The 68,223-nt window shown below is 61.5% G+C and overlaps 16 pseudogenes; all 16 read right to left on the bottom strand.

Moving 5' to 3' along the window:
• Positions 1-8,374: 8,374 nt before the first annotated feature.
• On the bottom strand, positions 8,375-8,493 carry LOC142867886 (uncharacterized; annotated as a pseudogene).
• Positions 8,494-12,316: 3,823 nt separating this feature from the next.
• Positions 12,317-12,435, bottom strand: LOC142867884 (uncharacterized; annotated as a pseudogene).
• A 3,826-nt stretch (positions 12,436-16,261) lies between these two features.
• Positions 16,262-16,380, bottom strand: LOC142867883 (uncharacterized; annotated as a pseudogene).
• Positions 16,381-20,209: 3,829 nt separating this feature from the next.
• Positions 20,210-20,328, bottom strand: LOC142867867 (uncharacterized; annotated as a pseudogene).
• Positions 20,329-24,156: 3,828 nt separating this feature from the next.
• LOC142867882 (uncharacterized) lies at positions 24,157-24,275 on the bottom strand (annotated as a pseudogene).
• A 3,829-nt stretch (positions 24,276-28,104) lies between these two features.
• LOC142867866 (uncharacterized) lies at positions 28,105-28,223 on the bottom strand (annotated as a pseudogene).
• A 3,829-nt stretch (positions 28,224-32,052) lies between these two features.
• LOC142867881 (uncharacterized) lies at positions 32,053-32,171 on the bottom strand (annotated as a pseudogene).
• A 3,824-nt stretch (positions 32,172-35,995) lies between these two features.
• Positions 35,996-36,114, bottom strand: LOC142867880 (uncharacterized; annotated as a pseudogene).
• Positions 36,115-39,942: 3,828 nt separating this feature from the next.
• LOC142867879 (uncharacterized) lies at positions 39,943-40,061 on the bottom strand (annotated as a pseudogene).
• Positions 40,062-43,882: 3,821 nt separating this feature from the next.
• Positions 43,883-44,001, bottom strand: LOC142867878 (uncharacterized; annotated as a pseudogene).
• Positions 44,002-47,838: 3,837 nt separating this feature from the next.
• On the bottom strand, positions 47,839-47,957 carry LOC142867865 (uncharacterized; annotated as a pseudogene).
• A 3,831-nt stretch (positions 47,958-51,788) lies between these two features.
• On the bottom strand, positions 51,789-51,907 carry LOC142867864 (uncharacterized; annotated as a pseudogene).
• A 3,833-nt stretch (positions 51,908-55,740) lies between these two features.
• LOC142867875 (uncharacterized) lies at positions 55,741-55,859 on the bottom strand (annotated as a pseudogene).
• A 3,832-nt stretch (positions 55,860-59,691) lies between these two features.
• LOC142867873 (uncharacterized) lies at positions 59,692-59,810 on the bottom strand (annotated as a pseudogene).
• A 3,833-nt stretch (positions 59,811-63,643) lies between these two features.
• LOC142867877 (uncharacterized) lies at positions 63,644-63,762 on the bottom strand (annotated as a pseudogene).
• Positions 63,763-67,597: 3,835 nt separating this feature from the next.
• On the bottom strand, positions 67,598-67,716 carry LOC142867876 (uncharacterized; annotated as a pseudogene).
• Positions 67,717-68,223: the final 507 nt, after the last annotated feature.

The following is a 68,223-nucleotide window of genomic DNA, read 5'->3' as shown; positions in this document are numbered from 1 at the left end:
ATCGATTTAGGGTAGGGTTACGGTTAGGGTTATGGTTAAGGTAGGGTTAAGGTTAAATGCAGAGCTAGGGTTAGCGTTAGAGTTAGATTTATGGTTAGGGTCAGGGTGAAGGTTAGGGTCAGCGTCAAGGTCAGGGTCTGGGTCATGGTTAGCGTTCGGTTCAGGGTCACAGTCAGGGTCAAAGGCAGGATCAGTGTCAGTGTTCGAGTTAGAGTAAGGTTAGGGTTAGGGTTAGGGTAGGGTTATGGTTAGGGTTATGGTTAAGGTTAGGCTAAGGCTTAAATGCAGAGCTAGGGTTAGGGTTAGACTTAGCGTTAGGGTTAGGGTCAGGGTCAAGGTCAGGGTTAGCATCAAATTCAGGGTCAGGGTCATGGTTATGGTCAGGGTCAGTGTCAGGGTCATGGTTAGCGTTTGGGTCTCAGTCGGGGTCAAGGTGTAATCCTGGGTCAGGGTCAGTGTTCGGGTTAGTGTCCGGTTAGAGTTAGGGTTAGGGTAGGGTTACAGTTAGGGTTATGGTTAAGGTTAGCGTAATGGTTAAATGCAGAGCTAGGGTTAGGTGTCTAGTTACGTTTATTATTAGGGTGAGGGTCAAGGTCAGTGTCAGCGTCAAGGTCATGGTCAGTGTCATGGTTATATTCAAGGTCATGGTCAGGGTCATGGTTAGCGTTAGGGTCTGGGTCAGGGTCAAGGTCAAAGACTGTGTCAGGGTCAGTGTTCGGATTAGAGTAAGGTTAGGGTCAGCGTCAAGGTCAGGGTCTGGGTCATAGTTAGCGTTCGGTTCAGGGTCACAGTCAGGGTCAAAGGCAGGATCAGGTTCAGTGTTCGAGTTAGAGTAAGGTTAGGGTTAGGGTTAGGGTAGAGTTACGGTTAGGGTTATGGTTAAGGTTAGTGTAAGGCTTAAATGCAGAGCTAGGGTTAGGGTTAGACTTAGCGTTAGGGTTAGGGTCAGGGTCAAGGTCAGGGTCAGCATCAAATTCAGGGTCAGGGTCATGGTTATGGTCAGGGTCAGTGTCAGGGTCATGGTTAGCCTTAGGGACTTGGTCAGGTTCAAGGTGAAATCCTGGGTCAGGGTCAGTGTTCGGGTTAGAGTAAGGTTAGAGTTAGAGTTAGGGTAGGGTTACGGTTAGGGTTATGGTTAAGGTTAGCGTAACGGTTAAATGCAGAGCTAGGGTTAGGAGTCGAGTTAGGTTTATGATTAGGGTGAGGGTCAAGGTCAGTGTCAGCGTCAAGGTCATGGTCAGTGTCATGGTTACATTCAAGGTCATGGTCAGGGTCATGGTTAGCCTTAGGGTCTGGGTCAGGGTAAAGGTCAAAGACAGGGTCAGAGTCAGTGTTCGGGTTAGTGTAAGGTTAGGGTTAGGGTTAGGGTAGGGTTATTGTTAGGGTTCTGGTTATGGTTAGGGTAAGGGTTAAATGTAGAGCTTGGGTTAGGGTTGGACTTAGGGTTAACGTTATGATCAGTAAAGGTCAGGTTCGGGGTCACGGTTACATTCAAGGTCAGGTTCAGGGTCAAGGTCAAACCAGGTTCAGGGTCAGTGTTCGGTTTAGAGTAAGGTTAGAGTTACGGTTAGGGTAGGGTTTCAGTTAGCGGTATGGTTAAGGGTAGTCTAAGGGTTAAATGCAGAGCTAGGGTTAGGGTTAGGGTTAGGGTTAGGGTTAGGTTTGTGGTCAGGGTCAAGGTCAGGGTCATGTGTATGGTCTAGGTCAGGGTCAGGGTTTTGGTTAGCGTTCTTGTCAGGGTCTGGTTCAAGGTCAAAGCCTGGGTTAGGGTCAGTGTTCGCCTTAGAGTAAGGTTAGAGTTAGGGTAACGGTTAGGGTAGGGTTACGGTTAGGGTTATGTTTAAGGTTACAGTAAGGTTAAATGCAGAGCTATGGTTTGTGTTAGAGTTAGGGTTAGGGTTAGAGTCACGGTCAAGGAAAGGGTCAGCGTCACGGTCAGGGTCCGGTTCATGGTTAAGGTCTAGGTCAGGATCAGGGTCATGGTTAGCTTAAGGGTCTGCGTCAGGGTCAATGTCAATTCCTGGGTCAGGGTCAGTGTTTGAGTTAGAGTAAGGTTAGGGTTAGGGATCGATTTAGGGTAGGGTTACGGTTAGGGTTATGGTTAAGGTTAGGCTAAGGCTTAAATGCAGAGCTAGGGTTAGGGTTAGACTTAGCGTTAGGGTTAGGGTCAGGGTCAAGGTCTGGGTCAGCGTCAAGGTCAGGGTCAGGGTCACGGTTACGGTCAAGGTCACGATCACGGTCATGGTTAGCGTTAGGGTCAGGGTCAGGGTCAAGGTCAAAGGCAGGGTCAGGGTCAGTGTTCGGGTTAGAGTAAGGTTAGGGTTAGGGATTGAGTTAGGGTAGGGTTACGGTTAGGGTTATGGTTAAGATAGGGTAAAGGTTAAATGTAGAGATTGGGTTAGGGTTAGACTTAGGGTTAGCGGTATCATCATTCATGGTCAGGGGCGGGGTCATGGTTACGTTCAAGGTCAGGGTCAGGGTCAAGGTCAAACCAGGTTCATGGTCACTGTTCGGGATAGAGTAAGGTTCGAGTTAGTGTTAGGGTAGGGTTTCGGTTAGCTGTATGGTTTAGGTTAGGGTAAGGTTTAAATGCAGAGCTAGGGTTAGAGTTAGAGTTAGAGTTAGGGTTAAGTTTGGGGTCAGGTTCAAGGTCAATGTCAGCTTTAAGGTCAGGGTAAGGGTCATGGTTACAGTCAAGGTCAGGGTCAGGGTCATGGTTAGCGTTAGGGTCTGGGTAAGACTCCAGGTCAAAGCAAGGGTCAGGGTCTGTGTTTGGGTTTGAGTAACGTTAGGGTTAGGATAGGGTTACTGTTAGGGTTATGGTTAAGGTTAGGGTAAGGGTTCAATGCAGAGCTAGGGTTAGGGTTAGATTTAGGGTTAAGTTTTCGGTCAAGGTCAGGGTCAGCCTCAAGGTCAGGGTCAGGGTCATGGGTACGGTCAAGGTCAGGGTCAGGGTTTTGGTTAGCGTTCTGGTCAGGGTCAGGTTCAAGATCAAAGCCTGAGTTAGGGTCAGTGTTCGGGTTAGAGTAAGGTTAGAGTTAGGGTAAGGGTTAGGGGAGGGTTACGGTTAGGGTTATGGTTAAGGTTACGGTAAGGGTTAAATGCAGAGCTAAGGTTAGGGTTAGAGTTGGGGTTAGGGTAAGAGTCACGGTTAAGGACAGGGTCAGCGTCAAGGTCAGGGTCAGTGTCATGGTTAAGGCAAGGTCAGGGTCAGGGTCATGGTGAGCTTTAGGGTCTGGGTCAGGGTCAAGGTCAAAACCTGGGTAAGGGTCAGTGTTCGAGTTAGAGTAAGGTTAGCGTTAGGGATCGATTTAGGGTAGGGTTACGGTTAGGGTTATGGTTAAGGTAGGGTTAAGGTTAAATGCAGAGCTAGGGTTAGCGTTAGAGTTAGATTTATGGTTAGGGTCAGGGTGAAGGTTAGGGTCAGCGTCAAGGTCAGGGTCTGGGTCATGGTTAGCGTTCGGTTCAGGGTCACAGTCAGGGTCAAAGGCAGGATCAGTGTCAGTGTTCGAGTTAGAGTAAGGTTAGGGTTAGGGTTAGGGTAGGGTTATGGTTAGGGTTATGGTTAAGGTTAGGCTAAGGCTTAAATGCAGAGCTAGGGTTAGGGTTAGACTTAGCGTTAGGGTTAGGGTCAGGGTCAAGGTCAGGGTTAGCATCAAATTCAGGGTCAGGGTCATGGTTATGGTCAGGGTCAGTGTCAGGGTCATGGTTAGCGTTTGGGTCTCAGTCGGGGTCAAGGTGTAATCCTGGGTCAGGGTCAGTGTTCGGGTTAGTGTCCGGTTAGAGTTAGGGTTAGGGTAGGGTTACAGTTAGGGTTATGGTTAAGGTTAGCGTAATGGTTAAATGCAGAGCTAGGGTTAGGTGTCTAGTTACGTTTATTATTAGGGTGAGGGTCAAGGTCAGTGTCAGCGTCAAGGTCATGGTCAGTGTCATGGTTATATTCAAGGTCATGGTCAGGGTCATGGTTAGCGTTAGGGTCTGGGTCAGGGTCAAGGTCAAAGACTGTGTCAGGGTCAGTGTTCGGATTAGAGTAAGGTTAGGGTCAGCGTCAAGGTCAGGGTCTGGGTCATAGTTAGCGTTCGGTTCAGGGTCACAGTCAGGGTCAAAGGCAGGATCAGGTTCAGTGTTCGAGTTAGAGTAAGGTTAGGGTTAGGGTTAGGGTAGAGTTACGGTTAGGGTTATGGTTAAGGTTAGTGTAAGGCTTAAATGCAGAGCTAGGGTTAGGGTTAGACTTAGCGTTAGGGTTAGGGTCAGGGTCAAGGTCAGGGTCAGCATCAAATTCAGGGTCAGGGTCATGGTTATGGTCAGGGTCAGTGTCAGGGTCATGGTTAGCCTTAGGGACTTGGTCAGGTTCAAGGTGAAATCCTGGGTCAGGGTCAGTGTTCGGGTTAGAGTAAGGTTAGAGTTAGAGTTAGGGTAGGGTTACGGTTAGGGTTATGGTTAAGGTTAGCGTAACGGTTAAATGCAGAGCTAGGGTTAGGAGTCGAGTTAGGTTTATGATTAGGGTGAGGGTCAAGTTGAGTTCGCCGGCCGGGTCCGGCGGGCTCCGAGGGACGGGGGTGACAGGCGGGGCGGGCAGGGAGCGGCGGGCCGGGGTTGTGGGCTGTCTCTCTGTACACACACACTCACACTCACACTCACTCACTCACTCACACTCACACAAGATGCGCCTCCACGGCTGGACCCGCCAACGTGGAGACCTTCCATCCCCCCTCCTCTCCTCGCCTGGCCTCCTTCACCTCCCCGCCCCCACCCCCAGCGTGCTGACTGCGCACGGGCGGGCGGGGCGCTCGCCCTTTGACCCCAGCCAGGGGCCGCCCTCCCCCACAACCCCTTTCAGCTGCGCCCCGCGCCCTGTGGCCAGGGCGGCCGCCTATTCCCCCGGGCCAGGGCTGGGGCACAGCGCACGGGGGAGGGGAGCGAGTGTATGGGGCGTGTCTCTCTCTCTCTCTCTCTCTCTCTCTCTCTCTCTCTCTCTCTCTCTCTCTCTCTCGGGATGTGTCCCATGGGTGGGGTGGGGTGGCGTGGTTTGTTGGGTGCTGAATAAATCAGTCCCCTCCATCTCCTCCCTCTGGAAAACCCCAAAGCCCTTGGAGAACTGCCGGCAACGCTACCGTTAGGGGCCGGGACCCTCCTCTGTGTCCTCCTGTGGCCCAGTCCAAGGGGCCTGGGCCTGGCGGGGGCTGCATTGGACCCCAACCACCCTGGCGTGTGGACTCGCTAAAAATCGGCGACTAGATATTGGATTCCAGCGTCATTGAGGTCATTTCACTAATGAGTGCACCGGAAAGAGTTTCCTAATCCATCTGTGAGGGTGGCAACTGAAAGAGAATTTGAAAGCTGACAGAATAGGCGAGGAAAGGCATAGGAGATTTCCACACCCAGTAAGGAAGCCTTTCCCGAAATGGAAGAAAGAAAGGAGCAAACAGAGACACCGGTAGCCCGCCCGGATCAGAGTCTGCCCCTGAGAGAAAGTACCCTGACCAGGGTCACCCGTGGGTGGGTGGCGAGCTAGCGGCATTCAGAAGAGCGAGGCCCGCAGTCTGTGCAGAAGACACCTGCACTCGGGTGTGTGTGGCGGCACGATTCCCAAGCAGCTCCAGATGTTAATCCAAGGAGAAGCCAGGGAGTTCCCAACGCCCCAGGTGTCCTCAGCCCACGACTGGCTGCTGTGGGAATGCGAAGCCCGGCTCCTTGTCTCAGAGCGGGGCAACCAGGAGGTGTGATGTCCACCCCGGGGTTCCTAGGAGGATCAGGCTGAAGCTGGGACTTGGCCTGAAAGTGTCCCCTCGCATGGCCACCCCCTTCCCCTTCCTGCTCCTCTACTCCTGGTGCCCCTCCATCCAGGGGCCAGACCTTAAAGAGTCACCTGCAAGAGAATCCTGGTCCCAAAGGAGCCTTCTGGGGGACCCGTGCTGAGAGAGCTTGTGGGCATGGCCCGCTGGGGCTCTGCCCGACCCAGGGCTGAGACATGCAACCTCCCAGCTCTGGGTCCCTGCAGGAAGTGTTGGCAAGCACAGGGCCAGTCCTCCAAAGGCCCAGGTGCAGGGAGCCCAGGCCAAGCAGCCTGTGGAAGAAGCCACATGCTGTGCCACCCCGGGGAACACGACTGCAGGCCACAGGCCTTCCCGCCTCCTCCTCCTCCTCCTCCTCCTCGCCTCCTCCTCCTCCTCCTCGTCCTCCTCCTCCTCATCCTCCTCCCACCCCGCCCCCGCCCCCGCCCCCACCTGGCGCAGGGCCCAGAGACACCTCAGACACTTGCTACCCAAAGTGCAAAGGGCATCAGTTGCTCCTCCAAACCCCCCCCCCCCAGCCCAGCAGACCGCGTTGTCCAGCCAGCCCCCGGGCCTCCCTGGGGTGCCCAGCACAAAAGTGCAGTCACCCACCAGACCCTCAATCTCAGTTTTCGGATGTTTTTGCCACTCTAAGGACCCGCAGGCCAGCTGGGCCTTCTGGCAGGACAGAGAGCCCCGGAATCCGACGTGGAGAGCTGGGTGTACGTCCCCATGAGGAGGCGGTCCCCACATCCGCGGCTCTCCCCTTGCGGGGAGCGGCAGCCGCGGGGCCTCAGAGAAGACACCAGGCTGGGCCCCCACGGCACAGTGGGAGCACGTCCCCCGCAGGCCACTTAGGGACAGGCGGCCGGCCAGCGGCAGACGGTAGGTTTGCGCGAGACGCCGCGGCCGCCCTGCTACCGGGTTCCTGGGAGGGCGTCCTGGAACCAGCGTCCACACCAAGCCCTTGGAAGGCCCAGGCGATGGAGGAGCCCCGTCAGGCAGGGGCCGAGGACGGTGACAGCCCGGGCGGGGAGGAGCGTGTCAGGCAGGGGCCGAGGTGACGGGCCGGGCGGGGAGGAGCGTGTCAGGCAGGGGCAGAGGACGGTGACAGGTGACAGGCCGGGCGGGAAGGAGTCAGTCAGGCAGGGGCCGTGGAGGAGACGGGCTGGGTAAGGGTTAGGGTTAGAGTCAGGGCACAAGTCACAATCGCAAAGACCTGGAAGCGACCCGAGTGCCCATCGACCCACGAGTGCGTAAATGAAATGTGGCGCGTGGACACCACGGAGTGCTATTCGGCTATGAGGAGCAGCGGTGAGGGGGCACCTCTCGTGGTTCTCCTGGCCAGAGCTGGAACCCGTTCCAGTAAGCCAAGTATCCCAAGAATGGACACACGAGCACCACGTGCTCGCGCTCACCAGCAAATGGGTACGAACCGATGGACACCTAAGTGGACACAGAGGAATCACCTCCATCGGGTGGGTGTCGGGCGGGTGGGGGGAGGGGATGGGCATACACATCCATTAGGAATGGGGTGGGTGCGCACCGACTGGGGGATGGGCGCACTTGAAGCTCTGACCCGAGGGGGGAGGCTGGGAGAGGGCAACGCACCCGACCTTAACATTGGTACCCCCACAATACGCTGGAACAACATGAGAGGTAAATGAATAAGAACACGGGGGGGAGGGGAGAGGGGGGCACGGGCAACACATGTCACCTTAATACTTGGACTCCCATCATCTGCTTGAAAAGAGAGAGAAAAGAAAATGCAATAATAGAGATAAGAGACACTTTTTAAAAATAATGAATCCGGCCGGGCGCTGTGGCTCACGCCTGTAATCCTAGCTCTTGGGAGGCCGAGGCGGGCGGATTGCTCAAGGTCAGGAGTTCAAAACCAGCCTGAGCAAGAGCGAGACCCCGTCTCTACTATCAATAGAAAGAAATTAATTGGCCAACTGATATATATATAAAAAATTAGCTGGGCATGGTGGCGCATGCCTGTAGTCCCAGCTACCCGGGAGGCTGAGGCAGAAGGATCACTCCAGCCCAGGAGTTTGAAGTTGCTGTGAGCTAGGCTGATGCCACGGCACTCACTCTAGCCTGGGCAACAAACCGAGACTCTGTCTCAAAAAAAAAAAAAAAAAAATGAATCTGAAGAGAAAAGTAAAAGGAGGCCTGTGGAGCACGTCTGGGTGTGACTCCGGATCCCCGAACATCAGGTGCCACCACCAAAGATTCCTACGTGTAGCCCATAGAACCCCAAAAGCAACGGGACGAGTTCTGGTGACATACTCCCTCAAAATGACATCCAGGCCTTCTTCTGGAACTCCCTCCCCTCTCAGACTCTCAAGGTTTCCTCCAGCGTGTCGGCTCCCACAGAGCAGACCTTTGGTCTGAGACCTGACTGTCCAGAAGCCACGCATGCTGCCGCGTGGCGGCGGTGTCACGGCTCGGGACAAGAGGAGGCCCCACGGTGCGGGCTGGGGCGCCAGGCACCGCGGCGGGCGCTGAGGGTGGGGGTCACCCCCACCCCGGGCCGCCCCCGCACTCCCAGAAACGCGACAGAACCAGAGGCAAAAAAAAAAAAACGAAGAAGAAGAAGCCTATGGCACCCGGTATTCCCGGGCGGTCTCCCATCCAAGTTCTAACCAGGCCCGACCCTGCTTAGCTTCCGAGACCAGACGGGATCGGGCGCGTTCGGGGTGGTGTGGTCGTGGACGGCGGAGGGCGCCCCTGCCCCGCTCAAGAAGCCGAGCCTCTCTGCGCTTCCCCGCCGCCTCCTCCCGCCCCAGGCCCCGCGCCGGGCCGGGCCTGTTGAGTTCGCCGGCCGGGTCCCGTGGGCTCCGAGGGACGGGGTGACAGGCGGGGCGGGCAGGGAGCGGCGGGCCGGGTTTGGGGGCTGTCTCTCTATACACACACACTCACACTCACACTCACTCACTCACTCACACTCACACAAGATGCGCCTCCACGGCTGGACCAGCCAAGGTGGAGACCTTCCAGCCCCCCTCCTGTCCTCGCCTGGCCTCCTTCACCTCCCCGCCCCCCACCCCCAGCGCGCCTCCGGGGCCGCTGACTGCGCACGGGCGGGTGGGCGGGGCGGGGCGCTCGCCCTTTGACCCCAGCCAGGGGCCGCCCTCCCCCACAACCCCTTTCAGCTGTGCCCCCCACCCTGTGGCCCCGCGGCCGCCTATTCCCCCGGGCCAGGGCTGGGGCACAGCGCACGGGGGAGGGGAGCCAGTGTATGGGGCGTCTCTCTCTCTCGGGATGTGTCCCATGGGTGGGGTGGGGTGGCGTGGTTTGGGGGGCGCTGAAGAAATCAGTCCCCTCCATCTCCTCCCTCTGGAAAACACCCAAGCCCTTGGAGAACTGCCCGCACCGCTACCTTGGGGGCCGGGACCCTCCTCTGTGTCCTCCTGTGGCCCAGTCCAAGGGGCCTGGGCCTGGCCGGGGCTGCATTGGACCCCAACCACCCTGGCGTGTGGACTCGCTAAAAATCGGCGATTACATATTGGATTCCAGCGTCATTGAGGTCATTTCACTAATGAGTGCACCGCAAAGAGTTTCCTAATCCATCTGTGAGGGTGGCAACCGAAAGAGAATTTTAGAGCCGACAGAATAGGCGAGGAAAGGCATAGGAGATTTCCACACCCAGTAAGGAAGCCTTTCCCGAAATGGAAGAAAGAAAGGAGCAAACAGAGACACCGGTAGCCCCCCGCCCGGATGAGAGTCTGCCCCTGAGAGAAAGTACCCTGACCAGGTTCTCCCGTGGGTGGGTGGCGAGCTAGCGGCATTCAGAAGAGCGAGGCCCGCAGTCTGTGCAGAAGACACCTGCACTCGGGTGTGTGTGGCGGCACAATTCACAAGCAGCTCCAGATGTTAATCCAAGGAGAAGCCAGGGAGTTCCCAACGCCCCAGGTGTCCTCAGCCCACGACTGGCTGCTGTGGGAATGCGAAGCCCGGCTCCTTGTCTCAGAGCGGGGCAACCAGGAGGTGTGATGTCCACCCCAGGGTTCCCAGGAGGATCAGGCTGAAGCTGGGACTTGGCCTGAAAGTGTCCCCTCGCATGGCCACCCCCTTCCCCTTCCTGCTCCTCTACTCCTGGTGCCCCTCCATCCAGGGGCCAGACCTTAAAGAGTCACCCGCAAGAGAATCCTGGTCCCAAAGGAGCCTTCTGGGGGACCCATGCTGAGAGAGGTTGTGGGCATGGCCCGCTGGGGCTCTGCCCGACCCAGGGCTGAGAGATGCAACCTCCCAGCTCTGGGTCCCTGCAGGAAGTGTTGGCAAGCACAGGGCCAGTCCTCCAAAGGCCCAGGTGCAGGGAGCCCAGGCCAAGCAGCCTGTGGAAGAAGCCACATGCTGTGCCACCCCGGGGAACACGACTGCAGGCCACGGCCCTTCCCACCTCCTCCTCCTCCTCCTCCTCCTCCCACCCAGCCCCCGCCCCCGCCCCCACATGGCACAGGGCCCAGAGACACCTCAGACACTTGCTACCCAAAGTGCAAAGGGCATCAGTTGCTCCTCCAAACCCCCCCCCAGCCCAGCAGACCGCATTGTCCAGCCAGCCCCCGGGCCTCCCTGGGGTGCCCAGCACAAAATTGCAGACACCCACCGGACCCTCAATCTCAGTTTTCGGATGTTTTTGCCACTCTAAGGACCCGCAGGCCAGCTGGGCCTTCTGGCAGGACAGAGAGCCCCGGAATCCGACGTGGAGAGCTGGGTGTACGTCCCCATGAGGAGGCGGTCCCCACCTCCGCGGCTATCCCCTTGCGGGCAGCCGCGGGGCCTCAGAGAAGACACCAGGCTGGGCCCCCACGGCACAGCGGGAGCACGTCCCCCGCAGGCCACTTAGCCACGGCGGCCAGCCGGCGGACGGTTGGGTTGCGCGAGACGCTGCGGCCGCCCTGCTACCGGGTTCCTGGGAGGGCGTCCTGGAACCAGCGTCCACACCAAGCCCTTGGAAGGCCCAGGCGACGGAGGAGCCCCGTCAGGCAGGGGCCGAGGACGGTGACGGCCCGGGCGGGGAGGAGCGTGTCAGGCAGGGGCAGAGGACGGTGACAGGTGACAGGCCGGGCGGGAAGGAGTCAGTCAGGCAGGGGCCGTGGAGGAGACGGGCTGGGTAAGGGTTAGGGTTAGAGTCAGGGCACAAGTCACAATCGCAAAGACCTGGAAGCCACCCGAGTGCCCATCGACCCACGAGTGGGTAAATAAAATGTGGCGCGTGGACACCACGGAGTGCTATTCGGCTATGAGGAGCAGCGGTGAGGGGGCACCTCTCGTGGATCTCCTGGCCAGAGCTGGAACCCGTTCCAGTAAGCCAAGTATCCCAAGAATGGACACACGAGCACCACGTGCTCGCGCTCACCAGCAAATGGGTACGAACCGATGGACACCTAAGTGGACACAGAGGAATCACCTTCTTCGGGTGGGTGTGGGGCGGGTGGGGGGAGGGGATGGGCATACACATCCATTAGGAATGGGGTGGGTGCGCACCGACTGGGGGATGGGCGCACTTGAAGCTCTGACCCGAGGGGGGAGGCTGGGAGAGGGCAACGCACCCGACCTTAACATTGGTGCCCCCACAATATGCTGGAGCAACATGAGAGGTAAATGAATAAGAACACGGGGGGGGGAGGGGGGCACGGGCAACACATGTCACCTTAAAACTTGGACTCCCATCATCTGCTTGAAAAGAGAGAGAAAAGAAAATGCAATAATAGAGATAAGAGACACTTTTTAAAAATAATGAATCCGGCCGGGCGCTGTGGCTCACGCCTGTAATCCTAGCTCTTGGGAGGCCGAGGCGGGCGGATTGCTCAAGGTCAGGAGTTCAAAACCAGCCTGAGCAAGAGCGAGACCCCGTCTCTACTATAAATAGAAAGAAATTAATTGGCCAACTGATATATATATATAAAATTAGCGGGGCATGGTGGCGCATGCCTGCAGTCCCAGCTACCCGGGAGGCTGAGGCAGAAGGATCACTCGAGCCCAGGAGTTTGAAGTTGCTGTGAGCTAGGCTGACGCCACGGCACTCACTCTAGCCTGGGCAACAAACCGAGACTCTGTCTCAAAAAAAAAAAAAAAAAAATGAATCTGAAGAGAAAAGTAAAAGGAGGCCTGTGGAGCAGGTCTGGGTGTGACTCCGGATCCCCGAACATCAGGTGCCACCACCAAAGATTCCTACGTGTAGCCCATAGAACCCCAAAAGCAACGGGACGAGTTCTGGTGACATACTCCCTCAAAATGACATCCAGGCCTTCTTCTGGAACTCCCTCCCCTCTCAGACTCTCAAGGTTTCCTCCAGCGTGTCGGCTCCCACAGAGCAGACCTTTGGTCTGAGACCTGACTGTCCAGAAGCCACGCATGCTGCCGCGTGGCGGCGGTGTCACGGCTCGGGACAAGAGGAGGCCCCACGGTGCGGGCTGGGGCGCCAGGCACCGCGGCGGGCGCTGAGGGTGGGGGTCACCCCCACCCCGGGCCGCCCCCGCACTCCCAGAAACGCGACAGAACCAGAGGCAAAAAAAAAAAAAAGAAGAAGAAGAAGCCTATGGCACCCGGTATTCCCGGGCGGTCTCCCATCCAAGTTCTAACCAGGCCCGACCCTGCTTAGCTTCCGAGACCAGACGGGATCGGGCGCGTTCGGGGTGGTGTGGTCGTGGACGGCGGAGGGCGCCCCTGCCCCGCTCAAGAAGCCGAGCCTCTCTGCGCTTCCCCGCCGCCTCCTCCCGCCCCAGGCCCCGCGCCGGGCCGGGCCTGTTGAGTTCGCCGGCCGGGTCCCGTGGGCTCCGAGGGACGGGGTGACAGGCGGGGCGGGCAGGGAGCGGCGGGCCGGGGTTGGGGGCTGTCTCTCTATACACACACACTCACACTCACACTCACTCACTCACTCACACTCACACAAGATGCGCCTCCACGGCTGGACCCGCCAAGGTGGAGACCTTCCAGCCCCCCTCCTCTCCTCGCCTGGCCTCCTTCACCTCCCCGCCCCCCACCCCCAGCGCGCCTCCGGGGCCGCTGACTGCGCACGGGCGGGTGGGCGGGGCGGGGCGCTCGCCCTTTGACCCCAGCCAGGGGCCGCCCTCCCCCACAACCCCTTTCAGCTGTGCCCCCCACCCTGTGGCCCCGCGGCCGCCTATTCCCCCGGGCCAGGGCTGGGGCACAGCGCACGGGGGAGGGGAGCCAGTGTATGGGGCGTGTCTCTCTCTCTCGGGATGTGTCCCATGGGTGGGGTGGGGTGGCGTGGTTTGTGGGGCGCTGAAGAAATCAGTCCCCTCCATCTCCTCCCTCTGGAAAACACCCAAGCCCTTGGAGAACTGCCCGCACCGCTACCGTGGGGGCCGGGACCCTCCTCTGTGTCCTCCTGTGGCCCAGTCCAAGGGGCCTGGGCCTGGCCGGGGCTGCATTGGACCCCAACCACCCTGGCGTGTGGACTCGCTAAAAATCGGCGATTACATATTGGATTCCAGCGTCATTGAGGTCATTTCACTAATGAGTGCACCGCAAAGAGTTTCCTAATCCATCTGTGAGGGTGGCAACCGAAAGAGAATTTTAGAGCCGACAGAATAGGCGAGGAAAGGCATAGGAGATTTCCACACCCAGTAAGGAAGCCTTTCCCGAAATGGAAGAAAGAAAGGAGCAAACAGAGACACCGGTAGCCCCCCGCCCGGATGAGAGTCTGCCCCTGAGAGAAAGTACCCTGACCAGGTTCTCCCGTGGGTGGGTGGCGAGCTAGCGGCATTCAGAAGAGCGAGGCCCGCAGTCTGTGCAGAAGACACCTGCACTCGGGTGTGTGTGGCGGCACAATTCACAAGCAGCTCCAGATGTTAATCCAAGGAGAAGCCAGGGAGTTCCCAACGCCCCAGGTGTCCTCAGCCCACGACTGGCTGCTGTGGGAATGCGAAGCCCGGCTCCTTGTCTCAGAGCGGGGCAACCAGGAGGTGTGATGTCCACCCCAGGGTTCCCAGGAGGATCAGGCTGAAGCTGGGACTTGGCCTGAAAGTGTCCCCTCGCATGGCCACCCCCTTCCCCTTCCTGCTCCTCTACTCCTGGTGCCCCTCCATCCAGGGGCCAGACCTTAAAGAGTCACCCGCAAGAGAATCCTGGTCCCAAAGGAGCCTTCTGGGGGACCCATGCTGAGAGAGGTTGTGGGCATGGCCCGCTGGGGCTCTGCCCGACCCAGGGCTGAGAGATGCAACCTCCCAGCTCTGGGTCCCTGCAGGAAGTGTTGGCAAGCACAGGGCCAGTCCTCCAAAGGCCCAGGTGCAGGGAGCCCAGGCCAAGCAGCCTGTGGAAGAAGCCACATGCTGTGCCACCCCGGGGAACACGACTGCAGGCCACGGCCCTTCCCACCTCCTCCTCCTCCTCCTCCTCCTCCCACCCAGCCCCCGCCCCCGCCCCCACATGGCACAGGGCCCAGAGACACCTCAGACACTTGCTACCCAAAGTGCAAAGGGCATCAGTTGCTCCTCCAAACCCCCCCCCAGCCCAGCAGACCGCATTGTCCAGCCAGCCCCCGGGCCTCCCTGGGGTGCCCAGCACAAAATTGCAGACACCCACCGGACCCTCAATCTCAGTTTTCGGATGTTTTTGCCACTCTAAGGACCCGCAGGCCAGCTGGGCCTTCTGGCAGGACAGAGAGCCCCGGAATCCGACGTGGAGAGCTGGGTGTACGTCCCCATGAGGAGGCGGTCCCCACCTCCGCGGCTATCCCCTTGCGGGCAGCCGCGGGGCCTCAGAGAAGACACCAGGCTGGGCCCCCACGGCACAGCGGGAGCACGTCCCCCGCAGGCCACTTAGCCACGGCGGCCAGCCGGCGGACGGTTGGGTTGCGCGAGACGCTGCGGCCGCCCTGCTACCGGGTTCCTGGGAGGGCGTCCTGGAACCAGCGTCCACACCAAGCCCTTGGAAGGCCCAGGCGACGGAGGAGCCCCGTCAGGCAGGGGCCGAGGACGGTGACGGCCCGGGCGGGGAGGAGCGTGTCAGGCAGGGGCAGAGGACGGTGACAGGTGACAGGCCGGGCGGGAAGGAGTCAGTCAGGCAGGGGCCGTGGAGGAGACGGGCTGGGTAAGGGTTAGGGTTAGAGTCAGGGCACAAGTCACAATCGCAAAGACCTGGAAGCCACCCGAGTGCCCATCGACCCACGAGTGGGTAAATAAAATGTGGCGCGTGGACACCACGGAGTGCTATTCGGCTATGAGGAGCAGCGGTGAGGGGGCACCTCTCGTGGATCTCCTGGCCAGAGCTGGAACCCGTTCCAGTAAGCCAAGTATCCCAAGAATGGACACACGAGCACCACGTGCTCGCGCTCACCAGCAAATGGGTACGAACCGATGGACACCTAAGTGGACACAGAGGAATCACCTTCTTCGGGTGGGTGTGGGGCGGGTGGGGGGAGGGGATGGGCATACACATCCATTAGGAATGGGGTGGGTGCGCACCGACTGGGGGATGGGCGCACTTGAAGCTCTGACCCGAGGGGGGAGGCTGGGAGAGGGCAACGCACCCGACCTTAACATTGGTGCCCCCACAATATGCTGGAGCAACATGAGAGGTAAATGAATAAGAACACGGGGGGGGGAGGGGGGCACGGGCAACACATGTCACCTTAAAACTTGGACTCCCATCATCTGCTTGAAAAGAGAGAGAAAAGAAAATGCAATAATAGAGATAAGAGACACTTTTTAAAAATAATGAATCCGGCCGGGCGCTGTGGCTCACGCCTGTAATCCTAGCTCTTGGGAGGCCGAGGCGGGCGGATTGCTCAAGGTCAGGAGTTCAAAACCAGCCTGAGCAAGAGCGAGACCCCGTCTCTACTATAAATAGAAAGAAATTAATTGGCCAACTGATATATATATATAAAATTAGCGGGGCATGGTGGCGCATGCCTGCAGTCCCAGCTACCCGGGAGGCTGAGGCAGAAGGATCACTCGAGCCCAGGAGTTTGAAGTTGCTGTGAGCTAGGCTGACGCCACGGCACTCACTCTAGCCTGGGCAACAAACCGAGACTCTGTCTCAAAAAAAAAAAAAAAAAAATGAATCTGAAGAGAAAAGTAAAAGGAGGCCTGTGGAGCAGGTCTGGGTGTGACTCCGGATCCCCGAACATCAGGTGCCACCACCAAAGATTCCTACGTGTAGCCCATAGAACCCCAAAAGCAACGGGACGAGTTCTGGTGACATACTCCCTCAAAATGACATCCAGGCCTTCTTCTGGAACTCCCTCCCCTCTCAGACTCTCAAGGTTTCCTCCAGCGTGTCGGCTCCCACAGAGCAGACCTTTGGTCTGAGACCTGACTGTCCAGAAGCCACGCATGCTGCCGCGTGGCGGCGGTGTCACGGCTCGGGACAAGAGGAGGCCCCACGGTGCGGGCTGGGGCGCCAGGCACCGCGGCGGGCGCTGAGGGTGGGGGTCACCCCCACCCCGGGCCGCCCCCGCACTCCCAGAAACGCGACAGAACCAGAGGCAAAAAAAAAAAAAAAGAAGAAGAAGAAGCCTATGGCACCCGGTATTCCCGGGCGGTCTCCCATCCAAGTTCTAACCAGGCCCGACCCTGCTTAGCTTCCGAGACCAGACGGGATCGGGCGCGTTCGGGGTGGTGTGGTCGTGGACGGCGGAGGGCGCCCCTGCCCCGCTCAAGAAGCCGAGCCTCTCTGCGCTTCCCCGCCGCCTCCTCCCGCCCCAGGCCCCGCGCCGGGCCGGGCCTGTTGAGTTCGCCGGCCGGGTCCCGTGGGCTCCGAGGGACGGGGTGACAGGCGGGGCGGGCAGGGAGCGGCGGGCCGGGGTTGGGGGCTGTCTCTCTATACACACACACTCACACTCACACTCACTCACTCACTCACACTCACACAAGATGCGCCTCCACGGCTGGACCCGCCAAGGTGGAGACCTTCCAGCCCCCCTCCTCTCCTCGCCTGGCCTCCTTCACCTCCCCGCCCCCCACCCCCAGCGCGCCTCCGGGGCCGCTGACTGCGCACGGGCGGGTGGGCGGGGCGGGGCGCTCGCCCTTTGACCCCAGCCAGGGGCCGCCCTCCCCCACAACCCCTTTCAGCTGTGCCCCCCACCCTGTGGCCCCGCGGCCGCCTATTCCCCCGGGCCAGGGCTGGGGCACAGCGCACGGGGGAGGGGAGCCAGTGTATGGGGCGTGTCTCTCTCTCTCGGGATGTGTCCCATGGGTGGGGTGGGGTGGCGTGGTTTGTGGGGCGCTGAAGAAATCAGTCCCCTCCATCTCCTCCCTCTGGAAAACACCCAAGCCCTTGGAGAACTGCCCGCACCGCTACCGTGGGGGCCGGGACCCTCCTCTGTGTCCTCCTGTGGCCCAGTCCAAGGGGCCTGGGCCTGGCCGGGGCTGCATTGGACCCCAACCACCCTGGCGTGTAGACTCGCTAAAAATCGGCGATTACATATTGGATTCCAGCGTCATTGAGGTCATTTCACTAATGAGTGCACCGCAAAGAGTTTCCTAATCCATCTGTGAGGGTGGCAACCGAAAGAGAATTTTAGAGCCGACAGAATAGGCGAGGAAAGGCATAGGAGATTTCCACACCCAGTAAGGAAGCCTTTCCCGAAATGGAAGAAAGAAAGGAGCAAACAGAGACACCGGTAGCCCCCCGCCCGGATGAGAGTCTGCCCCTGAGAGAAAGTACCCTGACCAGGTTCTCCCGTGGGTGGGTGGCGAGCTAGCGGCATTCAGAAGAGCGAGGCCCGCAGTCTGTGCAGAAGACACCTGCACTCGGGTGTGTGTGGCGGCACAATTCACAAGCAGCTCCAGATGTTAATCCAAGGAGAAGCCAGGGAGTTCCCAACGCCCCAGGTGTCCTCAGCCCACGACTGGCTGCTGTGGGAATGCGAAGCCCGGCTCCTTGTCTCAGAGCGGGGCAACCAGGAGGTGTGATGTCCACCCCAGGGTTCCCAGGAGGATCAGGCTGAAGCTGGGACTTGGCCTGAAAGTGTCCCCTCGCATGGCCACCCCCTTCCCCTTCCTGCTCCTCTACTCCTGGTGCCCCTCCATCCAGGGGCCAGACCTTAAAGAGTCACCCGCAAGAGAATCCTGGTCCCAAAGGAGCCTTCTGGGGGACCCATGCTGAGAGAGGTTGTGGGCATGGCCCGCTGGGGCTCTGCCCGACCCAGGGCTGAGAGATGCAACCTCCCAGCTCTGGGTCCCTGCAGGAAGTGTTGGCAAGCACAGGGCCAGTCCTCCAAAGGCCCAGGTGCAGGGAGCCCAGGCCAAGCAGCCTGTGGAAGAAGCCACATGCTGTGCCACCCCGGGGAACACGACTGCAGGCCACGGCCCTTCCCACCTCCTCCTCCTCCTCCTCCTCCTCCCACCCAGCCCCCGCCCCCGCCCCCACATGGCACAGGGCCCAGAGACACCTCAGACACTTGCTACCCAAAGTGCAAAGGGCATCAGTTGCTCCTCCAAACCCCCCCCCAGCCCAGCAGACCGCATTGTCCAGCCAGCCCCCGGGCCTCCCTGGGGTGCCCAGCACAAAAGTGCAGACACCCACCGGACCCTCAATCTCAGTTTTCGGATGTTTTTGCCACTCTAAGGACCCGCAGGCCAGCTGGGCCTTCTGGCAGGACAGAGAGCCCCGGAATCCGACGTGGAGAGCTGGGTGTACGTCCCCATGAGGAGGCGGTCCCCACCTCCGCGGCTATCCCCTTGCGGGCAGCCGCGGGGCCTCAGAGAAGACACCAGGCTGGGCCCCCACGGCACAGCGGGAGCACGTCCCCCGCAGGCCACTTAGCCACGGCGGCCAGCCGGCGGACGGTTGGGTTGCGCGAGACGCTGCGGCCGCCCTGCTACCGGGTTCCTGGGAGGGCGTCCTGGAACCAGCGTCCACACCAAGCCCTTGGAAGGCCCAGGCGACGGAGGAGCCCCGTCAGGCAGGGGCCGAGGACGGTGACGGCCCGGGCGGGGAGGAGCGTGTCAGGCAGGGGCAGAGGACGGTGACAGGTGACAGGCCGGGCGGGAAAGAGTCAGTCAGGCAGGGGCCGTGGAGGAGACGGGCTGGGTAAGGGTTAGGGTTAGAGTCAGGGCACAAGTCACAATCGCAAAGACCTGGAAGCCACCCGAGTGCCCATCGACCCACGAGTGGGTAAATAAAATGTGGCGCGTGGACACCACGGAGTGCTATTCGGCTATGAGGAGCAGCGGTGAGGGGGCACCTCTCGTGGATCTCCTGGCCAGAGCTGGAACCCGTTCCAGTAAGCCAAGTATCCCAAGAATGGACACACGAGCACCACGTGCTCGCGCTCACCAGCAAATGGGTACGAACCGATGGACACCTAAGTGGACACAGAGGAATCACCTTCTTCGGGTGGGTGTGGGGCGGGTGGGGGGAGGGGATGGGCATACACATCCATTAGGAATGGGGTGGGTGCGCACCGACTGGGGGATGGGCGCACTTGAAGCTCTGACCCGAGGGGGGAGGCTGGGAGAGGGCAACGCACCCGACCTTAACATTGGTGCCCCCACAATATGCTGGAGCAACATGAGAGGTAAATGAATAAGAACACGGGGGGGGGAGGGGGGCACGGGCAACACATGTCACCTTAAAACTTGGACTCCCATCATCTGCTTGAAAAGAGAGAGAAAAGAAAATGCAATAATAGAGATAAGAGACACTTTTTAAAAATAATGAATCCGGCCGGGCGCTGTGGCTCACGCCTGTAATCCTAGCTCTTGGGAGGCCGAGGCGGGCGGATTGCTCAAGGTCAGGAGTTCAAAACCAGCCTGAGCAAGAGCGAGACCCCGTCTCTACTATAAATAGAAAGAAATTAATTGGCCAACTGATATATATATATATAAAATTAGCGGGGCATGGTGGCGCATGCCTGCAGTCCCAGCTACCCGGGAGGCTGAGGCAGAAGGATCACTCGAGCCCAGGCGTTTGAAGTTGCTGTGAGCTAGGCTGACGCCACGGCACTCACTCTAGCCTGGGCAACAAACCGAGACTCTGTCTCAAAAAAAAAAAAAAAAAAATGAATCTGAAGAGAAAAGTAAAAGGAGGCCTGTGGAGCAGGTCTGGGTGTGACTCCGGATCCCCGAACATCAGGTGCCACCACCAAAGATTCCTACGTGTAGCCCATAGAACCCCAAAAGCAACGGGACGAGTTCTGGTCACATACTCCCTCAAAATGACATCCAGGCCTTCTTCTGGAACTCCCTCCCCTCTCAGACTCTCAAGGTTTCCTCCAGCGTGTCGGCTCCCACAGAGCAGACCTTTGGTCTGAGACCTGACTGTCCAGAAGCCACGCATGCTGCCGCGTGGCGGCGGTGTCACGGCTCGGGACAAGAGGAGGCCCCACGGTGCGGTCTGGGGGCGCCAGGCACCGCGGCGGGCGCTGAGGGTGGGGGTCACCCCCACCCCGGGCCGCCCCCCGCACTCCCAGAAACGCGACAGAACCAGAGGCAAAAAAAAAAAAACGAAGAAGAAGAAGCCTACGGCACCCGGTATTCCCGGGCGGTCTCCCATCCAAGTTCTAACCAGGCCCGACCCTGCTTAGCTTCCGAGACCAGACGGGATCGGGCGCGTTCGGGGTGGTGTGGTCGTGGACGGCGGAGGGCGCCCCTGCCCCGCTCAAGAAGCCGAGCCTCTCTGCGCTTCCCCGCCGCCTCCTCCCGCCCCAGGCCCCGCGCCGGGCCGGGCCTGTTGAGTTCGCCGGCCGGGTCCCGTGGGCTCCGAGGGACGGGGTGACAGGCGGGGCGGGCAGGGAGCGGCGGGCCGGGGTTGGGGGCTGTCTCTCTATACACACACACTCACACTCACACTCACTCACTCACTCACACTCACACAAGATGCGCCTCCACGGCTGGACCCGCCAAGGTGGAGACCTTCCAGCCCCCCTCCTCTCCTCGCCTGGCCTCCTTCACCTCCCCGCCCCCCACCCCCAGCGCGCCTCCGGGGCCGCTGACTGCGCACGGGCGGGTGGGCGGGGCGGGGCGCTCGCCCTTTGACCCCAGCCAGGGGCCGCCCTCCCCCACAACCCCTTTCAGCTGTGCCCCCCACCCTGTGGCCCCGCGGCCGCCTATTCCCCCGGGCCAGGGCTGGGGCACAGCGCACGGGGGAGGGGAGCCAGTGTATGGGGCGTCTCTCTCTCTCGGGATGTGTCCCATGGGTGGGGTGGGGTGGGGTGGCGTGGTTTGTGGGGCGCTGAAGAAATCAGTCCCCTCCATCTCCTCCCTCTGGAAAACACCCAAGCCCTTGGAGAACTGCCCGCACCGCTACCGTGGGGGCCGGGACCCTCCTCTGTGTCCTCCTGTGGCCCAGTCCAAGGGGCCTGGGCCTGGCCGGGGCTGCATTGGACCCCAACCACCCTGGCGTGTAGACTCGCTAAAAATCGGCGATTACATATTGGATTCCAGCGTCATTGAGGTCATTTCACTAATGAGTGCACCGCAAAGAGTTTCCTAATCCATCTGTGAGGGTGGCAACCGAAAGAGAATTTTAGAGCCGACAGAATAGGCGAGGAAAGGCATAGGAGATTTCCACACCCAGTAAGGAAGCCTTTCCCGAAATGGAAGAAAGAAAGGAGCAAACAGAGACACCGGTAGCCCCCCGCCCGGATGAGAGTCTGCCCCTGAGAGAAAGTACCCTGACCAGGTTCTCCCGTGGGTGGGTGGCGAGCTAGCGGCATTCAGAAGAGCGAGGCCCGCAGTCTGTGCAGAAGACACCTGCACTCGGGTGTGTGTGGCGGCACAATTCACAAGCAGCTCCAGATGTTAATCCAAGGAGAAGCCAGGGAGTTCCCAACGCCCCAGGTGTCCTCAGCCCACGACTGGCTGCTGTGGGAATGCGAAGCCCGGCTCCTTGTCTCAGAGCGGGGCAACCAGGAGGTGTGATGTCCACCCCAGGGTTCCCAGGAGGATCAGGCTGAAGCTGGGACTTGGCCTGAAAGTGTCCCCTCGCATGGCCACCCCCTTCCCCTTCCTGCTCCTCTACTCCTGGTGCCCCTCCATCCAGGGGCCAGACCTTAAAGAGTCACCCGCAAGAGAATCCTGGTCCCAAAGGAGCCTTCTGGGGGACCCATGCTGAGAGAGGTTGTGGGCATGGCCCGCTGGGGCTCTGCCCGACCCAGGGCTGAGAGATGCAACCTCCCAGCTCTGGGTCCCTGCAGGAAGTGTTGGCAAGCACAGGGCCAGTCCTCCAAAGGCCCAGGTGCAGGGAGCCCAGGCCAAGCAGCCTGTGGAAGAAGCCACATGCTGTGCCACCCCGGGGAACACGACTGCAGGCCACGGCCCTTCCCACCTCCTCCTCCTCCTCCTCCTCCTCCCACCCAGCCCCCGCCCCCGCCCCCACATGGCACAGGGCCCAGAGACACCTCAGACACTTGCTACCCAAAGTGCAAAGGGCATCAGTTGCTCCTCCAAACCCCCCCCCAGCCCAGCAGACCGCATTGTCCAGCCAGCCCCCGGGCCTCCCTGGGGTGCCCAGCACAAAAGTGCAGACACCCACCGGACCCTCAATCTCAGTTTTCGGATGTTTTTGCCACTCTAAGGACCCGCAGGCCAGCTGGGCCTTCTGGCAGGACAGAGAGCCCCGGAATCCGACGTGGAGAGCTGGGTGTACGTCCCCATGAGGAGGCGGTCCCCACCTCCGCGGCTATCCCCTTGCGGGCAGCCGCGGGGCCTCAGAGAAGACACCAGGCTGGGCCCCCACGGCACAGCGGGAGCACGTCCCCCGCAGGCCACTTAGCCACGGCGGCCAGCCGGCGGACGGTTGGGTTGCGCGAGACGCTGCGGCCGCCCTGCTACCGGGTTCCTGGGAGGGCGTCCTGGAACCAGCGTCCACACCAAGCCCTTGGAAGGCCCAGGCGACGGAGGAGCCCCGTCAGGCAGGGGCCGAGGACGGTGACGGCCCGGGCGGGGAGGAGCGTGTCAGGCAGGGGCAGAGGACGGTGACAGGTGACAGGCCGGGCGGGAAGGAGTCAGTCAGGCAGGGGCCGTGGAGGAGACGGGCTGGGTAAGGGTTAGGGTTAGAGTCAGGGCACAAGTCACAATCGCAAAGACCTGGAAGCCACCCGAGTGCCCATCGACCCACGAGTGGGTAAATAAAATGTGGCGCGTGGACACCACGGAGTGCTATTCGGCTATGAGGAGCAGCGGTGAGGGGGCACCTCTCGTGGATCTCCTGGCCAGAGCTGGAACCCGTTCCAGTAAGCCAAGTATCCCAAGAATGGACACACGAGCACCACGTGCTCGCGCTCACCAGCAAATGGGTACGAACCGATGGACACCTAAGTGGACACAGAGGAATCACCTTCTTCGGGTGGGTGTGGGGCGGGTGGGGGGAGGGGATGGGCATACACATCCATTAGGAATGGGGTGGGTGCGCACCGACTGGGGGATGGGCGCACTTGAAGCTCTGACCCGAGGGGGGAGGCTGGGAGAGGGCAACGCACCCGACCTTAACATTGGTGCCCCCACAATATGCTGGAGCAACATGAGAGGTAAATGAATAAGAACACGGGGGGGGGAGGGGGGCACGGGCAACACATGTCACCTTAAAACTTGGACTCCCATCATCTGCTTGAAAAGAGAGAGAAAAGAAAATGCAATAATAGAGATAAGAGACACTTTTTAAAAATAATGAATCCGGCCGGGCGCTGTGGCTCACGCCTGTAATCCTAGCTCTTGGGAGGCCGAGGCGGGCGGATTGCTCAAGGTCAGGAGTTCAAAACCAGCCTGAGCAAGAGCGAGACCCCGTCTCTACTATAAATAGAAAGAAATTAATTGGCCAACTGATATATATATATAAAATTAGCGGGGCATGGTGGCGCATGCCTGCAGTCCCAGCTACCCGGGAGGCTGAGGCAGAAGGATCACTCGAGCCCAGGAGTTTGAAGTTGCTGTGAGCTAGGCTGACGCCACGGCACTCACTCTAGCCTGGGCAACAAACCGAGACTCTGTCTCAAAAAAAAAAAAAAAAAAATGAATCTGAAGAGAAAAGTAAAAGGAGGCCTGTGGAGCAGGTCTGGGTGTGACTCCGGATCCCCGAACATCAGGTGCCACCACCAAAGATTCCTACGTGTAGCCCATAGAACCCCAAAAGCAACGGGACGAGTTCTGGTGACATACTCCCTCAAAATGACATCCAGGCCTTCTTCTGGAACTCCCTCCCCTCTCAGACTCTCAAGGTTTCCTCCAGCGTGTCGGCTCCCACAGAGCAGACCTTTGGTCTGAGACCTGACTGTCCAGAAGCCACGCATGCTGCCGCGTGGCGGCGGTGTCACGGCTCGGGACAAGAGGAGGCCCCACGGTGCGGGCTGGGGCGCCAGGCACCGCGGCGGGCGCTGAGGGTGGGGGTCACCCCCACCCCGGGCCGCCCCCGCACTCCCAGAAACGCGACAGAACCAGAGGCAAAAAAAAAAAAAAGAAGAAGAAGAAGCCTATGGCACCCGGTATTCCCGGGCGGTCTCCCATCCAAGTTCTAACCAGGCCCGACCCTGCTTAGCTTCCGAGACCAGACGGGATCGGGCGCGTTCGGGGTGGTGTGGTCGTGGACGGCGGAGGGCGCCCCTGCCCCGCTCAAGAAGCCGAGCCTCTCTGCGCTTCCCCGCCGCCTCCTCCCGCCCCAGGCCCCGCGCCGGGCCGGGCCTGTTGAGTTCGCCGGCCGGGTCCCGTGGGCTCCGAGGGACGGGGTGACAGGCGGGGCGGGCAGGGAGCGGCGGGCCGGGGTTGGGGGCTGTCTCTCTATACACACACACTCACACTCACACTCACTCACTCACTCACACTCACACAAGATGCGCCTCCACGGCTGGACCCGCCAAGGTGGAGACCTTCCAGCCCCCCTCCTCTCCTCGCCTGGCCTCCTTCACCTCCCCGCCCCCCACCCCCAGCGCGCCTCCGGGGCCGCTGACTGCGCACGGGCGGGTGGGCGGGGCGGGGCGCTCGCCCTTTGACCCCAGCCAGGGGCCGCCCTCCCCCACAACCCCTTTCAGCTGTGCCCCCCACCCTGTGGCCCCGCGGCCGCCTATTCCCCCGGGCCAGGGCTGGGGCACAGCGCACGGGGGAGGGGAGCCAGTGTATGGGGCGTGTCTCTCTCTCTCGGGATGTGTCCCATGGGTGGGGTGGGGTGGCGTGGTTTGTGGGGCGCTGAAGAAATCAGTCCCCTCCATCTCCTCCCTCTGGAAAACACCCAAGCCCTTGGAGAACTGCCCGCACCGCTACCGTGGGGGCCGGGACCCTCCTCTGTGTCCTCCTGTGGCCCAGTCCAAGGGGCCTGGGCCTGGCCGGGGCTGCATTGGACCCCAACCACCCTGGCGTGTGGACTCGCTAAAAATCGGCGATTACATATTGGATTCCAGCGTCATTGAGGTCATTTCACTAATGAGTGCACCGCAAAGAGTTTCCTAATCCATCTGTGAGGGTGGCAACCGAAAGAGAATTTTAGAGCCGACAGAATAGGCGAGGAAAGGCATAGGAGATTTCCACACCCAGTAAGGAAGCCTTTCCCGAAATGGAAGAAAGAAAGGAGCAAACAGAGACACCGGTAGCCCCCCGCCCGGATGAGAGTCTGCCCCTGAGAGAAAGTACCCTGACCAGGTTCTCCCGTGGGTGGGTGGCGAGCTAGCGGCATTCAGAAGAGCGAGGCCCGCAGTCTGTGCAGAAGACACCTGCACTCGGGTGTGTGTGGCGGCACAATTCACAAGCAGCTCCAGATGTTAATCCAAGGAGAAGCCAGGGAGTTCCCAACGCCCCAGGTGTCCTCAGCCCACGACTGGCTGCTGTGGGAATGCGAAGCCCGGCTCCTTGTCTCAGAGCGGGGCAACCAGGAGGTGTGATGTCCACCCCAGGGTTCCCAGGAGGATCAGGCTGAAGCTGGGACTTGGCCTGAAAGTGTCCCCTCGCATGGCCACCCCCTTCCCCTTCCTGCTCCTCTACTCCTGGTGCCCCTCCATCCAGGGGCCAGACCTTAAAGAGTCACCCGCAAGAGAATCCTGGTCCCAAAGGAGCCTTCTGGGGGACCCATGCTGAGAGAGGTTGTGGGCATGGCCCGCTGGGGCTCTGCCCGACCCAGGGCTGAGAGATGCAACCTCCCAGCTCTGGGTCCCTGCAGGAAGTGTTGGCAAGCACAGGGCCAGTCCTCCAAAGGCCCAGGTGCAGGGAGCCCAGGCCAAGCAGCCTGTGGAAGAAGCCACATGCTGTGCCACCCCGGGGAACACGACTGCAGGCCACGGCCCTTCCCACCTCCTCCTCCTCCTCCTCCTCCTCCCACCCAGCCCCCGCCCCCGCCCCCACATGGCACAGGGCCCAGAGACACCTCAGACACTTGCTACCCAAAGTGCAAAGGGCATCAGTTGCTCCTCCAAACCCCCCCCCAGCCCAGCAGACCGCATTGTCCAGCCAGCCCCCGGGCCTCCCTGGGGTGCCCAGCACAAAAGTGCAGACACCCACCGGACCCTCAATCTCAGTTTTCGGATGTTTTTGCCACTCTAAGGACCCGCAGGCCAGCTGGGCCTTCTGGCAGGACAGAGAGCCCCGGAATCCGACGTGGAGAGCTGGGTGTACGTCCCCATGAGGAGGCGGTCCCCACCTCCGCGGCTATCCCCTTGCGGGCAGCCGCGGGGCCTCAGAGAAGACACCAGGCTGGGCCCCCACGGCACAGCGGGAGCACGTCCCCCGCAGGCCACTTAGCCACGGCGGCCAGCCGGCGGACGGTTGGGTTGCGCGAGACGCTGCGGCCGCCCTGCTACCGGGTTCCTGGGAGGGCGTCCTGGAACCAGCGTCCACACCAAGCCCTTGGAAGGCCCAGGCGACGGAGGAGCCCCGTCAGGCAGGGGCCGAGGACGGTGACGGCCCGGGCGGGGAGGAGCGTGTCAGGCAGGGGCAGAGGACGGTGACAGGTGACAGGCCGGGCGGGAAAGAGTCAGTCAGGCAGGGGCCGTGGAGGAGACGGGCTGGGTAAGGGTTAGGGTTAGAGTCAGGGCACAAGTCACAATCGCAAAGACCTGGAAGCCACCCGAGTGCCCATCGACCCACGAGTGGGTAAATAAAATGTGGCGCGTGGACACCACGGAGTGCTATTCGGCTATGAGGAGCAGCGGTGAGGGGGCACCTCTCGTGGATCTCCTGGCCAGAGCTGGAACCCGTTCCAGTAAGCCAAGTATCCCAAGAATGGACACACGAGCACCACGTGCTCGCGCTCACCAGCAAATGGGTACGAACCGATGGACACCTAAGTGGACACAGAGGAATCACCTTCTTCGGGTGGGTGTGGGGCGGGTGGGGGGAGGGGATGGGCATACACATCCATTAGGAATGGGGTGGGTGCGCACCGACTGGGGGATGGGCGCACTTGAAGCTCTGACCCGAGGGGGGAGGCTGGGAGAGGGCAACGCACCCGACCTTAACATTGGTGCCCCCACAATATGCTGGAGCAACATGAGAGGTAAATGAATAAGAACACGGGGGGGGGGAGGGGGGCACGGGCAACACATGTCACCTTAAAACTTGGACTCCCATCATCTGCTTGAAAAGAGAGAGAAAAGAAAATGCAATAATAGAGATAAGAGACACTTTTTAAAAATAATGAATCCGGCCGGGCGCTGTGGCTCACGCCTGTAATCCTAGCTCTTGGGAGGCCGAGGCGGGCGGATTGCTCAAGGTCAGGAGTTCAAAACCAGCCTGAGCAAGAGCGAGACCCCGTCTCTACTATAAATAGAAAGAAATTAATTGGCCAACTGATATATATATATATAAAATTAGCGGGGCATGGTGGCGCATGCCTGCAGTCCCAGCTACCCGGGAGGCTGAGGCAGAAGGATCACTCGAGCCCAGGCGTTTGAAGTTGCTGTGAGCTAGGCTGACGCCACGGCACTCACTCTAGCCTGGGCAACAAACCGAGACTCTGTCTCAAAAAAAAAAAAAAAAAAATGAATCTGAAGAGAAAAGTAAAAGGAGGCCTGTGGAGCAGGTCTGGGTGTGACTCCGGATCCCCGAACATCAGGTGCCACCACCAAAGATTCCTACGTGTAGCCCATAGAACCCCAAAAGCAACGGGACGAGTTCTGGTCACATACTCCCTCAAAATGACATCCAGGCCTTCTTCTGGAACTCCCTCCCCTCTCAGACTCTCAAGGTTTCCTCCAGCGTGTCGGCTCCCACAGAGCAGACCTTTGGTCTGAGACCTGACTGTCCAGAAGCCACGCATGCTGCCGCGTGGCGGCGGTGTCACGGCTCGGGACAAGAGGAGGCCCCACGGTGCGGTCTGGGGGCGCCAGGCACCGCGGCGGGCGCTGAGGGTGGGGGTCACCCCCACCCCGGGCCGCCCCCGCACTCCCAGAAACGCGACAGAACCAGAGGCAAAAAAAAAAAAACGAAGAAGAAGAAGCCTACGGCACCCGGTATTCCCGGGCGGTCTCCCATCCAAGTTCTAACCAGGCCCGACCCTGCTTAGCTTCCGAGACCAGACGGGATCGGGCGCGTTCGGGGTGGTGTGGTCGTGGACGGCGGAGGGCGCCCCTGCCCCGCTCAAGAAGCCGAGCCTCTCTGCGCTTCCCCGCCGCCTCCTCCCGCCCCAGGCCCCGCGCCGGGCCGGGCCTGTTGAGTTCGCCGGCCGGGTCCCGTGGGCTCCGAGGGACGGGGTGACAGGCGGGGCGGGCAGGGAGCGGCGGGCCGGGGTTGGGGGCTGTCTCTCTATACACACACACTCACACTCACACTCACTCACTCACTCACACTCACACAAGATGCGCCTCCACGGCTGGACCCGCCAAGGTGGAGACCTTCCAGCCCCCCTCCTCTCCTCGCCTGGCCTCCTTCACCTCCCCGCCCCCCACCCCCAGCGCGCCTCCGGGGCCGCTGACTGCGCACGGGCGGGTGGGCGGGGCGGGGCGCTCGCCCTTTGACCCCAGCCAGGGGCCGCCCTCCCCCACAACCCCTTTCAGCTGTGCCCCCCACCCTGTGGCCCCGCGGCCGCCTATTCCCCCGGGCCAGGGCTGGGGCACAGCGCACGGGGGAGGGGAGCCAGTGTATGGGGCGTCTCTCTCTCTCGGGATGTGTCCCATGGGTGGGGTGGGGTGGGGTGGCGTGGTTTGTGGGGCGCTGAAGAAATCAGTCCCCTCCATCTCCTCCCTCTGGAAAACACCCAAGCCCTTGGAGAACTGCCCGCACCGCTACCGTGGGGGCCGGGACCCTCCTCTGTGTCCTCCTGTGGCCCAGTCCAAGGGGCCTGGGCCTGGCCGGGGCTGCATTGGACCCCAACCACCCTGGCGTGTAGACTCGCTAAAAATCGGCGATTACATATTGGATTCCAGCGTCATTGAGGTCATTTCACTAATGAGTGCACCGCAAAGAGTTTCCTAATCCATCTGTGAGGGTGGCAACCGAAAGAGAATTTTAGAGCCGACAGAATAGGCGAGGAAAGGCATAGGAGATTTCCACACCCAGTAAGGAAGCCTTTCCCGAAATGGAAGAAAGAAAGGAGCAAACAGAGACACCGGTAGCCCCCCGCCCGGATGAGAGTCTGCCCCTGAGAGAAAGTACCCTGACCAGGTTCTCCCGTGGGTGGGTGGCGAGCTAGCGGCATTCAGAAGAGCGAGGCCCGCAGTCTGTGCAGAAGACACCTGCACTCGGGTGTGTGTGGCGGCACAATTCACAAGCAGCTCCAGATGTTAATCCAAGGAGAAGCCAGGGAGTTCCCAACGCCCCAGGTGTCCTCAGCCCACGACTGGCTGCTGTGGGAATGCGAAGCCCGGCTCCTTGTCTCAGAGCGGGGCAACCAGGAGGTGTGATGTCCACCCCAGGGTTCCCAGGAGGATCAGGCTGAAGCTGGGACTTGGCCTGAAAGTGTCCCCTCGCATGGCCACCCCCTTCCCCTTCCTGCTCCTCTACTCCTGGTGCCCCTCCATCCAGGGGCCAGACCTTAAAGAGTCACCCGCAAGAGAATCCTGGTCCCAAAGGAGCCTTCTGGGGGACCCATGCTGAGAGAGGTTGTGGGCATGGCCCGCTGGGGCTCTGCCCGACCCAGGGCTGAGAGATGCAACCTCCCAGCTCTGGGTCCCTGCAGGAAGTGTTGGCAAGCACAGGGCCAGTCCTCCAAAGGCCCAGGTGCAGGGAGCCCAGGCCAAGCAGCCTGTGGAAGAAGCCACATGCTGTGCCACCCCGGGGAACACGACTGCAGGCCACGGCCCTTCCCACCTCCTCCTCCTCCTCCTCCTCCTCCCACCCAGCCCCCGCCCCCGCCCCCACATGGCACAGGGCCCAGAGACACCTCAGACACTTGCTACCCAAAGTGCAAAGGGCATCAGTTGCTCCTCCAAACCCCCCCCCAGCCCAGCAGACCGCATTGTCCAGCCAGCCCCCGGGCCTCCCTGGGGTGCCCAGCACAAAAGTGCAGACACCCACCGGACCCTCAATCTCAGTTTTCGGATGTTTTTGCCACTCTAAGGACCCGCAGGCCAGCTGGGCCTTCTGGCAGGACAGAGAGCCCCGGAATCCGACGTGGAGAGCTGGGTGTACGTCCCCATGAGGAGGCGGTCCCCACCTCCGCGGCTATCCCCTTGCGGGCAGCCGCGGGGCCTCAGAGAAGACACCAGGCTGGGCCCCCACGGCACAGCGGGAGCACGTCCCCCGCAGGCCACTTAGCCACGGCGGCCAGCCGGCGGACGGTTGGGTTGCGCGAGACGCTGCGGCCGCCCTGCTACCGGGTTCCTGGGAGGGCGTCCTGGAACCAGCGTCCACACCAAGCCCTTGGAAGGCCCAGGCGACGGAGGAGCCCCGTCAGGCAGGGGCCGAGGACGGTGACGGCCCGGGCGGGGAGGAGCGTGTCAGGCAGGGGCAGAGGACGGTGACAGGTGACAGGCCGGGCGGGAAGGAGTCAGTCAGGCAGGGGCCGTGGAGGAGACGGGCTGGGTAAGGGTTAGGGTTAGAGTCAGGGCACAAGTCACAATCGCAAAGACCTGGAAGCCACCCGAGTGCCCATCGACCCACGAGTGGGTAAATAAAATGTGGCGCGTGGACACCACGGAGTGCTATTCGGCTATGAGGAGCAGCGGTGAGGGGGCACCTCTCGTGGATCTCCTGGCCAGAGCTGGAACCCGTTCCAGTAAGCCAAGTATCCCAAGAATGGACACACGAGCACCACGTGCTCGCGCTCACCAGCAAATGGGTACGAACCGATGGACACCTAAGTGGACACAGAGGAATCACCTTCTTCGGGTGGGTGTGGGGCGGGTGGGGGGAGGGGATGGGCATACACATCCATTAGGAATGGGGTGGGTGCGCACCGACTGGGGGATGGGCGCACTTGAAGCTCTGACCCGAGGGGGGAGGCTGGGAGAGGGCAACGCACCCGACCTTAACATTGGTGCCCCCACAATATGCTGGAGCAACATGAGAGGTAAATGAATAAGAACACGGGGGGGGGAGGGGGGCACGGGCAACACATGTCACCTTAAAACTTGGACTCCCATCATCTGCTTGAAAAGAGAGAGAAAAGAAAATGCAATAATAGAGATAAGAGACACTTTTTAAAAATAATGAATCCGGCCGGGCGCTGTGGCTCACGCCTGTAATCCTAGCTCTTGGGAGGCCGAGGCGGGCGGATTGCTCAAGGTCAGGAGTTCAAAACCAGCCTGAGCAAGAGCGAGACCCCGTCTCTACTATAAATAGAAAGAAATTAATTGGCCAACTGATATATATATATATAAAATTAGCGGGGCATGGTGGCGCATGCCTGCAGTCCCAGCTACCCGGGAGGCTGAGGCAGAAGGATCACTCGAGCCCAGGAGTTTGAAGTTGCTGTGAGCTAGGCTGACGCCACGGCACTCACTCTAGCCTGGGCAACAAACCGAGACTCTGTCTCAAAAAAAAAAAAAAAAAATGAATCTGAAGAGAAAAGTAAAAGGAGGCCTGTGGAGCAGGTCTGGGTGTGACTCCGGATCCCCGAACATCAGGTGCCACCACCAAAGATTCCTACGTGTAGCCCATAGAACCCCAAAAGCAACGGGACGAGTTCTGGTCACATACTCCCTCAAAATGACATCCAGGCCTTCTTCTGGAACTCCCTCCCCTCTCAGACTCTCAAGGTTTCCTCCAGCGTGTCGGCTCCCACAGAGCAGACCTTTGGTCTGAGACCTGACTGTCCAGAAGCCACGCATGCTGCCGCGTGGCGGCGGTGTCACGGCTCGGGACAAGAGGAGGCCCCACGGTGCGGGCTGGGGCGCCAGGCACCGCGGCGGGCGCTGAGGGTGGGGGTCACCCCCACCCCGGGCCGCCCCCGCACTCCCAGAAACGCGACAGAACCAGAGGCAAAAAAAAAAAAAAGAAGAAGAAGAAGCCTATGGCACCCGGTATTCCCGGGCGGTCTCCCATCCAAGTTCTAACCAGGCCCGACCCTGCTTAGCTTCCGAGACCAGACGGGATCGGGCGCGTTCGGGGTGGTGTGGTCGTGGACGGCGGAGGGCGCCCCTGCCCCGCTCAAGAAGCCGAGCCTCTCTGCGCTTCCCCGCCGCCTCCTCCCGCCCCAGGCCCCGCGCCGGGCCGGGCCTGTTGAGTTCGCCGGCCGGGTCCCGTGGGCTCCGAGGGACGGGGTGACAGGCGGGGCGGGCAGGGAGCGGCGGGCCGGGGTTGGGGGCTGTCTCTCTATACACACACACTCACACTCACACTCACTCACTCACTCACACTCACACAAGATGCGCCTCCACGGCTGGACCCGCCAAGGTGGAGACCTTCCAGCCCCCCTCCTCTCCTCGCCTGGCCTCCTTCACCTCCCCGCCCCCCACCCCCAGCGCGCCTCCGGGGCCGCTGACTGCGCACGGGCGGGTGGGCGGGGCGGGGCGCTCGCCCTTTGACCCCAGCCAGGGGCCGCCCTCCCCCACAACCCCTTTCAGCTGTGCCCCCCACCCTGTGGCCCCGCGGCCGCCTATTCCCCCGGGCCAGGGCTGGGGCACAGCGCACGGGGGAGGGGAGCCAGTGTATGGGGCGTCTCTCTCTCTCGGGATGTGTCCCATGGGTGGGGTGGGGTGGCGTGGTTTGTGGGGCGCTGAAGAAATCAGTCCCCTCCATCTCCTCCCTCTGGAAAACACCCAAGCCCTTGGAGAACTGCCCGCACCGCTACCTTGGGGGCCGGGACCCTCCTCTGTGTCCTCCTGTGGCCCAGTCCAAGGGGCCTGGGCCTGGCCGGGGCTGCATTGGACCCCAACCACCCTGGCGTGTGGACTCGCTAAAAATCGGCGATTACATATTGGATTCCAGCGTCATTGAGGTCATTTAACTAATGAGTGCACCGCAAAGAGTTTCCTAATCCATCTGTGAGGGTGGCAACCGAAAGAGAATTTTAGAGCCGACAGAATAGGCGAGGAAAGGCATAGGAGATTTCCACACCCAGTAAGGAAGCCTTTCCCGAAATGGAAGAAAGAAAGGAGCAAACAGAGACACCGGTAGCCCCCCGCCCGGATGAGAGTCTGCCCCTGAGAGAAAGTACCCTGACCAGGTTCTCCCGTGGGTGGGTGGCGAGCTAGCGGCATTCAGAAGAGCGAGGCCCGCAGTCTGTGCAGAAGACACCTGCACTCGGGTGTGTGTGGCGGCACAATTCACAAGCAGCTCCAGATGTTAATCCAAGGAGAAGCCAGGGAGTTCCCAACGCCCCAGGTGTCCTCAGCCCACGACTGGCTGCTGTGGGAATGCGAAGCCCGGCTCCTTGTCTCAGAGCGGGGCAACCAGGAGGTGTGATGTCCACCCCAGGGTTCCCAGGAGGATCAGGCTGAAGCTGGGACTTGGCCTGAAAGTGTCCCCTCGCATGGCCACCCCCTTCCCCTTCCTGCTCCTCTACTCCTGGTGCCCCTCCATCCAGGGGCCAGACCTTAAAGAGTCACCCGCAAGAGAATCCTGGTCCCAAAGGAGCCTTCTGGGGGACCCATGCTGAGAGAGGTTGTGGGCATGGCCCGCTGGGGCTCTGCCCGACCCAGGGCTGAGAGATGCAACCTCCCAGCTCTGGGTCCCTGCAGGAAGTGTTGGCAAGCACAGGGCCAGTCCTCCAAAGGCCCAGGTGCAGGGAGCCCAGGCCAAGCAGCCTGTGGAAGAAGCCACATGCTGTGCCACCCCGGGGAACACGACTGCAGGCCACGGCCCTTCCCACCTCCTCCTCCTCCTCCTCCTCCTCCCACCCAGCCCCCGCCCCCGCCCCCACATGGCACAGGGCCCAGAGACACCTCAGACACTTGCTACCCAAAGTGCAAAGGGCATCAGTTGCTCCTCCAAACCCCCCCCCAGCCCAGCAGACCGCATTGTCCAGCCAGCCCCCGGGCCTCCCTGGGGTGCCCAGCACAAAAGTGCAGACACCCACCGGACCCTCAATCTCAGTTTTCGGATGTTTTTGCCACTCTAAGGACCCGCAGGCCAGCTGGGCCTTCTGGCAGGACAGAGAGCCCCGGAATCCGACGTGGAGAGCTGGGTGTACATCCCCATGAGGAGGCGGTCCCCACCTCCGCGGCTATCCCCTTGCGGGCAGCCGCGGGGCCTCAGAGAAGACACCAGGCTGGGCCCCCACGGCACAGCGGGAGCACGTCCCCCGCAGGCCACTTAGCCACGGCGGCCAGCCGGCGGACGGTTGGGTTGCGCGAGACGCTGCGGCCGCCCTGCTACCGGGTTCCTGGGAGGGCGTCCTGGAACCAGCGTCCACACCAAGCCCTTGGAAGGCCCAGGCGACGGAGGAGCCCCGTCAGGCAGGGGCCGAGGACGGTGACGGCCCGGGCGGGGAGGAGCGTGTCAGGCAGGGGCAGAGGACGGTGACAGGTGACAGGCCGGGCGGGAAGGAGTCAGTCAGGCAGGGGCCGTGGAGGAGACGGGCTGGGTAAGGGTTAGGGTTAGAGTCAGGGCACAAGTCACAATCGCAAAGACCTGGAAGCCACCCGAGTGCCCATCGACCCACGAGTGGGTAAATAAAATGTGGCGCGTGGACACCACGGAGTGCTATTCGGCTATGAGGAGCAGCGGTGAGGGGGCACCTCTCGTGGATCTCCTGGCCAGAGCTGGAACCCGTTCCAGTAAGCCAAGTATCCCAAGAATGGACACACGAGCACCACGTGCTCGCGCTCACCAGCAAATGGGTACGAACCGATGGACACCTAAGTGGACACAGAGGAATCACCTTCTTCGGGTGGGTGTGGGGCGGGTGGGGGGAGGGGATGGGCATACACATCCATTAGGAATGGGGTGGGTGCGCACCGACTGGGGGATGGGCGCACTTGAAGCTCTGACCCGAGGGGGGAGGCTGGGAGAGGGCAACGCACCCGACCTTAACATTGGTGCCCCCACAATATGCTGGAGCAACATGAGAGGTAAATGAATAAGAACACGGGGGGGGGAGGGGGGCACGGGCAACACATGTCACCTTAAAACTTGGACTCCCATCATCTGCTTGAAAAGAGAGAGAAAAGAAAATGCAATAATAGAGATAAGAGACACTTTTTAAAAATAATGAATCCGGCCGGGCGCTGTGGCTCACGCCTGTAATCCTAGCTCTTGGGAGGCCGAGGCGGGCGGATTGCTCAAGGTCAGGAGTTCAAAACCAGCCTGAGCAAGAGCGAGACCCCGTCTCTACTATAAATAGAAAGAAATTAATTGGCCAACTGATATATATATATAAAATTAGCGGGGCATGGTGGCGCATGCCTGCAGTCCCAGCTACCCGGGAGGCTGAGGCAGAAGGATCACTCGAGCCCAGGAGTTTGAAGTTGCTGTGAGCTAGGCTGACGCCACGGCACTCACTCTAGCCTGGGCAACAAACCGAGACTCTGTCTCAAAAAAAAAAAAAAAAAAAATGAATCTGAAGAGAAAAGTAAAAGGAGGCCTGTGGAGCAGGTCTGGGTGTGACTCCGGATCCCCGAACATCAGGTGCCACCACCAAAGATTCCTACGTGTAGCCCATAGAACCCCAAAAGCAACGGGACGAGTTCTGGTCACATACTCCCTCAAAATGACATCCAGGCCTTCTTCTGGAACTCCCTCCCCTCTCAGACTCTCAAGGTTTCCTCCAGCGTGTCGGCTCCCACAGAGCAGACCTTTGGTCTGAGACCTGACTGTCCAGAAGCCACGCATGCTGCCGCGTGGCGGCGGTGTCACGGCTCGGGACAAGAGGAGGCCCCACGGTGCGGGCTGGGGCGCCAGGCACCGCGGCGGGCGCTGAGGGTGGGGGTCACCCCCACCCCGGGCCGCCCCCGCACTCCCAGAAACGCGACAGAACCAGAGGCAAAAAAAAAAAAAAGAAGAAGAAGAAGCCTATGGCACCCGGTATTCCCGGGCGGTCTCCCATCCAAGTTCTAACCAGGCCCGACCCTGCTTAGCTTCCGAGACCAGACGGGATCGGGCGCGTTCGGGGTGGTGTGGTCGTGGACGGCGGAGGGCGCCCCTGCCCCGCTCAAGAAGCCGAGCCTCTCTGCGCTTCCCCGCCGCCTCCTCCCGCCCCAGGCCCCGCGCCGGGCCGGGCCTGTTGAGTTCGCCGGCCGGGTCCCGTGGGCTCCGAGGGACGGGGTGACAGGCGGGGCGGGCAGGGAGCGGCGGGCCGGGGTTGGGGGCTGTCTCTCTATACACACACACTCACACTCACACTCACTCACTCACTCACTCACACTCACACAAGATGCGCCTCCACGGCTGGACCCGCCAAGGTGGAGACCTTCCAGCCCCCCTCCTCTCCTCGCCTGGCCTCCTTCACCTCCCCACCCCCCACCCCCAGCGCGCCTCCGGGGCCGCTGACTGCGCACGGGCGGGTGGGCGGGGCGGGGCGCTCGCCCTTTGACCCCAGCCAGGGGCCGCCCTCCCCCACAACCCCTTTCAGCTGTGCCCCCCACCCTGTGGCCCCGCGGCCGCCTATTCCCCCGGGCCAGGGCTGGGGCACAGCGCACGGGGGAGGGGAGCCAGTGTATGGGGCGTCTCTCTCTCTCGGGATGTGTCCCATGGGTGGGGTGGGGTGGCGTGGTTTGTGGGGCGCTGAAGAAATCAGTCCCCTCCATCTCCTCCCTCTGGAAAACACCCAAGCCCTTGGAGAACTGCCCGCACCGCTACCGTGGGGGCCGGGACCCTCCTCTGTGTCCTCCTGTGGCCCAGTCCAAGGGGCCTGGGCCTGGCCGGGGCTGCATTGGACCCCAACCACCCTGGCGTGTGGACTCGCTAAAAATCGGCGATTACATATTGGATTCCAGCGTCATTGAGGTCATTTAACTAATGAGTGCACCGCAAAGAGTTTCCTAATCCATCTGTGAGGGTGGCAACCGAAAGAGAATTTTAGAGCCGACAGAATAGGCGAGGAAAGGCATAGGAGATTTCCACACCCAGTAAGGAAGCCTTTCCCGAAATGGAAGAAAGAAAGGAGCAAACAGAGACACCGGTAGCCCCCCGCCCGGATGAGAGTGTGCCCCTGAGAGAAAGTACCCTGACCAGGTTCTCCCGTGGGTGGGTGGCGAGCTAGCGGCATTCAGAAGAGCGAGGCCCGCAGTCTGTGCAGAAGACACCTGCACTCGGGTGTGTGTGGCGGCACAATTCACAAGCAGCTCCAGATGTTAATCCAAGGAGAAGCCAGGGAGTTCCCAAAGCCCCAGGTGTCCTCAGCCCACGACTGGCTGCTGTGGGAATGCGAAGCCCGGCTCCTTGTCTCAGAGCGGGGCAACCAGGAGGTGTGATGTCCACCCCGGGGTTCCCAGGAGGATCAGGATAAAGCTGGGACTTGGCCTGAAAGTGTCCCCTCGCATGGCCACCCCCTTCCCCTTCCTGCTCCTCTACTCCTGGTGCCCCTCCATCCAGGGGCCAGACCTTAAAGAGTCACCCGCAAGAGAATCCTGGTCCCAAAGGAGCCTTCTGGGGGACCCGTGCTGAGAGAGGTTGTGGGCATGGCCCGCTGGGGCTCTGCCCGACCCAGGGCTGAGAGATGCAACCTCCCAGCTCTGGGTCCCTGCAGGAAGTGTTGGCAAGCACAGGGCCAGTCCTCCAAAGGCCCAGGTGCAGGGAGCCCAGGCCAAGCAGCCTGTGGAAGAAGCCACATGCTGTGCCACCCCGGGGAACACGACTGCAGGCCACGGCCCTTCCCACCTTCTCCTCCTCCTCCTCCTCCTCCCACCCAGCCCCCGCCCCCGCCCCCACATGGCACAGGGCCCAGAGACACCTCAGACACTTGCTACCCAAAGTGCAAAGGGCATCAGTTGCTCCTCCAAACCCCCCCCAGCCCAGCAGACCGCATTGTCCAGCCAGCCCCCGGGCCTCCCTGGGGTGCCCAGCACAAAAGTGCAGACACCCACCGGACCCTCAATCTCAGTTTTCGGATGTTTTTGCCACTCTAAGGACCCGCAGGCCAGCTGGGCCTTCTGGCAGGACAGAGAGCCCCGGAATCCGACGTGGAGAGCTGGGTGTACATCCCCATGAGGAGGCGGTCCCCACCTCCGCGGCTATCCCCTTGCGGGCAGCCGCGGGGCCTCAGAGAAGACACCAGGCTGGGCCCCCACGGCACAGCGGGAGCACGTCCCCCGCAGGCCACTAAGCCACGGCGGCCAGCCGGCGGACGGTTGGGTTGCGCGAGACGCTGCGGCCGCCCTGCTACCGGGTTCCTGGGAGGGCGTCCTGGAACCAGCGTCCACACCAAGCCCTTGGAAGGCCCAGGCGACGGAGGAGCCCCGTCAGGCAGGGGCCGAGGACGGTGACGGCCCGGGCGGGGAGGAGCGTGTCAGGCAGGGGCAGAGGACGGTGACAGGTGACAGGCCGGGCGGGAAGGAGTCAGTCAGGCAGGGGCCGTGGAGGAGACGGGCTGGGTAAGGGTTAGGGTTAGAGTCAGGGCACAAGTCACAATCGCAAAGACCTGGAAGCCACCCGAGTGCCCATCGACCCACGAGTGGGTAAATAAAATGTGGCGCGTGGACACCACGGAGTGCTATTCGGCTATGAGGAGCAGCGGTGAGGGGGCACCTCTCGTGGATCTCCTGGCCAGAGCTGGAACCCGTTCCAGTAAGCCAAGTATCCCAAGAATGGACACACGAGCACCACGTGCTCGCGCTCACCAGCAAATGGGTACGAACCGATGGACACCTAAGTGGACACAGAGGAATCACCTTCTTCGGGTGGGTGTGGGGCGGGTGGGGGGAGGGGATGGGCATACACATCCATTAGGAATGGGGTGGGTGCGCACCGACTGGGGGATGGGCGCACTTGAAGCTCTGACCCGAGGGGGGAGGCTGGGAGAGGGCAACGCACCCGACCTTAACATTGGTGCCCCCACAATATGCTGGAGCAACATGAGAGGTAAATGAATAAGAACACGGGGGGGGGGAGGGGGGCACGGGCAACACATGTCACCTTAAAACTTGGACTCCCATCATCTGCTTGAAAAGAGAGAGAAAAGAAAATGCAATAATAGAGATAAGAGACACTTTTTAAAAATAATGAATCCGGCCGGGCGCTGTGGCTCACGCCTGTAATCCTAGCTCTTGGGAGGCCTAGGCGGGCGGATTGCTCAAGGTCAGGAGTTCAAAACCAGCCTGAGCAAGAGCGAGACCCCGTCTCTACTATAAATAGAAAGAAATTAATTGGCCAACTGATATATATATATAAAATTAGCGGGGCATGGTGGCGCATGCCTGCAGTCCCAGCTACCTGGGAGGCTGAGGCAGAAGGATCACTCGAGCCCAGGAGTTTGAAGTTGCTGTGAGCTAGGCTGACGCCACGGCACTCACTCTAGCCTGGGCAACAAACCGAGACTCTGTCTCAAAAAAAAAAAAAAAAAAATGAATCTGAAGAGAAAAGTAAAAGGAGGCCTGTGGAGCAGGTCTGGGTGTGACTCCGGATCCCCGAACATCAGGTGCCACCACCAAAGATTCCTACGTGTAGCCCATAGAACCCCAAAAGCAACGGGACGAGTTCTGGTCACATACTCCCTCAAAATGACATCCAGGCCTTCTTCTGGAACTCCCTCCCCTCTCAGACTCTCAAGGTTTCCTCCAGCGTGTCGGCTCCCACAGAGCAGACCTTTGGTCTGAGACCTGACTGTCCAGAAGCCACGCATGCTGCCGCGTGGCGGCGGTGTCACGGCTCGGGACAAGAGGAGGCCCCACGGTGCGGGCTGGGGCGCCAGGCACCGCGGCGGGCGCTGAGGGTGGGGGTCACCCCCACCCCGGGCCGCCCCCGCACTCCCAGAAACGCGACAGAACCAGAGGCAAAAAAAAAAAAATAGAAGAAGAAGAAGCCTATGGCACCCGGTATTCCCGGGCGGTCTCCCATCCAAGTTCTAACCAGGCCCGACCCTGCTTAGCTTCCGAGACCAGACGGGATCGGGCGCGTTCGGGGTGGTGTGGTCGTGGACGGCGGAGGGCGCCCCTGCCCCGCTCAAGAAGCCGAGCCTCTCTGCGCTTCCCCGACACCTCCTCCCGCCCCAGGCCCCGCGCCGGGCCGGGCCTGTTGAGTTCGCCGGCCGGGTCCCGTGGGCTCCGAGGGACGGGGTGACAGGCGGGGCGGGCAGGGAGCGGCGGGCCGGGGTTGGGGGCTGTCTCTCTATACACACACACTCACACTCACACTCACTCACTCACTCACACTCACACAAGATGCGCCTCCACGGCTGGACCCGCCAAGGTGGAGACCTTCCAGCCCCCCTCCTCTCCTCGCCTGGCCTCCTTCACCTCCCCGCTGCCCACCCCCAGCGCGCCTCCGGGGCCGCTGACTGCGCACGGGCGGGTGGGCGGGGCGGGGCGCTCGCCCTTTGACCCCAGCCAGGGGCCGCCCTCCCCCACAACCCCTTTCAGCTGTGCCCCCCACCCTGTGGCCCCGCGGCCGCCTATTCCCCCGGGCCAGGGCTGGGGCACAGCGCACGGGGGAGGGGAGCCAGTGTATGGGGCGTCTCTCTCTCTCGGGATGTGTCCCATGGGTGGGGTGGGGTGGGGTGGCGTGGTTTGTGGGGCGCTGAAGAAATCAGTCCCCTCCATCTCCTCCCTCTGGAAAACACCCAAGCCCTTGGAGAACTGCCCGCACCGCTACCGTGGGGGCCGGGACCCTCCTCTGTGTCCTCCTGTGGCCCAGTCCAAGGGGCCTGGGCCTGGCCGGGGCTGCATTGGACCCCAACCACCCTGGCGTGTGGACTCGCTAAAAATCGGCGATTACATATTGGATTCCAGCGTCATTGAGGTCATTTCACTAATGAGTGCACCGCAAAGAGTTTCCTAATCCATCTGTGAGGGTGGCAACCGAAAGAGAATTTTAGAGCCGACAGAATAGGCGAGGAAAGGCATAGGAGATTTCCACACCCAGTAAGGAAGCCTTTCCCGAAATGGAAGAAAGAAAGGAGCAAACAGAGACACCGGTAGCCCGCCCGGATGAGAGTCTGCCCCTGAGAGAAAGTACCCTGACCAGGTTCTCCCGTGGGTGGGTGGCGAGCTAGCGGCATTCAGAAGAGCGAGGCCCGCAGTCTGTGCAGAAGACACCTGCACTCGGGTGTGTGTGGCGGCACAATTCACAAGCAGCTCCAGATGTTAATCCAAGGAGAAGCCAGGGAGTTCCCAAAGCCCCAGGTGTCCTCAGCCCACGACTGGCTGCTGTGGGAATGCGAAGCCCGGCTCCTTGTCTCAGAGCGGGGCAACCAGGAGGTGTGATGTCCACCCCGGGGTTCCCAGGAGGATCAGGATGAAGCTGGGACTTGGCCTGAAAGTGTCCCCTCGCATGGCCACCCCCTTCCCCTTCCTGCTCCTCTACTCCTGGTGCCCCTCCATCCAGGGGCCAGACCTTAAAGAGTCACCCGCAAGAGAATCCTGGTCCCAAAGGAGCCTTCTGGGGGACCCGTGCTGAGAGAGGTTGTGGGCATGGCCCGCTGGGGCTCTGCCCGACCCAGGGCTGAGAGATGCAACCTCCCAGCTCTGGGTCCCTGCAGGAAGTGTTGGCAAGCACAGGGCCAGTCCTCCAAAGGCCCAGGTGCAGGGAGCCCAGGCCAAGCAGCCTGTGGAAGAAGCCACATGCTGTGACACCCCGGGGAACACGACTGCAGGCCACGGCCCTTCCCACCTCCTCCTCCTCCTCCTCCTCCTCCCACCCAGCCCCCGCCCCCACATGGCACAGGGCCCAGAGACACCTCAGACACTTGCTACCCAAAGTGCAAAGGGCATCAGTTGCTCCTCCAAACCCCCCCCAGCCCAGCAGACCGCATTGTCCAGCCAGCCCCCGGGCCTCCCTGGGGTGCCCAGCACAAAAGTGCAGACACCCACCGGACCCTCAATCTCAGTTTTCGGATGTTTTTGCCACTCTAAGGACCCGCAGGCCAGCTGGGCCTTCTGGCAGGACAGAGAGCCCCGGAATCCGACGTGGAGAGCTGGGTGTACATCCCCATGAGGAGGCGGTCCCCACCTCCGCGGCTATCCCCTTGCGGGCAGCCGCGGGGCCTCAGAGAAGACACCAGGCTGGGCCCCCACGGCACAGCGGGAGCACGTCCCCCGCAGGCCACTTAGCCACGGCGGCCAGCCGGCGGACGGTTGGGTTGCGCGAGACGCTGCGGCCGCCCTGCTACCGGGTTCCTGGGAGGGCGTCCTGGAACCAGCGTCCACACCAAGCCCTTGGAAGGCCCAGGCGACGGAGGAGCCCCGTCAGGCAGGGGCCGAGGACGGTGACGGCCCGGGCGGGGAGGAGCGTGTCAGGCAGGGGCAGAGGACGGTGACAGGTGACAGGCCGGGCGGGAAGGAGTCAGTCAGGCAGGGGCCGTGGAGGAGACGGGCTGGGTAAGGGTTAGGGTTAGAGTCAGGGCACAAGTCACAATCGCAAAGACCTGGAAGCCACCCGAGTGCCCATCGACCCACGAGTGGGTAAATAAAATGTGGCGCGTGGACACCACGGAGTGCTATTCGGCTATGAGGAGCAGCGGTGAGGGGGCACCTCTCGTGGATCTCCTGGCCAGAGCTGGAACCCGTTCCAGTAAGCCAAGTATCCCAAGAATGGACACACGAGCACCACGTGCTCGCGCTCACCAGCAAATGGGTACGAACCGATGGACACCTAAGTGGACACAGAGGAATCACCTTCTTCGGGTGGGTGTGGGGCGGGTGGGGGGAGGGGATGGGCATACACATCCATTAGGAATGGGGTGGGTGCGCACCGACTGGGGGATGGGCGCACTTGAAGCTCTGACCCGAGGGGGGAGGCTGGGAGAGGGCAACGCACCCGACCTTAACATTGGTGCCCCCACAATATGCTGGAGCAACATGAGAGGTAAATGAATAAGAACACGGGGGGGGGGGAGGGGGGCACGGGCAACACATGTCACCTTAAAACTTGGACTCCCATCATCTGCTTGAAAAGAGAGAGAAAAGAAAATGCAATAATAGAGATAAGAGACACTTTTTAAAAATAATGAATCCGGCCGGGCGCTGTGGCTCACGCCTGTAATCCTAGCTCTTGGGAGGCCGAGGCGGGCGGATTGCTCAAGGTCAGGAGTTCAAAACCAGCCTGAGCAAGAGCGAGACCCCGTCTCTACTATAAATAGAAAGAAATTAATTGGCCAACTGATATATATATATAAAATTAGCGGGGCATGGTAGCGCATGCCTGCAGTCCCAGCTACCCGGGAGGCTGAGGCAGAAGGATCACTCGAGCCCAGGAGTTTGAAGTTGCTGTGAGCTAGGCTGACGCCACGGCACTCACTCTAGCCTGGGCAACAAACCGAGACTCTGTCTCAAAAAAAAAAAAAAAAAAATGAATCTGAAGAGAAAAGTAAAAGGAGGCCTGTGGAGCAGGTCTGGGTGTGACTCCGGATCCCCGAACATCAGGTGCCACCACCAAAGATTCCTACGTGTAGCCCATAGAACCCCAAAAGCAACGGGACGAGTTCTGGTCACATACTCCCTCAAAATGACATCCAGGCCTTCTTCTGGAACTCCCTCCCCTCTCAGACTCTCAAGGTTTCCTCCAGCGTGTCGGCTCCCACAGAGCAGACCTTTGGTCTGAGACCTGACTGTCCAGAAGCCACGCATGCTGCCGCGTGGCGGCGGTGTCACGGCTCGGGACAAGAGGAGGCCCCACGGTGCGGGCTGGGGCGCCAGGCACCGCGGCGGGCGCTGAGGGTGGGGGTCACCCCCACCCCGGGCCGCCCCCGCACTCCCAGAAACGCGACAGAACCAGAGGCAAAAAAAAAAAAAAAGAAGAAGAAGAAGCCTATGGCACCCGGTATTCCCGGGCGGTCTCCCATCCAAGTTCTAACCAGGCCCGACCCTGCTTAGCTTCCGAGACCAGACGGGATCGGGCGCGTTCGGGGTGGTGTGGTCGTGGACGGCGGAGGGCGCCCCTGCCCCGCTCAAGAAGCCGAGCCTCTCTGCGCTTCCCCGCCGCCTCCTCCCGCCCCAGGCCCCGCGCCGGGCCGGGCCTGTTGAGTTCGCCGGCCGGGTCCCGTGGGCTCCGAGGGACGGGGTGACAGGCGGGGCGGGCAGGGAGCGGCGGGCCGGGGTTGGGGGCTGTCTCTCTATACACACACACTCACACTCACACTCACTCACTCACTCACACTCACACAAGATGCGCCTCCACGGCTGGACCCGCCAAGGTGGAGACCTTCCAGCCCCCCTCCTCTCCTCGCCTGGCCTCCTTCACCTCCCCGCCCCCCACCCCCAGCGCGCCTCCGGGGCCGCTGACTGCGCACGGGCGGGTGGGCGGGGCGGGGCGCTCGCCCTTTGACCCCAGCCAGGGGCCGCCCTCCCCCACAACCCCTTTCAGCTGTGCCCCCCACCCTGTGGCCCCGCGGCCGCCTATTCCCCCGGGCCAGGGCTGGGGCACAGCGCACGGGGGAGGGGAGCCAGTGTATGGGGCGTCTCTCTCTCTCGGGATGTGTCCCATGGGTGGGGTGGGGTGGGGTGGCGTGGTTTGTGGGGCGCTGAAGAAATCAGTCCCCTCCATCTCCTCCCTCTGGAAAACACCCAAGCCCTTGGAGAACTGCCCGCACCGCTACCGTGGGGGCCGGGACCCTCCTCTGTGTCCTCCTGTGGCCCAGTCCAAGGGGCCTGGGCCTGGCCGGGGCTGCATTGGACCCCAACCACCCTGGCGTGTGGACTCGCTAAAAATCGGCGATTAGATATTGGATTCCAGCGTCATTGAGGTCATTTCACTAATGAGTGCACCGCAAAGAGTTTCCTAATCCATCTGTGAGGGTGGCAACCGAAGGGAATTTGAAAGCTGACAGAATAGGCGAGGAAAGGCATAGGAGATTTCCACACCCAGTAAGGAAGCCTTTCCCGAAATGGAAGAAAGAAACGAGCAAACAGAGACACCGGTAGCCCGCCCGGATGAGAGTCTGCCCCTGAGAGAAAGTACCCTGACCAGGTTCTCCCGTGGGTGGGTGGCGAGCTAGCGGCATTCAGAAGAGCGAGGCCCGCAGTCTGTGCGGAAGACACCTGCACTCGGGTGTGTGTGGCGGCACAATTCACAAGCAGCTCCAGATGTTAATCCAAGGAGAAGCCAGGGAGTTCCCAACGCCCCAGGTGTCCTCAGCCCACGACTGGCTGCTGTGGGAATGCGAAGCCCGGCTCCTTGTCTCAGAGCGGGGCAACCAGGAGGTGTGATGTCCACCCCGGGGTTCCCAGGAGGATCAGGCTGAAGCTGGGACTTGGCCTGAAAGTGTCCTCTCGCATGGCCACCCCCTTCCCCTTCCTGCTCCTCTACTCCTGGTGCCCCTCCATCCAGGGGCCAGACCTTAAAGAGTCACCCGCAAGAGAATCCTGGTCCCAAAGGAGCCTTCTGGGGGACCCGTGCTGAGAGAGGTTGTGGGCATGGCCCGCTGGGGCTCTGCCCGACCCAGGGCTGAGAGATGCAACCTCCCAGCTCTGGGTCCCTGCAGGAAGTGTTGGCAAGCACAGGGCCAGTCCTCCAAAGTCCCAGGTGCAGGGAGCCCAGGCCAAGCAGCCTGTGGAAGAAGCCACATGCTGTGCCACCCCGGGGAACACGACTGCAGGCCATGGCCCTTCCCACCTCCTCCTCCTCCTCCTCCTCCTCCCACCCCGCCCCCGCCCCCGCCCCCACATGGCACAGGGCCCAGAGACACCTCAGACACTTGCTACCCAAAGTGCAAAGGGCATCAGTTGCTCCTCCAAACCCCCCCCCACAGCCCAGCAGACCGCGTTGTCCAGCCAGCCCCCGGGCCTCCCTGGGGTGCCCAGCACAAAAGTGCAGACACCCACCGGACCCTCAATCTCAGTTTTCGGATGTTTTTGCCACTCTAAGGACCCGCAGGCCAGCTGGGCCTTCTGGCAGGACAGAGAGCCCCGGAATCCGACGTGGAGAGCTGGGTGTACGTCCCCATGAGGAGGCGGTCCCCACCTCCGCGGCTATCCCCTTGCGGGGAGCGGCAGCCGCGGGGCCTCAGAGAAGACACCAGGCTGGGCCCCCACGGCACAGCGGGAGCAAGTCCCCCGCAGGCCACTTAGCGACGGCGGCCAGCCGGCGGACGGTTGGGTTGCGCGAGAGATGCTGCGGCCGCCCTGCTACCGGGTTCCTGGGAGGGCGTCCTGGAACCAGCGTCCACACCAAGCCCTTGGAAGGCCCAGGCGACGGAGGAGCCCCGTCAGGCAGGGGCCGAGGACGGTGACGGCCCGGGCGGGGAGGAGCGTGTCAGGCAGGGGCAGAGGACGGTGACAGGTGACAGGCCGGGCGGGAAGGAGTCAGTCAGGCAGGGGCCGTGGAGGAGACGGGCTGGGTAAGGGTTAGGGTTAGAGTCAGGGCACAAGTCACAATCGCAAAGACCTGGAAGCCACCCGAGTGCCCATCGACCCACGAGTGGGTAAATAAAATGTGGCGCGTGGACACCACGGAGTGCTATTCGGCTATGAGGAGCAGCGGTGAGGGGGCACCTCTCGTGGTTCTCCTGGCCAGAGCTGGAACCCGTTCCAGTAAGCCAAGTATCCCAAGAATGGACACACGAGCACCACGTGCTCGCGCTCACCAGCAAATGGGTACGAACCGATGGATACCTAAGTGGACACAGAGGAATCACCTTCATCGGGTGGGTGTCGGGCGGGTGGGGGGAGGGGATGGGCATACACATCCATTAGGAATGGGGTGGGTGCGCACCGACTGGGGGATGGGCGCACTTGAAGCTCTGACCCGAGGGGGGAGGCTGGGAGAGGGCAACACACCCGACCTTAACATTGGTGCCCCCACAATATGCTGGAACAACATGAGAGGTAAATGAATAAGAACACGGGGGGGGGGAGGGGGGCACGGGCAACACATGTCACCTTAATATTGGACTCCCATCATCTGCTTGAAAAGAGAGAGAAAAGAAAATGCAATAATAGAGATAAGAGACACTTTTTAAAAATAATGAATCCGGCCGGGCGCTGTGGCTCACGCCTGTAATCCTAGCTCTTGGGAGGCCTAGGCGGGCGGATTGCTCAAGGTCAGGCGTTCAAAACCAGCCTGAGCAAGAGCGAGACCCCGTCTCTACTATAAATAGAAAGAAATTAATTGGCCAACTAATATATATATAAAAAATTAGCGGGGCATGGTGGCGCATGCCTGCAGTCCCAGCTACCCGGGAGGCTGAGGCAGAAGGATCACTCGAGCCCAGGAGTTTGAAGTTGCTGTGAGCTAGGCTGACGCCACGGCACTCACTCTATCCTGGGCAACAAACCGAGACTCTGTCTCAAAAAAAAAAAAAAAAAATGAATCCGAAGAGAAAAGTAAAAGGAGGCCTGTGGAGCAGGTCTGGGTGTGACTCCGGATCCCCCAACATCAGGTGCCACCACCAAAGATTCCTACGTGTAGCCCATAGAACCCCAAAAGCAACGGGACGAGTTCTGGTCACATAGTCCCTCAAAATGACATCCTGGCCTTCTTCTGGAACTCCCTCCCCTCTCAGACTCTCAAGGTTTCCTCCAGCGTGTCGGTTCCCACAGAGCAGACCTTTGGTCTGAGACCTGACAGTCCAGAAGCCACGCATGCTGCCGCTTGGCGGCGGTTTCGCGGCTCGGGACAAGAGGAGGCCCCACGGTGCGGTCTGGGGCGCCAGGCACCGCGGCGGGCGCTGAGGGTGGGGGTCACCCCCACCCCGGGCCGCCCCCCGCACTCCCAGAAACGCGACAGAACCAGAGGCAAAAAAAAAAAAAAAAAAAAGAAGAAGAAGCCTAAGGCACCCGGTATTCCCGGGCGGTCTCCCATCCAAGTTCTAACCAGGCCCGACCCTGCTTAGCTTCCGAGACCAGACGGGATCGGGCGCGTTCGGGGTGGTGTGGCCCTAGACGGCGGAGGGCGCCCCTGCCCCGCTCAAGAAGCCGAGCCTCTCTGCGCTTCCCCGCCGCCTCCTCCCGCCCCAGGCCCCGCGCCGGGCCCGGCCTGTGAGTTCGCCGGCCGGGTCCGGCGGGCTCCGAGGGACGGGGGTGACAGGCGGGGCGGGCAGGGAGCGGCGGGCCGGGGTTGGGGGCTGTCTCTCTATACACACACACTCACACTCACACTCACTCACTCACTCACACTCACACAAGATGCGCCTCCACGGCTGGACCCGCCAAGGTGGAGACCTTCCAGCCCCCCTCCTCCTCTCCTCGCCTGGCCTCCTTCACCTCCCCGCCCCCCACCCCCAGCGCGCCGGGGCCGCTGACTGCGCACGGGCGGGCGGGTCGCTCGCCCTTTGACCCCAGCCAGGGGCCGCCCTCCCCCACAACCCCTTTCAGCTGCTCCCCCCACCCTGTGGCCCGGCAGCCGCCTATTCCCCTGGGCCAGGTCTGGGGCACAGCGCACGGGGGAGCGGAGCGAGTGTATGGGGCGTCTCTCTCTCTCTCTCTCTCCGGATGTGTCCCATGGGTGGGGTGGGGTGGCGTGGTTTGTGGGGCGCTGAAGAAATCAGTCCCCTCCATCTCCTCCCTCTGGAAAACACCCAAGCCCTTGGAGAACTGCCCGCACCGCTACCGTGGGGGCCGGGACCCTCCTCTGTGTCCTCCTGTGGCCCAGTCCAAGGGGCCTGGGCCTGGCCGGGGCTGCATTGGACCCCAACCACCCTGGCGTGTGGACTCGCTAAAAATCGGCGATTAGATATTGGATTCCAGCGTCATTGAGGTCATTTCACTAATGAGTGCACCGCAAAGAGTTTCCTAATCCATCTGTGAGGGTGGCAACCGAAGGGAATTTGAAAGCTGACAGAATAGGCGAGGAAAGGCATAGGAGATTTCCACACCCAGTAAGGAAGCCTTTCCCGAAATGGAAGAAAGAAACGAGCAAACAGAGACACCGGTAGCCCGCCCGGATGAGAGTCTGCCCCTGAGAGAAAGTACCCTGACCAGGTTCTCCCGTGGGTGGGTGGCGAGCTAGCGGCATTCAGAAGAGCGAGGCCCGCAGTCTGTGCGGAAGACACCTGCACTCGGGTGTGTGTGGCGGCACAATTCACAAGCAGCTCCAGATGTTAATCCAAGGAGAAGCCAGGGAGTTCCCAACGCCCCAGGTGTCCTCAGCCCACGACTGGCTGCTGTGGGAATGCGAAGCCCGGCTCCTTGTCTCAGAGCGGGGCAACCAGGAGGTGTGATGTCCACCCCGGGGTTCCCAGGAGGATCAGGCTGAAGCTGGGACTTGGCCTGAAAGTGTCCTCTCGCATGGCCACCCCCTTCCCCTTCCTGCTCCTCTACTCCTGGTGCCCCTCCATCCAGGGGCCAGACCTTAAAGAGTCACCCGCAAGAGAATCCTGGTCCCAAAGGAGCCTTCTGGGGGACCCGTGCTGAGAGAGGTTGTGGGCATGGCCCGCTGGGGCTCTGCCCGACCCAGGGCTGAGAGATGCAACCTCCCAGCTCTGGGTCCCTGCAGGAAGTGTTGGCAAGCACAGGGCCAGTCCTCCAAAGTCCCAGGTGCAGGGAGCCCAGGCCAAGCAGCCTGTGGAAGAAGCCACATGCTGTGCCACCCCGGGGAACACGACTGCAGGCCATGGCCCTTCCCACCTCCTCCTCCTCCTCCTCCTCCTCCCACCCCGCCCCCGCCCCCGCCCCCACATGGCACAGGGCCCAGAGACACCTCAGACACTTGCTACCCAAAGTGCAAAGGGCATCAGTTGCTCCTCCAAACCCCCCCCCACAGCCCAGCAGACCGCGTTGTCCAGCCAGCCCCCGGGCCTCCCTGGGGTGCCCAGCACAAAAGTGCAGACACCCACCGGACCCTCAATCTCAGTTTTCGGATGTTTTTGCCACTCTAAGGACCCGCAGGCCAGCTGGGCCTTCTGGCAGGACAGAGAGCCCCGGAATCCGACGTGGAGAGCTGGGTGTACGTCCCCATGAGGAGGCGGTCCCCACCTCCGCGGCTATCCCCTTGCGGGGAGCGGCAGCCGCGGGGCCTCAGAGAAGACACCAGGCTGGGCCCCCACGGCACAGCGGGAGCAAGTCCCCCGCAGGCCACTTAGCGACGGCGGCCAGCCGGCGGACGGTTGGGTTGCGCGAGAGATGCTGCGGCCGCCCTGCTACCGGGTTCCTGGGAGGGCGTCCTGGAACCAGCGTCCACACCAAGCCCTTGGAAGGCCCAGGCGACGGAGGAGCCCCGTCAGGCAGGGGCCGAGGACGGTGACGGCCCGGGCGGGGAGGAGCGTGTCAGGCAGGGGCAGAGGACGGTGACAGGTGACAGGCCGGGCGGGAAGGAGTCAGTCAGGCAGGGGCCGTGGAGGAGACGGGCTGGGTAAGGGTTAGGGTTAGAGTCAGGGCACAAGTCACAATCGCAAAGACCTGGAAGCCACCCGAGTGCCCATCGACCCACGAGTGGGTAAATAAAATGTGGCGCGTGGACACCACGGAGTGCTATTCGGCTATGAGGAGCAGCGGTGAGGGGGCACCTCTCGTGGTTCTCCTGGCCAGAGCTGGAACCCGTTCCAGTAAGCCAAGTATCCCAAGAATGGACACACGAGCACCACGTGCTCGCGCTCACCAGCAAATGGGTACGAACCGATGGATACCTAAGTGGACACAGAGGAATCACCTTCATCGGGTGGGTGTCGGGCGGGTGGGGGGAGGGGATGGGCATACACATCCATTAGGAATGGGGTGGGTGCGCACCGACTGGGGGATGGGCGCACTTGAAGCTCTGACCCGAGGGGGGAGGCTGGGAGAGGGCAACACACCCGACCTTAACATTGGTGCCCCCACAATATGCTGGAACAACATGAGAGGTAAATGAATAAGAACACGGGGGGGGGGAGGGGGGCACGGGCAACACATGTCACCTTAATATTGGACTCCCATCATCTGCTTGAAAAGAGAGAGAAAAGAAAATGCAATAATAGAGATAAGAGACACTTTTTAAAAATAATGAATCCGGCCGGGCGCTGTGGCTCACGCCTGTAATCCTAGCTCTTGGGAGGCCTAGGCGGGCGGATTGCTCAAGGTCAGGCGTTCAAAACCAGCCTGAGCAAGAGCGAGACCCCGTCTCTACTATAAATAGAAAGAAATTAATTGGCCAACTAATATATATATAAAAAATTAGCGGGGCATGGTGGCGCATGCCTGCAGTCCCAGCTACCCGGGAGGCTGAGGCAGAAGGATCACTCGAGCCCAGGAGTTTGAAGTTGCTGTGAGCTAGGCTGACGCCACGGCACTCACTCTATCCTGGGCAACAAACCGAGACTCTGTCTCAAAAAAAAAAAAAAAAAATGAATCCGAAGAGAAAAGTAAAAGGAGGCCTGTGGAGCAGGTCTGGGTGTGACTCCGGATCCCCCAACATCAGGTGCCACCACCAAAGATTCCTACGTGTAGCCCATAGAACCCCAAAAGCAACGGGACGAGTTCTGGTCACATAGTCCCTCAAAATGACATCCTGGCCTTCTTCTGGAACTCCCTCCCCTCTCAGACTCTCAAGGTTTCCTCCAGCGTGTCGGTTCCCACAGAGCAGACCTTTGGTCTGAGACCTGACAGTCCAGAAGCCACGCATGCTGCCGCTTGGCGGCGGTTTCGCGGCTCGGGACAAGAGGAGGCCCCACGGTGCGGTCTGGGGCGCCAGGCACCGCGGCGGGCGCTGAGGGTGGGGGTCACCCCCACCCCGGGCCGCCCCCCGCACTCCCAGAAACGCGACAGAACCAGAGGCAAAAAAAAAAAAAAAAAAAAGAAGAAGAAGCCTAAGGCACCCGGTATTCCCGGGCGGTCTCCCATCCAAGTTCTAACCAGGCCCGACCCTGCTTAGCTTCCGAGACCAGACGGGATCGGGCGCGTTCGGGGTGGTGTGGCCCTAGACGGCGGAGGGCGCCCCTGCCCCGCTCAAGAAGCCGAGCCTCTCTGCGCTTCCCCGCCGCCTCCTCCCGCCCCAGGCCCCGCGCCGGGCCCGGCCTGTGAGTTCGCCGGCCGGGTCCGGCGGGCTCCGAGGGACGGGGGTGACAGGCGGGGCGGGCAGGGAGCGGCGGGCCGGGGTTGGGGGCTGTCTCTCTATACACACACACTCACACTCACACTCACTCACTCACTCACACTCACACAAGATGCGCCTCCACGGCTGGACCCGCCAAGGTGGAGACCTTCCAGCCCCCCTCCTCCTCTCCTCGCCTGGCCTCCTTCACCTCCCCGCCCCCCACCCCCAGCGCGCCGGGGCCGCTGACTGCGCACGGGCGGGCGGGTCGCTCGCCCTTTGACCCCAGCCAGGGGCCGCCCTCCCCCACAACCCCTTTCAGCTGCTCCCCCCACCCTGTGGCCCGGCAGCCGCCTATTCCCCTGGGCCAGGTCTGGGGCACAGCGCACGGGGGAGCGGAGCGAGTGTATGGGGCGTCTCTCTCTCTCTCTCTCTCCGGATGTGTCCCATGGGTGGGGTGGGGTGGCGTGGTTTGTGGGGCGCTGAAGAAATCAGTCCCCTCCATCTCCTCCCTCTGGAAAACACCCAAGCCCTTGGAGAACTGCCCGCACCGCTACCGTGGGGGCCGGGACCCTCCTCTGTGTCCTCCTGTGGCCCAGTCCAAGGGGCCTGGGCCTGGCCGGGGCTGCATTGGACCCCAACCACCCTGGCGTGTGGACTCGCTAAAAATCGGCGATTAGATATTGGATTCCAGCGTCATTGAGGTCATTTCACTAATGAGTGCACCGCAAAGAGTTTCCTAATCCATCTGTGAGGGTGGCAACCGAAGGGAATTTGAAAGCTGACAGAATAGGCGAGGAAAGGCATAGGAGATTTCCACACCCAGTAAGGAAGCCTTTCCCGAAATGGAAGAAAGAAACGAGCAAACAGAGACACCGGTAGCCCGCCCGGATGAGAGTCTGCCCCTGAGAGAAAGTACCCTGACCAGGTTCTCCCGTGGGTGGGTGGCGAGCTAGCGGCATTCAGAAGAGCGAGGCCCGCAGTCTGTGCGGAAGACACCTGCACTCGGGTGTGTGTGGCGGCACAATTCACAAGCAGCTCCAGATGTTAATCCAAGGAGAAGCCAGGGAGTTCCCAACGCCCCAGGTGTCCTCAGCCCACGACTGGCTGCTGTGGGAATGCGAAGCCCGGCTCCTTGTCTCAGAGCGGGGCAACCAGGAGGTGTGATGTCCACCCCGGGGTTCCCAGGAGGATCAGGCTGAAGCTGGGACTTGGCCTGAAAGTGTCCTCTCGCATGGCCACCCCCTTCCCCTTCCTGCTCCTCTACTCCTGGTGCCCCTCCATCCAGGGGCCAGACCTTAAAGAGTCACCCGCAAGAGAATCCTGGTCCCAAAGGAGCCTTCTGGGGGACCCGTGCTGAGAGAGGTTGTGGGCATGGCCCGCTGGGGCTCTGCCCGACCCAGGGCTGAGAGATGCAACCTCCCAGCTCTGGGTCCCTGCAGGAAGTGTTGGCAAGCACAGGGCCAGTCCTCCAAAGTCCCAGGTGCAGGGAGCCCAGGCCAAGCAGCCTGTGGAAGAAGCCACATGCTGTGCCACCCCGGGGAACACGACTGCAGGCCACGGCCCTTCCCACCTCCTCCTCCTCCTCCTCCTCCTCCCACCCCGCCCCCGCCCCCGCCCCCACATGGCACAGGGCCCAGAGACACCTCAGACACTTGCTACCCAAAGTGCAAAGGGCATCAGTTGCTCCTCCAAACCCCCCCCCACAGCCCAGCAGACCGCGTTGTCCAGCCAGCCCCCGGGCCTCCCTGGGGTGCCCAGCACAAAAGTGCAGACACCCACCGGACCCTCAATCTCAGTTTTCGGATGTTTTTGCCACTCTAAGGACCCGCAGGCCAGCTGGGCCTTCTGGCAGGACAGAGAGCCCCGGAATCCGACGTGGAGAGCTGGGTGTACGTCCCCATGAGGAGGCGGTCCCCACCTCCGCGGCTATCCCCTTGCGGGGAGCGGCAGCCGCGGGGCCTCAGAGAAGACACCAGGCTGGGCCCCCACGGCACAGCGGGAGCAAGTCCCCCGCAGGCCACTTAGCGACGGCGGCCAGCCGGCGGACGGTTGGGTGGCGCGAGAGACGCTGCGGCCGCCCTGCTACCGGGTTCCTGGGAGGGCGTCCTGGAACCAGCGTCCACACCAAGCCCTTGGAAGGCCCAGGCGACGGAGGAGCCCCGTCAGGCAGGGGCCGAGGACGGTGACGGCCCGGGCGGGGAGGAGCGTGTCAGGCAGGGGCAGAGGACGGTGACAGGTGACAGGCCGGGCGGGAAGGAGTCAGTCAGGCAGGGGCCGTGGAGGAGACGGGCTGGGTAAGGGTTAGGGTTAGAGTCAGGGCACAAGTCACAATCGCAAAGACCTGGAAGCCACCCGAGTGCCCATCGACCCACGAGTGGGTAAATAAAATGTGGCGCGTGGACACCACGGAGTGCTATTCGGCTATGAGGAGCAGCGGTGAGGGGGCACCTCTCGTGGTTCTCCTGGCCAGAGCTGGAACCCGTTCCAGTAAGCCAAGTATCCCAAGAATGGACACACGAGCACCACGTGCTCGCGCTCACCAGCAAATGGGTACGAACCGATGGATACCTAAGTGGACACAGAGGAATCACCTTCATCGGGTGGGTGTCGGGCGGGTGGGGGGAGGGGATGGGCATACACATCCATTAGGAATGGGGTGGGTGCGCACCGACTGGGGGATGGGCGCACTTGAAGCTCTGACCCGAGGGGGGAGGCTGGGAGAGGGCAACGCACCCGACCTTAACATTGGTGCCCCCACAATATGCTGGAACAACATGAGAGGTAAATGAATAAGAACACGGGGGGGGGGGGAGGGGGGCACGGGCAACACATGTCACCTTAATATTGGACTCCCATCATCTGCTTGAAAAGAGAGAGAAAAGAAAATGCAATAATAGAGATAAGAGACACTTTTTAAAAATAATGAATCCGGCCGGGCGCTGTGGCTCACGCCTGTAATCCTAGCTCTTGGGAGGCCTAGGCGGGCGGATTGCTCAAGGTCAGGCGTTCAAAACCAGCCTGAGCAAGAGCGAGACCCCGTCTCTACTATAAATAGAAAGAAATTAATTGGCCAACTGATATATATATAAAAAATTAGCGGGGCATGGTGGCGCATGCCTGCAGTCCCAGCTACCCGGGAGGCTGAGGCAGAAGGATCACTCGAGCCCAGGAGTTTGAAGTTGCTGTGAGCTAGGCTGACGCCACGGCACTCACTCTATCCTGGGCAACAAACCGAGACTCTGTCTCAAAAAAAAAAAAAAAAAATGAATCCGAAGAGAAAAGTAAAAGGAGGCCTGTGGAGCAGGTCTGGGTGTGACTCCGGATCCCCCAACATCAGGTGCCACCACCAAAGATTCCTACGTGTAGCCCATAGAACCCCAAAAGCAACGGGACGAGTTCTGGTCACATAGTCCCTCAAAATGACATCCTGGCCTTCTTCTGGAACTCCCTCCCCTCTCAGACTCTCAAGGTTTCCTCCAGCGTGTCGGTTCCCACAGAGCAGACCTTTGGTCTGAGACCTGACAGTCCAGAAGCCACGCATGCTGCCGCTTGGCGGCGGTTTCGCGGCTCGGGACAAGAGGAGGCCCCACGGTGCGGTCTGGGGCGCCAGGCACCGCGGCGGGCGCTGAGGGTGGGGGTCACCCCCACCCCGGGCCGCCCCCCGCACTCCCAGAAACGCGACAGAACCAGAGGCAAAAAAAAAAAAAAAAAAAAGAAGAAGAAGCCTAAGGCACCCGGTATTCCCGGGCGGTCTCCCATCCAAGTTCTAACCAGGCCCGACCCTGCTTAGCTTCCGAGACCAGACGGGATCGGGCGCGTTCGGGGTGGTGTGGCCGTGGACGGCGGAGGGCGCCCCTGCCCCGCTCAAGAAGCCGAGCCTCTCTGCGCTTCCCCGCCGCCTCCTCCCGCCCCAGGCCCCGCGCCGGGCCCGGCCTGTGAGTTCGCCGGCCGGGTCCGGCGGGCTCCGAGGGACGGGGGTGACAGGCGGGGCGGGCAGGGAGCGGCGGGCCGGGGTTGGGGGCTGTCTCTCTATACACACACACTCACACTCACACTCACTCACTCACTCACACTCACACAAGATGCGCCTCCACGGCTGGACCCGCCAAGGTGGAGACCTTCCAGCCCCCCTCCTCCTCTCCTCGCCTGGCCTCCTTCACCTCCCCGCCCCCCACCCCCAGCGCGCCGGGGCCGCTGACTGCGCACGGGCGGGCGGGTCGCTCGCCCTTTGACCCCAGCCAGGGGCCGCCCTCCCCCACAACCCCTTTCAGCTGCTCCCCCCACCCTGTGGCCCGGCAGCCGCCTATTCCCCCGGGCCAGGTCTGGGGCACAGCGCACGGGGGAGCGGAGCGAGTGTATGGGGCGTCTCTCTCTCTCTCTCTCTCCGGATGTGTCCCATGGGTGGGGTGGGGTGGCGTGGTTTGTGGGGCGCTGAAGAAATCAGTCCCCTCCATCTCCTCCCTCTGGAAAACACCCAAGCCCTTGGAGAACTGCCCGCACCGCTACCGTGGGGGCCGGGACCCTCCTCTGTGTCCTCCTGTGGCCCAGTCCAAGGGGCCTGGGCCTGGCCGGGGCTGCATTGGACCCCAACCACCCTGGCGTGTGGACTCGCTAAAAATCGGCGATTAGATATTGGATTCCAGCGTCATTGAGGTCATTTCACTAATGAGTGCACCGCAAAGAGTTTCCTAATCCATCTGTGAGGGTGGCAACCGAAGGGAATTTGAAAGCTGACAGAATAGGCGAGGAAAGGCATAGGAGATTTCCACACCCAGTAAGGAAGCCTTTCCCGAAATGGAAGAAAGAAACGAGCAAACAGAGACACCGGTAGCCCGCCCGGATGAGAGTCTGCCCCTGAGAGAAAGTACCCTGACCAGGTTCTCCCGTGGGTGGGTGGCGAGCTAGCGGCATTCAGAAGAGCGAGGCCCGCAGTCTGTGCGGAAGACACCTGCACTCGGGTGTGTGTGGCGGCACAATTCACAAGCAGCTCCAGATGTTAATCCAAGGAGAAGCCAGGGAGTTCCCAACGCCCCAGGTGTCCTCAGCCCACGACTGGCTGCTGTGGGAATGCGAAGCCCGGCTCCTTGTCTCAGAGCGGGGCAACCAGGAGGTGTGATGTCCACCCCGGGGTTCCCAGGAGGATCAGGCTGAAGCTGGGACTTGGCCTGAAAGTGTCCTCTCGCATGGCCACCCCCTTCCCCTTCCTGCTCCTCTACTCCTGGTGCCCCTCCATCCAGGGGCCAGACCTTAAAGAGTCACCCGCAAGAGAATCCTGGTCCCAAAGGAGCCTTCTGGGGGACCCGTGCTGAGAGAGGTTGTGGGCATGGCCCGCTGGGGCTCTGCCCGACCCAGGGCTGAGAGATGCAACCTCCCAGCTCTGGGTCCCTGCAGGAAGTGTTGGCAAGCACAGGGCCAGTCCTCCAAAGTCCCAGGTGCAGGGAGCCCAGGCCAAGCAGCCTGTGGAAGAAGCCACATGCTGTGCCACCCCGGGGAACACGACTGCAGGCCACGGCCCTTCCCACCTCCTCCTCCTCCTCCTCCTCCTCCCACCCCGCCCCCGCCCCCGCCCCCACATGGCACAGGGCCCAGAGACACCTCAGACACTTGCTACCCAAAGTGCAAAGGGCATCAGTTGCTCCTCCAAACCCCCCCCCACAGCCCAGCAGACCGCGTTGTCCAGCCAGCCCCCGGGCCTCCCTGGGGTGCCCAGCACAAAAGTGCAGACACCCACCGGACCCTCAATCTCAGTTTTCGGATGTTTTTGCCACTCTAAGGACCCGCAGGCCAGCTGGGCCTTCTGGCAGGACAGAGAGCCCCGGAATCCGACGTGGAGAGCTGGGTGTACGTCCCCATGAGGAGGCGGTCCCCACCTCCGCGGCTATCCCCTTGCGGGGAGCGGCAGCCGCGGGGCCTCAGAGAAGACACCAGGCTGGGCCCCCACGGCACAGCGGGAGCAAGTCCCCCGCAGGCCACTTAGCGACGGCGGCCAGCCGGCGGACGGTTGGGTTGCGCGAGAGACGCTGCGGCCGCCCTGCTACCGGGTTCCTGGGAGGGCGTCCTGGAACCAGCGTCCACACCAAGCCCTTGGAAGGCCCAGGCGACGGAGGAGCCCCGTCAGGCAGGGGCCGAGGACGGTGACGGCCCGGGCGGGGAGGAGCGTGTCAGGCAGGGGCAGAGGACGGTGACAGGTGACAGGCCGGGCGGGAAGGAGTCAGTCAGGCAGGGGCCGTGGAGGAGACGGGCTGGGTAAGGGTTAGGGTTAGAGTCAGGGCACAAGTCACAATCGCAAAGACCTGGAAGCCACCCGAGTGCCCATCGACCCACGAGTGGGTAAATAAAATGTGGCGCGTGGACACCACGGAGTGCTATTCGGCTATGAGGAGCAGCGGTGAGGGGGCACCTCTCGTGGTTCTCCTGGCCAGAGCTGGAACCCGTTCCAGTAAGCCAAGTATCCCAAGAATGGACACACGAGCACCACGTGCTCGCGCTCACCAGCAAATGGGTACGAACCGATGGATACCTAAGTGGACACAGAGGAATCACCTTCATCGGGTGGGTGTCGGGCGGGTGGGGGGAGGGGATGGGCATACACATCCATTAGGAATGGGGTGGGTGCGCACCGACTGGGGGATGGGCGCACTTGAAGCTCTGACCCGAGGGGGGAGGCTGGGAGAGGGCAACGCACCCGACCTTAACATTGGTGCCCCCACAATATGCTGGAACAACATGAGAGGTAAATGAATAAGAACACGGGGGGGGGGGAGGGGGGCACGGGCAACACATGTCACCTTAATATTGGACTCCCATCATCTGCTTGAAAAGAGAGAGAAAAGAAAATGCAATAATAGAGATAAGAGACACTTTTTAAAAATAATGAATCCGGCCGGGCGCTGTGGCTCACGCCTGTAATCCTAGCTCTTGGGAGGCCTAGGCGGGCGGATTGCTCAAGGTCAGGCGTTCAAAACCAGCCTGAGCAAGAGCGAGACCCCGTCTCTACTATAAATAGAAAGAAATTAATTGGCCAACTAATATATATATAAAAAATTAGCGGGGCATGGTGGCGCATGCCTGCAGTCCCAGCTACCCGGGAGGCTGAGGCAGAAGGATCACTCGAGCCCAGGAGTTTGAAGTTGCTGTGAGCTAGGCTGACGCCACGGCACTCACTCTAGCCTGGGCAACAAACCGAGACTCTGTCTCAAAAAAAAAAAAAAAAAATGAATCCGAAGAGAAAAGTAAAAGGAGGCCTGTGGAGCAGGTCTGGGTGTGACTCCGGATCCCCCAACATCAGGTGCCACCACCAAAGATTCCTACGTGTAGCCCATAGAACCCCAAAAGCAACGGGACGAGTTCTGGTCACATAGTCCCTCAAAATGACATCCTGGCCTTCTTCTGGAACTCCCTCCCCTCTCAGACTCTCAAGGTTTCCTCCAGCGTGTCGGTTCCCACAGAGCAGACCTTTGGTCTGAGACCTGACAGTCCAGAAGCCACGCATGCTGCCGCTTGGCGGCGGTTTCGCGGCTCGGGACAAGAGGAGGCCCCACGGTGCGGTCTGGGGCGCCAGGCACCGCGGCGGGCGCTGAGGGTGGGGGTCACCCCCACCCCGGGCCGCCCCCCGCACTCCCAGAAACGCGACAGAACCAGAGGCAAAAAAAAAAAAAAAAAAAAGAAGAAGAAGCCTAAGGCACCCGGTATTCCCGGGCGGTCTCCCATCCAAGTTCTAACCAGGCCCGACCCTGCTTAGCTTCCGAGACCAGACGGGATCGGGCGCGTTCGGGGTGGTGTGGCCGTGGACGGCGGAGGGCGCCCCTGCCCCGCTCAAGAAGCCGAGCCTCTCTGCGCTTCCCCGCCGCCTCCTCCCGCCCCAGGCCCCGCGCCGGGCCCGGCCTGTGAGTTCGCCGGCCGGGTCCGGCGGGCTCCGAGGGACGGGGGTGACAGGCGGGGCGGGCAGGGAGCGGCGGGCCGGGGTTGGGGGCTGTCTCTCTATACACACACACTCACACTCACACTCACTCACTCACTCACACTCACACAAGATGCGCCTCCACGGCTGGACCCGCCAAGGTGGAGACCTTCCAGCCCCCCTCCTCCTCTCCTCGCCTGGCCTCCTTCACCTCCCCGCCCCCCACCCCCAGCGCGCCGGGGCCGCTGACTGCGCACGGGCGGGCGGGTCGCTCGCCCTTTGACCCCAGCCAGGGGCCGCCCTCCCCCACAACCCCTTTCAGCTGCTCCCCCCACCCTGTGGCCCGGCAGCCGCCTATTCCCCCGGGCCAGGTCTGGGGCACAGCGCACGGGGGAGCGGAGCGAGTGTATGGGGCGTCTCTCTCTCTCTCTCTCTCCGGATGTGTCCCATGGGTGGGGTGGGGTGGCGTGGTTTGTGGGGCGCTGAAGAAATCAGTCCCCTCCATCTCCTCCCTCTGGAAAACACCCAAGCCCTTGGAGAACTGCCCGCACCGCTACCGTGGGGGCCGGGACCCTCCTCTGTGTCCTCCTGTGGCCCAGTCCAAGGGGCCTGGGCCTGGCCGGGGCTGCATTGGACCCCAACCACCCTGGCGTGTGGACTCGCTAAAAATCGGCGATTAGATATTGGATTCCAGCGTCATTGAGGTCATTTCACTAATGAGTGCACCGCAAAGAGTTTCCTAATCCATCTGTGAGGGTGGCAACCGAAGGGAATTTGAAAGCTGACAGAATAGGCGAGGAAAGGCATAGGAGATTTCCACACCCAGTAAGGAAGCCTTTCCCGAAATGGAAGAAAGAAACGAGCAAACAGAGACACCGGTAGCCCGCCCGGATGAGAGTCTGCCCCTGAGAGAAAGTACCCTGACCAGGTTCTCCCGTGGGTGGGTGGCGAGCTAGCGGCATTCAGAAGAGCGAGGCCCGCAGTCTGTGCGGAAGACACCTGCACTCGGGTGTGTGTGGCGGCACAATTCACAAGCAGCTCCAGATGTTAATCCAAGGAGAAGCCAGGGAGTTCCCAACGCCCCAGGTGTCCTCAGCCCACGACTGGCTGCTGTGGGAATGCGAAGCCCGGCTCCTTGTCTCAGAGCGGGGCAACCAGGAGGTGTGATGTCCACCCCGGGGTTCCCAGGAGGATCAGGCTGAAGCTGGGACTTGGCCTGAAAGTGTCCTCTCGCATGGCCACCCCCTTCCCCTTCCTGCTCCTCTACTCCTGGTGCCCCTCCATCCAGGGGCCAGACCTTAAAGAGTCACCCGCAAGAGAATCCTGGTCCCAAAGGAGCCTTCTGGGGGACCTGTGCTGAGAGAGGTTGTGGGCATGGCCCGCTGGGGCTCTGCCCGACCCAGGGCTGAGAGATGCAACCTCCCAGCTCTGGGTCCCTGCAGGAAGTGTTGGCAAGCACAGGGCCAGTCCTCCAAAGTCCCAGGTGCAGGGAGCCCAGGCCAAGCAGCCTGTGGAAGAAGCCACATGCTGTGCCACCCCGGGGAACACGACTGCAGGCCACGGCCCTTCCCACCTCCTCCTCCTCCTCCTCCTCCTCCCACCCCGCCCCCGCCCCCGCCCCCACATGGCACAGGGCCCAGAGACACCTCAGACACTTGCTACCCAAAGTGCAAAGGGCATCAGTTGCTCCTCCAAACCCCCCCCCACAGCCCAGCAGACCGCGTTGTCCAGCCAGCCCCCGGGCCTCCCTGGGGTGCCCAGCACAAAAGTGCAGACACCCACCGGACCCTCAATCTCAGTTTTCGGATGTTTTTGCCACTCTAAGGACCCGCAGGCCAGCTGGGCCTTCTGGCAGGACAGAGAGCCCCGGAATCCGACGTGGAGAGCTGGGTGTACGTCCCCATGAGGAGGCGGTCCCCACCTCCGCGGCTATCCCCTTGCGGGGAGCGGCAGCCGCGGGGCCTCAGAGAAGACACCAGGCTGGGCCCCCACGGCACAGCGGGAGCAAGTCCCCCGCAGGCCACTTAGCGACGGCGGCCAGCCGGCGGACGGTTGGGTTGCGCGAGAGACGCTGCGGCCGCCCTGCTACCGGGTTCCTGGGAGGGCGTCCTGGAACCAGCGTCCACACCAAGCCCTTGGAAGGCCCAGGCGACGGAGGAGCCCCGTCAGGCAGGGGCCGAGGACGGTGACGGCCCGGGCGGGGAGGAGCGTGTCAGGCAGGGGCAGAGGACGGTGACAGGTGACAGGCCGGGCGGGAAGGAGTCAGTCAGGCAGGGGCCGTGGAGGAGACGGGCTGGGTAAGGGTTAGGGTTAGAGTCAGGGCACAAGTCACAATCGCAAAGACCTGGAAGCCACCCGAGTGCCCATCGACCCACGAGTGGGTAAATAAAATGTGGCGCGTGGACACCACGGAGTGCTATTCGGCTATGAGGAGCAGCGGTGAGGGGGCACCTCTCGTGGTTCTCCTGGCCAGAGCTGGAACCCGTTCCAGTAAGCCAAGTATCCCAAGAATGGACACACGAGCACCACGTGCTCGCGCTCACCAGCAAATGGGTACGAACCGATGGATACCTAAGTGGACACAGAGGAATCACCTTCATCGGGTGGGTGTCGGGCGGGTGGGGGGAGGGGATGGGCATACACATCCATTAGGAATGGGGTGGGTGCGCACCGACTGGGGGATGGGCGCACTTGAAGCTCTGACCCGAGGGGGGAGGCTGGGAGAGGGCAACGCACCCGACCTTAACATTGGTGCCCCCACAATATGCTGGAACAACATGAGAGGTAAATGAATAAGAACACGGGGGGGGGGAGGGGGGCACGGGCAACACATGTCACCTTAATATTGGACTCCCATCATCTGCTTGAAAAGAGAGAGAAAAGAAAATGCAATAATAGAGATAAGAGACACTTTTTAAAAATAATGAATCCGGCCGGGCGCTGTGGCTCACGCCTGTAATCCTAGCTCTTGGGAGGCCTAGGCGGGCGGATTGCTCAAGGTCAGGCGTTCAAAACCAGCCTGAGCAAGAGCGAGACCCCGTCTCTACTATAAATAGAAAGAAATTAATTGGCCAACTGATATATATATAAAAAATTAGCGGGGCATGGTGGCGCATGCCTGCAGTCCCAGCTACCCGGGAGGCTGAGGCAGAAGGATCACTCGAGCCCAGGAGTTTGAAGTTGCTGTGAGCTAGGCTGACGCCACGGCACTCACTCTATCCTGGGCAACAAACCGAGACTCTGTCTCAAAAAAAAAAAAAAAAAAAATGAATCCGAAGAGAAAAGTAAAAGGAGGCCTGTGGAGCAGGTCTGGGTGTGACTCCGGATCCCCCAACATCAGGTGCCACCACCAAAGATTCCTACGTGTAGCCCATAGAACCCCAAAAGCAACGGGACGAGTTCTGGTCACATAGTCCCTCAAAATGACATCCTGGCCTTCTTCTGGAACTCCCTCCCCTCTCAGACTCTCAAGGTTTCCTCCAGCGTGTCGGTTCCCACAGAGCAGACCTTTGGTCTGAGACCTGACAGTCCAGAAGCCACGCATGCTGCCGCTTGGCGGCGGTTTCGCGGCTCGGGACAAGAGGAGGCCCCACGGTGCGGTCTGGGGCGCCAGGCACCGCGGCGGGCGCTGAGGGTGGGGGTCACCCCCACCCCGGGCCGCCCCCCGCACTCCCAGAAACGCGACAGAACCAGAGGCAAAAAAAAAAAAAAAAAAAAGAAGAAGAAGCCTAAGGCACCCGGTATTCCCGGGCGGTCTCCCATCCAAGTTCTAACCAGGCCCGACCCTGCTTAGCTTCCGAGACCAGACGAGATCGGGCGCGTTCGGGGTGGTGTGGCCGTGGACGGCGGAGGGCGCCCCTGCCCCGCTCAAGAAGCCGAGCCTCTCTGCGCTTCCCCGCCGCCTCCTCCCGCCCCAGGCCCCGCGCCGGGCCCGGCCTGTTGAGTTCGCCGGCCGGGTCCGGCGGGCTCCGAGGGACGGGGGTGACAGGCGGGGCGGGCAGGGAGCGGCGGGCCGGGGTTGGGGGCTGTCTCTCTATACACACACACTCACACTCACACTCACACTCACTCACTCACACTCACACAAGATGCGCCTCCACGGCTGGACCCGCCAAGGTGGAGACCTTCCAGCCCCCCTCCTCCTCTCCTCGCCTGGCCTCCTTCACCTCCCCGCCCCCCACCCCCAGCGCGCCGGGGCCGCTGACTGCGCACGGGCGGGCGGGTCGCTCGCCCTTTGACCCCAGCCAGGGGCCGCCCTCCCCCACAACCCCTTTCAGCTGCTCCCCCCACCCTGTGGCCCGGCAGCCGCCTATTCCCCCGGGCCAGGTCTGGGGCACAGCGCACGGGGGAGCGGAGCGAGTGTATGGGGCGTCTCTCTCTCTCTCTCTCTCCGGATGTGTCCCATGGGTGGGGTGGGGTGGCGTGGTTTGTGGGGCGCTGAAGAAATCAGTCCCCTCCATCTCCTCCCTCTGGAAAACACCCAAGCCCTTGGAGAACTGCCCGCACCGCTACCGTGGGGGCCGGGACCCTCCTCTGTGTCCTCCTGTGGCCCAGTCCAAGGGGCCTGGGCCTGGCCGGGGCTGCATTGGACCCCAACCACCCTGGCGTGTGGACTCGCTAAAAATCGGCGATTAGATATTGGATTCCAGCGTCATTGAGGTCATTTCACTAATGAGTGCACCGCAAAGAGTTTCCTAATCCATCTGTGAGGGTGGCAACCGAAGGGAATTTGAAAGCTGACAGAATAGGCGAGGAAAGGCATAGGAGATTTCCACACCCAGTAAGGAAGCCTTTCCCGAAATGGAAGAAAGAAACGAGCAAACAGAGACACCGGTAGCCCGCCCGGATGAGAGTCTGCCCCTGAGAGAAAGTACCCTGACCAGGTTCTCCCGTGGGTGGGTGGCGAGCTAGCGGCATTCAGAAGAGCGAGGCCCGCAGTCTGTGCGGAAGACACCTGCACTCGGGTGTGTGTGGCGGCACAATTCACAAGCAGCTCCAGATGTTAATCCAAGGAGAAGCCAGGGAGTTCCCAACGCCCCAGGTGTCCTCAGCCCACGACTGGCTGCTGTGGGAATGCGAAGCCCGGCTCCTTGTCTCAGAGCGGGGCAACCAGGAGGTGTGATGTCCACCCCGGGGTTCCCAGGAGGATCAGGCTGAAGCTGGGACTTGGCCTGAAAGTGTCCTCTCGCATGGCCACCCCCTTCCCCTTCCTGCTCCTCTACTCCTGGTGCCCCTCCATCCAGGGGCCAGACCTTAAAGAGTCACCCGCAAGAGAATCCTGGTCCCAAAGGAGCCTTCTGGGGGACCTGTGCTGAGAGAGGTTGTGGGCATGGCCCGCTGGGGCTCTGCCCGACCCAGGGCTGAGAGATGCAACCTCCCAGCTCTGGGTCCCTGCAGGAAGTGTTGGCAAGCACAGGGCCAGTCCTCCAAAGTCCCAGGTGCAGGGAGCCCAGGCCAAGCAGCCTGTGGAAGAAGCCACATGCTGTGCCACCCCGGGGAACACGACTGCAGGCCATGGCCCTTCCCACCTCCTCCTCCTCCTCCTCCTCCTCCCACCCCGCCCCCGCCCCCGCCCCCACATGGCACAGGGCCCAGAGACACCTCAGACACTTGCTACCCAAAGTGCAAAGGGCATCAGTTGCTCCTCCAAACCCCCCCCCACAGCCCAGCAGACCGCGTTGTCCAGCCAGCCCCCGGGCCTCCCTGGGGTGCCCAGCACAAAAGTGCAGACACCCACCGGACCCTCAATCTCAGTTTTCGGATGTTTTTGCCACTCTAAGGACCCGCAGGCCAGCTGGGCCTTCTGGCAGGACAGAGAGCCCCGGAATCCGACGTGGAGAGCTGGGTGTACGTCCCCATGAGGAGGCGGTCCCCACCTCCGCGGCTATCCCCTTGCGGGGAGCGGCAGCCGCGGGGCCTCAGAGAAGACACCAGGCTGGGCCCCCACGGCACAGCGGGAGCAAGTCCCCCGCAGGCCACTTAGCGACGGCGGCCAGCCGGCGGACGGTTGGGTGGCGCGAGAGACGCTGCGGCCGCCCTGCTACCGGGTTCCTGGGAGGGCGTCCTGGAACCAGCGTCCACACCAAGCCCTTGGAAGGCCCAGGCGACGGAGGAGCCCCGTCAGGCAGGGGCCGAGGACGGTGACGGCCCGGGCGGGGAGGAGCGTGTCAGGCAGGGGCAGAGGACGGTGACAGGTGACAGGCCGGGCGGGAAGGAGTCAGTCAGGCAGGGGCCGTGGAGGAGACGGGCTGGGTAAGGGTTAGGGTTAGAGTCAGGGCACAAGTCACAATCGCAAAGACCTGGAAGCCACCCGAGTGCCCATCGACCCACGAGTGGGTAAATAAAATGTGGCGCGTGGACACCACGGAGTGCTATTCGGCTATGAGGAGCAGCGGTGAGGGGGCACCTCTCGTGGTTCTCCTGGCCAGAGCTGGAACCCGTTCCAGTAAGCCAAGTATCCCAAGAATGGACACACGAGCACCACGTGCTCGCGCTCACCAGCAAATGGGTACGAACCGATGGATACCTAAGTGGACACAGAGGAATCACCTTCATCGGGTGGGTGTCGGGCGGGTGGGGGGAGGGGATGGGCATACACATCCATTAGGAATGGGGTGGGTGCGCACCGACTGGGGGATGGGCGCACTTGAAGCTCTGACCCGAGGGGGGAGGCTGGGAGAGGGCAACGCACCCGACCTTAACATTGGTGCCCCCACAATATGCTGGAACAACATGAGAGGTAAATGAATAAGAACACGGGGGGGGGGAGGGGGGCACGGGCAACACATGTCACCTTAATATTGGACTCCCATCATCTGCTTGAAAAGAGAGAGAAAAGAAAATGCAATAATAGAGATAAGAGACACTTTTTAAAAATAATGAATCCGGCCGGGCGCTGTGGCTCACGCCTGTAATCCTAGCTCTTGGGAGGCCTAGGCGGGCGGATTGCTCAAGGTCAGGCGTTCAAAACCAGCCTGAGCAAGAGCGAGACCCCGTCTCTACTATAAATAGAAAGAAATTAATTGGCCAACTGATATATATATAAAAAATTAGCGGGGCATGGTGGCGCATGCCTGCAGTCCCAGCTACCCGGGAGGCTGAGGCAGAAGGATCACTCGAGCCCAGGAGTTTGAAGTTGCTGTGAGCTAGGCTGACGCCACGGCACTCACTCTATCCTGGGCAACAAACCGAGACTCTGTCTCAAAAAAAAAAAAAAAAAAATGAATCCGAAGAGAAAAGTAAAAGGAGGCCTGTGGAGCAGGTCTGGGTGTGACTCCGGATCCCCCAACATCAGGTGCCACCACCAAAGATTCCTACGTGTAGCCCATAGAACCCCAAAAGCAACGGGACGAGTTCTGGTCACATAGTCCCTCAAAATGACATCCTGGCCTTCTTCTGGAACTCCCTCCCCTCTCAGACTCTCAAGGTTTCCTCCAGCGTGTCGGTTCCCACAGAGCAGACCTTTGGTCTGAGACCTGACAGTCCAGAAGCCACGCATGCTGCCGCTTGGCGGCGGTTTCGCGGCTCGGGACAAGAGGAGGCCCCACGGTGCGGTCTGGGGCGCCAGGCACCGCGGCGGGCGCTGAGGGTGGGGGTCACCCCCACCCCGGGCCGCCCCCCGCACTCCCAGAAACGCGACAGAACCAGAGGCAAAAAAAAAAAAAAAAAAAAGAAGAAGAAGCCTAAGGCACCCGGTATTCCCGGGCGGTCTCCCATCCAAGTTCTAACCAGGCCCGACCCTGCTTAGCTTCCGAGACCAGACGAGATCGGGCGCGTTCGGGGTGGTGTGGCCGTGGACGGCGGAGGGCGCCCCTGCCCCGCTCAAGAAGCCGAGCCTCTCTGCGCTTCCCCGCCGCCTCCTCCCGCCCCAGGCCCCGCGCCGGGCCCGGCCTGTTGAGTTCGCCGGCCGGGTCCGGCGGGCTCCGAGGGACGGGGGTGACAGGCGGGGCGGGCAGGGAGCGGCGGGCCGGGGTTGGGGGCTGTCTCTCTATACACACACACTCACACTCACACTCACTCACTCACTCACACTCACACAAGATGCGCCTCCACGGCTGGACCCGCCAAGGTGGAGACCTTCCAGCCCCCCTCCTCCTCTCCTCGCCTGGCCTCCTTCACCTCCCCGCCCCCCACCCCCAGCGCGCCGGGGCCGCTGACTGCGCACGGGCGGGCGGGTCGCTCGCCCTTTGACCCCAGCCAGGGGCCGCCCTCCCCCACAACCCCTTTCAGCTGCTCCCCCCACCCTGTGGCCCGGCAGCCGCCTATTCCCCCGGGCCAGGTCTGGGGCACAGCGCACGGGGGAGCG

This window comes from Microcebus murinus, unplaced genomic scaffold (assembly GCF_040939455.1).
Source record: "Microcebus murinus isolate Inina unplaced genomic scaffold, M.murinus_Inina_mat1.0 scaf022_hap2_Mmur4.0, whole genome shotgun sequence".
NCBI classification, from domain to species: domain Eukaryota; kingdom Metazoa; phylum Chordata; class Mammalia; order Primates; family Cheirogaleidae; genus Microcebus; species Microcebus murinus.
The sequence above is the reverse complement of the archived record's forward strand: the minus strand, read 5'-3'. Positions and strand labels throughout refer to the sequence as shown.